Below are 65,101 nucleotides of genomic sequence, written 5' to 3'. Positions count from 1 at the left end.
TGTATCAGCTGAAAAAAGTACAGCACCTAGACTGGAACTGACCTCCTTGTTATGTTCCTGTCTATTGTGTCTCAAACACACAATTAATTGCTGTTTAAGACATACTTCAGAACCAAATAATTAAACTACATACAAAGACTACTTTAAATTCAATGCATGGTAATAAGAAGTAAGTGTCAAAAGATGTTTAGAGGTCATTTGTTCTGTTTTCTGATCTACAACAAGGTCAGTTCTATGGTTCCCGACTTCTTTATGCTGACAGTGATGTAGAATTCACAGCATTACCAGACAATCTCTTCCACTACTTCAGGTTTGAATCCACCAGTGAGATTCATCACAGATCATTTCTGCCCTGAGGTCACCTGCCCAAAGCCTAGCTAATTGGTACAGAAAGATAACTAAAGATTCAGGACGGTAAGACAGACTAGTGTCCCAACATGCTCATCCTTAACATCTTAAGCAAATCTTGCTTATTTCACATAAAAATCTCTTTAATGAAAACACAGACTAATATCTACCTATATTGTCTGTTTTGGATAGGATAAAAATTTTAATCTTTTCCTTGTCAAACCTAAAGGAAGCCTAATTTGTAATTACAGTGTTTCCTTCATCCCTAACATGAAATTACCCAGAAGATGTATGTACCAGTATTTGCTTCAGTTGTTCTTTGTGAAAAGAAAAGAGTTGTGATGGTCAAAGCAACTCAATTCATCCAGAGATGCTTGGAAGTTTCCTGTGCATTTTTAGCTTGCAAGTGTCTAAATGCAGATAATTGAAAATCAGAATGGCAAGCTGGATTAAACATCTCCTCAGCCATCTGTATTTGTTCTGTCTCTTTTGCAGACAATGAATATCACCATGTCATCTAAATCTCTATATTTTTTTTCTCCTAAGGATTTTTGGCATAGACTACACTGCTTATTTTGACACATGAAGACAAAATATTTTATATGAATAGCTCTTTCAGCAAACCCATTTTTAAAAACACAGCAAACATCTTCAGCCAGAGTGAATAAATGTATTTCATCCTTGTCAACAGATCACTCAGCTATTCATTATGCAGTTGCATTCTTGAACAGCTTTCTATCAAATGCTTCTTTCCAAATGGCAATGAAAAGAGTAACTACAGCTTGATGGAAGATTCCTTCTATCTGAATTCTGTCTTCCTTGCTTATTTAAAATTAATCAAATTAATAACTGGTTTCTGGTTACCCACTTATATCCCAGAATAAGAAACACCAATTGTTGAAATTAACTCAAAATATTCAGAAATAACTGAAAAGATTGGCTGACCCTCTTCAGTTTCTATTGAAAATGCTTCAGTAAATACTGTGCAGAAGTAAAGCAGTATCTTGTTTGATTTTTTTTAAAGGAAATATTATCACTCAAGTTGTTTGCAGTATTTCTGTCTGTACTCCCAGGATGCCTGTGCCACTGTCTCAAATCCTAGCAGATGAAGTCAAGATGAAAACATAAATGAGATTTCTGCAAAAGCATTGGATACCTGAATTTGAACCTTAAATATTGAATGTTACAATTGAATGAACAATTTGCCTAGAGGATAGGCCTTGGATGTGACATATATCAGAGCATGCCCTGTACATCTCATAAGAAGGGCACAGTAGTGATAAAGCCTGCTGACAGTTGCTGCTAATCAGAAAAGCAGCTCTCCAGAGCAAAAGGGCTGCTATCTGTGGGTTTTAGCATAGGAGACCAAACTAGGCTTTACCACAAACCCACTGGGAGCTTTGATAAGATAACCCCTCTCTCCACTTCTCCCTCCCACTTAGATGTGTAACTGGGATGGTATTCCTGCATAAGTGTGTATGGTACAATATAAGCTCTGGTAAAAGCTTTCATGCCACAGCACCCTGCCCCGGTTTTTAGACGGTTTTAAGTCACAAGGACTTAGTGTATATTGGTTTATGGGGGGGTGTCCTGGTGTTGTCAGATCTTGAAATGTCATCAAAGAATACTGCTGATAGCCATTGTTTCTGATTGTTTCATGCTGGCTCATTATTTTGAGGGTTGTGCTGACTGAAGACTGTAGTTAGGAGGAAAGAGGCAGAGAGACACAAAGGGAAAGTTCAGAAAGGAACAGTAACAGCACTTCCTTCATACATTTAAAAAAATAATAACTAAATAAATAAAAAGTAATGTGATTTTTTCAGCTCCAAGTAGATGAACAGACATCTTTTCCTTTCAGATCCTAAAATATCTGCTAAAATCTGAAGATAAATAACTAGGCAATAATATTCATGCTTTCTTCTCTACCAGGCTCCCCAAGCTCACCCACAGAGGTGTTGGCCTTTCTATTGAAGCTGCATAGAATTTTATAACAGCTTGTCAATAAGGCAAAAATTAATGACAATATCTTTGATAGGTACAGGAAAAAACCCAAATGCCACTGACTACACTTGTAATAATCCTTGTATTACCCTTCTCTCACCATTAGCTTTGCTGTATTTATGGGCAAGATGAGTCTTAAAGTGAGTCTAGAAACACTAGATTGGAAATAGAGCAACTCATCAAATAATATTGTCTATGAAGATAAAGTCCATATTTGTGTTGTGCAAGTTCCTGGCAATCCTGAACATGTTCCTTTGAACCTGCTTTAGCAGGGAAGTTGAATGAGATGATCTCGATAGGTCCCTCCAACCCCAGCCATTCTGTGGTTCTGTGACCAGAGAAAATAAACCAAACCATTCTGAAGCTGCTCAGGCAGTTGGGGATTTTTTGCAATGGCTTCTTTCTCCATGGACCAAATGTATTTTGTCACCCGGCAATCACAGATTTGCATCAATACTGTGTAGTGGCAAAGAAAAGGGAATCTTGTAACCAAACCTTTCATAGTAAATACCTCAGCCTTTACTCTCTGAGTTGTTGTGTAAGCAATTAAACTTTCATCAAGTTTAAAGTAGCTGTTTTTATCGCAATTAGAAAGTACCTTAAATTACTGAATATTTAGATCCTGGGAATACAAAGCTAGCAGAATGAGTTGGATTTTAGATTCATGAAATTATGCATTCATTGGCATAAAAAAAGAGAGTGCTTTTGTTTTGTTACAAAACCAGCACAAGCCCTGCTCTTTGATCTTGGAATATTAAATTAGGTGTAACTCTGTTATTTCTACATTTACTGGCAATCAGAGGAGAAATACACCCTGGGTGATGGCATTTCTGCATTGTTATAAATTGTAATAAAAACTTAAGATTAGCATTTCTGCGGTCACCTCGTCTTTTTATTTCCTTTTTCATTCAAATTGCAAAGCTGAAAGCCCTTTTATCTTCAAGTAATACCTGCAAGAAATCAAGTTTGTCTTACCATCACAGAACCACAGAATGGAAAAAATTAGAAGAGAGCACTGGAGGACCCTGAGCCAACCTCCCTGCTCATGCAGGGTTATCTGAGAGCACATGGCACACGATTCCATCCAGATGGTTCTTGAGTATCTCGACTGAGGGAAACTCCATGAACTCTCCAGGCAACCTGTCCAGTGCACTGTGACTTACACTGTAAAGAAATTTTTCCTTATGTTCAGGTGGAACTTCTGTATATCAGTTTCTGCCTTTTGTTCTATTGCTTGGCATAACTGAGCAGAGCCTTGCTCCATCCTGTCAACACCCTCCCTTCAGACACTCATAGATAGTGATGGGGTCCCCTCTCAAAAAGTTGTCTCTTCTCAAGGCTGAAGATGCCCAACTCTCTCAGTGCTTCCTTGTAAGAGATGCTCCAGTCCTTTAATCATCTTTGTTGCCTTTCACTGGACCCACTCCAAGAGCTCCATGTCTCTCTCGTACTGAGGAGCCCAGAATTGGACACAGCATTCCAGGTGCAGCCTCACCAGGGGTGAGCAGAGGGGCAGAATCACCTCTCTGGCAATGCTCCTTCCAATGTAACCCAGGATACCATGGGCCTGTTTGGCCATAAGGGCACCATTGGCTCATGAACTTTCCATATAGCAGAAAAACTTGACATTCAAATAATGTAAGCCTGTGAGAACTAAATAAAGACTGACCATTTAGGCCTGGTCTGAGGCTAAGAGATGAGGCTAAGAATTTTTTCATGCTATGTGCTACATGAATCCACTGTCTAATTACAAATACAGATTAATTTTTTTATACCCATTTGATACACCATTAGATGTACACCAAAGGGTGTTTTAAACTTTGGCTGAAGGTACAGCCCCATCATTTGGAGAGTAAGAAGTTATGTGTATGTCAGTTTAGAGTGTTGTTGTTTAGACAGGATTGCAGTCTTTGAAAGGGACAGAATCAAGATTAGTCAGCAGGATTCCCAAAGTTACATTCAGCATCTTAATCAAGCCCAAGTGTTTGTAGACAATTGATCAGCAAAGTTATCAGCAATTTTCCTGTTAGATTTCATGAGACAGTAAGTGAACAAAATATCCCAGGCAAGACAGGATGCTGCTGCTTACATCTTATGGTCAGGCCCTTCAAAAGTAACCTCCTCCTCGTCTATTTTCCTGTTGATGAGTAGCAACAATGACCTAAAAATATTTTTGAAGTGCCTTGATTAAAATCACATGCATTAAAAAAAAACCTAAATGAAAATGCAATCTTCCCATAATATAAAATTGGGAGAATCTAAGCCCTGCAGAATAAGCAGTTTGTGTAAAAGCTAGAGGTACACAGTGATTGAAGAATTTCCTTCAAGAAAAACTGTTGACACAAGTAGCATAGTTCTGCACTGCCTGGTGAGTAAAGAGCTCCACAAAGTGTTCCAATAAGTTCTTTGGGAATCTCACAAGAACATAGAGCATGCCTTGAAGGAGAAATTAACTCGGGCCATCTTCTGTCAGGCAGGCTGTAACCAGTGATGCCAAACCAGAGCAGAAAAAGAGAAAAAGACATTTATAGCATAATAAGTCTTAGCATCAAGAAGTGTAGTGTTGTTTATTAACCTTCATGTCTCTGTGGCTGAATCAACATTGAAAGATCTAATCTCAAAGAGCATAATGCACAGTTATTTATTGTTGAGACAAACACACTCAACAATGATGGAGTTGATTGGGAGAGGTCTGCTATCAGTTCAGTATCTGATAGACCACTGAAGGCTCTGAGAAAGGAGATAAACTTATTGAAACACAAAGAGCAACAGTATAAACCCTGTATGCTTTCAAAAAGATAATTAAAGCCTCAGCAAGACAGACTTTTAAGCTGAGTCATAATGAGAACATACACACAAAAAGGAAAAGAGCATGTCACCCGACCAAAGACCACATATGAGGAAAAATATATAAACCCCTTTCAGTTAATAGATGTGATAGAAGAGACTACTTGGGTAGCAAACTGTTTTTAGAAATTTATTATGCCATTAAATACAAAAACTACTTTCAAAGCTTTTCACAATGGGGAACTTTAGTTACATAATTCACAAGACACTTCAAATTTGATGACCAGATCACTTGAATTCTGCATATTCAGAAATTACATTTTGCTGAAGGTACTGTATTGCTGCTATTAAATCTCACACCGCTTTTGGATAATTTGGCCATAGCAGAGAATTGGAAGAGGGAAGAAAAGGAAAGAAAGAGAGAAGGTCTGTAATGCTGAAAAGTCAGCCAATAACAGTGCCATGTTTTTGGTAAGAACTAAACCTGACAACATCAGGTTTTTGCTGGAAGTTTTTAATTAGAAAAGAACCCACAACCCTTCTTTCCAGTACCCACCTACATTGCACTGACTAAAACAGACAATGGACTTACAGACAGTTCTTCCTAGATCATCAACAGAATTCATAGTACTGAATAGCAGAGTTACCTTAATTTCTTTAGCCTTTGTAATTTTTTTTTGTTGAGATTGTATTTGTTTTAAAAGGACATTCAATATTATTTTTACAGGTAGTGATCCTTACTGAATATATTCTCTAGGTATGTGCTAGGCAGCACCATTGCAAGGTAGAAATGGAACCTGTATCCAACTACAGAGCTGCAAACCTGCAACATTATGCAATATCCTTCAGTCCACCCTCCTTTAAAAAAATTTCCAAGCAATGAGCAATGTGGCTTTGCAGATCTAGATAGGCTCTGGAGGGAAAAAAGAAACAGAGAAACCCCTCAATAAAAATCCTTACAGACCCTGCATTGTACAAACAATATGCACACATAAGAGAAACAGTTCACATAATACACAGTCTCGCTTGGAAGTGACCTTAAAGATCATATAGTTTTATCTGCCTGCCATGGGCAATAACCACCTTCCACCAGAGCAGGCTGCTCAAAGCCCCATCCAACCTGGCCTTGAACACTTCCAAGGATGGGAAGTCCACAACTTCTCTAGCCAGCCTGTTCCAGTGTCTCACCCCACAGTAAAGAAATTCTTCCTAGTACCTAATCCAAACCTACTCTCATTAATCTTGAGGCCGTTTGCTTGTGTCTTACTGCTCTTGTGAAAAATCCCTCTCCAGCCTTCTTGTATCTCCCTAAGCTGCACAGCTAGAAAAACACTTACATAGTAGATTTAGTGGAGGAATTTCAGAAGGTATACTTTGCTTCCATTAAAAGCACTGATTCTCACAAAAGGACAGAGTAGCTGTACTTGAAGCAGATTTGAAATAAAACACAGGATCTAAAAGTGTTACCATGATGAACTGTCTTAGACTAAGCAGCAAAGACTATGGAATAAGAATGATCACTAACTTGAGATTAAAGTATTACTCTCATTGGAAGAGCTTTTTTGGAGCCAGACAACTCATACTGCTACCTTAGCACTATCTTAAAGACATTTTTTCTCACTGTCACCAGACTGTTCTCTCTGGTTTTCTTGCAGCATCTGAGATGAGTTAATGTTCAACAGCAAAGGCATTGGTCTGGAAATGGTCTCTGGGATGACTCACTTTTCTGAGGTCTGTTCTTCCCTCTGCCTCTCTCACCTACATATTCTACCACAACTTCCGCTTTTATTATATTTTGTTTAGACATCCTTGTACTCACCTGCTACATGCCAAAGAACTCAAGTACAAATGTCTCAGCACAGTTAAGAAAACACAAGTGGGAATTTTTATTGTATTTTCAAAGCATACAATAATCTTCTTTCTACCTCTGTAAATGGGTGAGCCCTGGGGCTATAAAGAAATATTTTGGAACTGATCCAAACCATATGAAAAATTAGATGCTGGCAAATTCACCAGTTACTGCCCTTTCTCTTACAGCTTGCAAGTAACAGAGCAAATTATGGTATCAAAAATTTTATACTTGTGCTATTTAAAAGTTGTATTTCATTTTTGATTTTCTAAGATGTACACTTATATAAACTACTTAAGGAAAAAATTTACTGTGATTGTATTGCAGGGTTAACAACAGGAGACAAGAATTCAAGATGGTATTTACTTTTTGGTTAAGGAGGAATGGGAGAAGACAACAGTTGGGAATTTCAGTTCCTCACACATTCTCAGGCAGACTTGGTGAAAAAATAAGAAGCCAGATTATGGCCACCAAAAGCTAGCATTTTCCCCAGAATGCTCATCAAATATTTAAGTATCAAGGACAAAATCAAGAGTTACACATGGGGACTTCACATCTAGCCTTTGCAGAATAATTTGCTGAAACCTGCAATACAGTCTAAACTGGGTCAGATTTTTCTCCCCACAAAAGCATTTACACTCAGAGACTAGCAATTGCATAATTTATTGGGTGGCAGACAATTAAATCCTTGCCAGACTGGCTGAAAATTTTAGTTCAGAAAGAGGTGCTGCACTCCCCTCGTATTTGTATCTATGGCCTTAAACTACTATCTGTTTACCATCAATCCAGAGTTTTGCATGCAAGAATAAGATGGTCTGAATTAGTGTTGTGCAACATGGAGAAGGGCAACCAAGGGAGTATGAAAGAAAAGCAATCAACAAGACAGTTGAGAAACAGGAAGCTGAAAGCAGACCATCATTTTAAGCTGCTATTTACATTTTTTTAAATCTTTGTGCAAAGGATATGAACTTCAGTCCTAGGACTAGAAAAGAGTACAGCATGGTAAAAGATAAAGGACTTCTCAACATAAGGCCCCAATCACTGAAGTCTCTCATCCCTATCTCAAATAACAAAATAGTCATCAACTACTGTATTGGTTTAGAGTTGTAGAATAAATTTCCATCCAAGAATTTCTGCACTGCTCAAGAAAAACTTCAGGTGCTGCTGACCTTCACTTCTTGCTGAAGATGTGCATTAATCCTGTTAAAATACTTTTGATATGAAAAGCTTTTGTTTAGATGCCCATGTATGCTGAAGGAAAAACCCCAGAAAATTAGATGTTATTAGCTGCACAATTGTAAGACCAAAAAACCCCCAAAGTAACAGACAAGAACACAGGAAAATTTTAAGAGAGTATAGCCATAACTACATTTATTAAAAGACATGCTACAACAACTAGAGTTAGGAAATTAGTTAGGTATAGATATCATGTAATCAGAAAACACAGTAACCTGAAAAAACAGAATATATTACAGCACAAACAAAATCATATTCACCATGCACTACACAGTCACAAAATAGGTTTCTTTAATACATCTTATATCTTTTCAGTTTTATGTCGTCTCCACAGATATAAAATACTTTTCATGCAATGCCACAAGATGCTTTACAAATGAAAGCTTTTGCTTATTAAAATATACAGACAATATTTTTATATAAAAACATTTTACATTTCCATTTGTTTCCCCAAACACTCTTTTGCCAGATTAAAAAAAAAAAAACAAACCAAAACAAATCCAAAACAAAACAAAACATGATGTTACAAATATTTACAGTATTTTCTTGAGTTAGTTGAACATTTTTTTATAAACTGAAATGGAATTTTTATGAACAGTTCATGTGAAATGAGGGAATGACAGCAATTCTTAGAGATGTTTACTGTGTCTTGAGTACAGTACTAAAAGCAATATATTAACTTTTTGTCTTCTCTCACACTATTTGGTTCACATTACTATTTCCATTTTCCACTGTTTCTACCACGTGTAACAGTCTCAAATAGAGGCCATTTTGCTTTGGGTCTTCCCATCAGAAAAAAGTGTGAGAGAAAACAGGTTTTCATATATTTCAGTAAAACCATAACAGTCTTTGGTCAGAAAATGAAGTGACATTCTGATGCAAGAATCTGCTTGGTTAGCAACTTTCATCTTGTGCTGCAGCAGTTCTATGGTGAACTTCTGCAGAAAGTGGCTAATATATTCAAAAAGAATTGGAAAGTGCTCCAAATCAAGTTTATGTGTGGTAGCTTCCCACTCATAAATAAAGCACAGTTTCCAAGAACTGAAAAACTGCTTACAGTGATGACATTAATCTGCTGAAGTAAAAGCTTTATTCATTTATCAAGGACCTTCAATTATGTAAGCATTTAATTTCTTTGGGACTCCTCCAAGCACAACATGTCATTATTATCTGAAGTAGGAAATAACGTGAGTTATGCTTGGATTCCTACATATTGCAGTTAAAAAAAAACAAACCTGTAATGGGAAAGACAGTAGAATAATTAAATGTGTATTGAAACAGCTGTAGTTCACTTCTTGTATAGTCAGTAGACAATATTAATTTTTCACAATATAAATATACATTTTCCAGAGGAGAAAAATGTATTTATTATACTTAAAGACACCTACAGATATGAAAAATCCTACATATAAAAATACTGAAGGCACAAAAACTTTGGTCCAATTTTGTTCCTATATCACATCCCCCATCAATAGAACCCTGAAGTTAAATACTTCAGAAATTTTACATTCTAACTGTTAGGATTTGCTTTGAAAATAGCAGGAAAACAATCTTGTATATAGCAAACCAAACTTCAGAAGACAGAAGATAAAGGTAATATAAAGAAAAAATTCTGTGCAATCTGACTAGTGTCATTTCAGCACAATGGTAACAAGACTAAGTCTGGTAGTTGTGCTCTAGCTAACAACGTATCAGGGCCAAAGGTTAAGGCAAAACAATGCTTTTTGTAGGCAGCTGACCTCTCATTTAAAAAATAGAAATATAAGCTAACAGCATAAAATGGCAAGTAGTAGGTCTACATCTCTTATAAAAACCCCCAACTTACTACTTTCCTACTGATATGAATCAGAGGAGGGCATGATAATTGACCAGACAGACCTCACTGGCACTACTATCCACAAAGACTAATAGTTTTCTTGGCACACAAATACAGGTTTGCTGCCCATAATCAGAAAAATGTCACAAATAGGCAAGTTTCTACAGGTATGTGGAATATCTTCTGAATAAAAAGGACCTCAATTTATCAGTACACAAATTCAGTGCAACTTACAGGACCAGCAGACAAGGCAACTGAGTCAAATTATAAGTCAAAGTTTCAGAAATTGGTTCTGATGTTTTAAGAGTTCTGCAGAAATTAAAAGAAGCAGAAGTTTTACCATTATATAACAAATCAAGGATCATTTGAAAAGGCACTTAGCTGCCCCTGGTTTGTTAAAAAGGCCTTATTACACTTTGAACCAAGCGCACATCCATCAAAAAAAATGCACTAGGAGGTAACTCAGAGTTGATTCAAGGACATGGCATAGACAGAGGCATAACTGTACAGTCACAGAATCAGAATATGTGGAAGTGGAAGGGACCTACAAGGATCATTGAGTCCAGTTCCTGGCGCTGCACAAGACAGCCCCACCACATGCCCAAATTCCAACTTCAACTGCGCACATTACCAGATACTTCACAAACAGAAATTAATAACATATGTTAAATAAATTATAAATGTATCTTTAACAGCTTAAGGCTACAGTATAGAGAAGATGAAGCCAGAATCCTCTTCAGAGTTACATGGGTAACAAGGAAAAAGGCAAAAGACATAGAATGCAGAATGTTTAAAGCCTAGTTACATATTAAGGAAGCATATTCACAGTGAGGACTGCCAAACAGAACAGTGAAGAACAGAGAATTTGTTTCATTTGATTTTGTTTTTTAATTTACATGGACAATTCTTTGAGTAACTGCTTAAAGTTGTCTATAATCTGACTGAGAGGTAGGACTAAGGCATTTAGAGGTCCCATTCCATCCACATCACTGTGAGACTATGTAGAATATCATTCTTTCCCAAATCTTGCTCTTTTCATAGATATCAAGAGCTTTAGAGAATCAAGAACTGAGATGCAACTGTGCTTCTGCATGAGGCACTAATGAGTCAAGCACAAAGTATAAAAAGTATTCCTTCTGCCATGATTCTTCACTAACAATGCATTGTAATAACTAAGGTGTTTTGTTTATGCTTTTAATTATTTAAGGTGGAACACTAAAAGGGGAAAAGTAGCCTTAACTAGTGCATTCACACTGCTAAGCAAATGTTAAAGTGTACTGTCAAGTTTCAAAGGTTATCTGCATACCTTGTAAAAGCAGATCTCCCTAAGAGGCAGCATCTTTCAGATACACACAAATTGGAAAGTTGGCAAGAATAATTTGGTTGCAAAAACAGAACAATAAAGGTGAATAAAAAAAGATACACAATACTTGTATCATAAAACCAAAAAGCAAACATAATAAATTCCTACATTCAGATTTTTTCTAAGTTAAAAATTTTTAAGATTCCACAGGCAGTCTTTTCATCAATGCTCAGTCAAAGGGAAGGTGTTTGAAAGGGCCAGTCAAATCTGGTGAATCAAGAAATGCTTCTGGGGCTGTGTCGCAGCCAGGGGTTTGGCTGTTTTGACCATGGGACTTGCTTTCCAGAACTGGGTCTACTGAGGGCTGACAGGGTCCCTCTTCTGTCAGAAGAGGGGAAGAGCATCTTCTGCCACAGGCTTGCCAAGCTGGTGAGAAGGGCTTTCAACTAAGGTGCCAGGGGGAAGGGAATTTCAGTCCGTCCCTGTGGGAGGGTGGATTATAGGAGAATAGAGATGGTGTGAAAGGCAATCTCACCCCTGAGGAGTTGCAGCTGCACTAATTACCAAAGAGTAGGAACAGCCCTGCCCTTAATAGGGCACAGCTATGTCCAGTAAGGATGGGTGTTATAAAAGAGTGGGTTAGCAAGTGGCGAGGAGGGCTGGAGTTTGTTGGCTGCGCTGTGAGGAGCAGTAAGGGTCAGGTGGTCGTGCAAGGGACAGGAAGGAGTCAGCCAGCCATGCAGAAGGAAGAGAAAAGGAGTCAGTGCTGCGAGAAGCTGCCCATAGGAACTCACAGAGAGAAGGTATGAAAGTTTTACAGTAAGATGATAAACTGATGGTGACAGTTTCCATCCACTGTCAATTGGTGCCAAGCACCAACACCAACAATTGGTGGCCCGTATGGGCCCACTCCTATCAATTTACTGCCAGTACCAGCAATAGATGCCCAGAGCCTGAAGAGGCTTCACAGGTCAGCAGAAAAGCACCAGAAGAACAAAACAAAGGAATTCCAGTTATTCCAGCCAGTTAAGTCAGCTTCATTAGGGTCTCAACCTCAAAGCATCTGTGCAAGAGGACATAAGAAGGGGAATAAACAAGCAGAGTTAGACATGTGGGCACGCCTATTACCTCATTGGTATGTCACGGACACATAGTGGGATGGCTCCAAAGAGTAGACTGCTGGAATGGAAGGATATAGGCTCTTTAGGAAAGACTGGGAGGGTAGTAGGCAAGGAGGTGGTGTTGCCCTCTATGTCAATGACCAGCTGGAGATCATGAAGCCTCACCTGGGGATGGATGAGGAGCTGACTTGAGAGTTAATGGGTTGGGATTAAAGGCACAAAAGGGAAGGTGGCTTTATAGTGGGGGTCTGCTACGGATGGTCTGACCAGGAAGACAGAGAACATGAGGCCCGTTACAGAGAAGAGCAGCCTCACATACACAAACCTTGTTCCTCATGGAGAACTTGAACCACCCTAATATCTGTCAACATAGCAGCACATAAACAATCCAGAAGCGTCCTAGAATGCAATCTTCAATTGATGGAGGAGCCAAGGAGAGGAGGTGCTATGCTGGACCTTTTTTCCCAAGGAGAGGCTGGTGGAAAATGTGAAGCTTGAGGGCAGCCTTGATTGCAATGACCACAAAGTGGAGTTTGAGATCCTTAGGAAAGCAAGGAAGGTACACAGAAAGCTCACTACCCTGGACTTCAGGAGAGCAGCCTTTGGTCTCCACAGGGATTTGCCTCATATAGCATCAAGGGGAAAAGCCCTGGAGGGAAGAGGGACCCAAGAAAGCTAGTTGGTATTAAAGGATCATCTTTAATTCAAGGATCACCTTCACCAAGCTCAGGAGTGATTATCCCAACAAAGAGGAAGTCAGGCAAAAATGTCAGAATGGTGTTAGATGAACAAGGAACTACTAGATGAACTCAAAACACTAAAAGAAAGGCTACAGAAGGTGGAAGTAACATGTAGCCTGGGAGGAAAAGAAGTTTTCTTAGCAGCCCAAGTCTATGAAACTGTGAAAGCCAATGCTTTTTTTGGAAAGGGGAAATATAGCCTACACTGGTAAAAAGGGAAATAAGAAAGACCCAGGGAACTATAATTCTGGAAGTTCCACCTTGGTTTCCAGTAAGCTTATGAAGTAGATGTCTTCACTAAAGCCAAATCATGCCTGACAGATTTAATGGTCTTCGACAACAGAGTTACAGCAATGGTGGATAAGAAAAGAGCAACTGATGTCATCTACCAAGACTTGTGCAATGCATGACACTGTCTCACAAAGCTTCCTTGTCCCTAAACTGGAGACATGGATTTGATAAGTGGACCTCTATCTGGAAAATGAAATGCCTGGATGGCCATATTCTAAGAGTTGTGGTCAACAGCTTGAGGTCCAAGTGGAGACCAATAATGAGCAGTATTCTGTAAGGATCACTGGTACCAGAGCTGTTAAGCAGCCTTGTTCGTGACATGGACAGCGGGATCAACTGCACCCTCTGCAAGTGTGCTGACAACATCAAGCTGTGTGGTGCAGTCAGCACACCTAGAAAGAAAGGATACCATCCAGAAGGATCTGGACAGACTGAGCAGCTAGACTGTGAGAACCTCATGGAGGTCAACCCACACCATTCTGTGATTCTGTGAAATCCAAAAGATAACATCCCTTAGGGGAATATTTTTCCTAAGCCAGTTGAACTTTCCAGTATGTAGTATATTCTGCATATTTATAAAGTTGTGTTGTACAGCACTTATTATAGCTACATCTGTGCATTCAGATTGGCTGCTACTGTTGGGGAACACGTTCACTGAGGTAGCTCAGGGTGCAGCTGCAGGGGGAGCTGCAGGTTGAGCTCAGGCTGGGGAGCCCAGGCAAAGAGGCCGTGAGGAGCCGACCCTGGGCACACAAGGGCACCTGTGGCCCAGCCAGGGGACCGACACTGGGACACGGCAGGAGCCGCGATCCCAGACCTTCCCGTGCTCAGACTGGTGAGGGGATAAAAGCCCAGGGGTTCCTTTGTTCTGGGTCCCTCCTCAGAGACACCAGCCCGAGCTGTTTGTTTGTTCTTGCACTGTGATGAAAGGGTTTTAATGGTTGGGATGCCTGAGACTGCTATGGGAAACCTGGGGTCAGCCCAGTAAGGAAACCTGTTCTGACTGTGGGAATGTGGGGGCTGTAACTGGGAAGAGCTTCAGGCCCAGCTCAGGTGGTGCAAGAGTGACTGCCAGAATGGCTCCTGGATGGTGGGGCAGGGAAGTTTCCTTAATACTACACCTGTAATCAATTTATATAGATTAAGGTAGTATCTGGCAAGCTACTGTAAGGCTGATTTTGCAAAAATAATTCAGAGAGGAAATTTGAGAAAGCTCAGAATACTCAGATCATGGTAGAAACATACTCTTTCTTCTAGAAAGCTAAAGTCATAAAATTCCAATGAACAAAACCAATTATGAGTGGCAAAACATTACAGCAGAAGCAAATTCTGCAATAGTTAAAAGTAAATAAATGCCATGTTTGAAGGAAATAGGTCTTTAAAATGTGGTAAGTAAAATTAAATTAATTTTCAATTAATTTATGTGAAAGAAAATACTAGGAAAAAAAAGCTCTTAAAATGAAATTTAGCTTTTTAAAATACAATCAGTCATTAGTATTCACCTGTACACTCATGGCAAAACCTAACTGCATCTCAGCTCATTCCCCAAAGAGGAATCAAGATTCAGTATCAAATATTTTTTCATACTTACAAAGGAAAGAATGATGGTATTCTATTATTTTACGTTTAATACTGTAAACTATTAAAAATAAAAGAAATGCAGAAATCTGAAAGACTATTCTGATATAGCCAGTGTCTCTCAAAAAGTCAGATGAAGTCCAGGAAATAACTGGATTTGCTGTTTGGCCCTTCTATATAGGTTTGTTTGGTTTTTCAGTATATTTTTTCTGGGTGTGAATTTTTTATCAGTGAAGAACTACCATCAGAGAAGTGCAACTAGGTAAATTTAAAGAATCCCTATGTGATTTCACAACAAATGAAACCTCATTCCCATCTACATCCAATCTCCATAAGAAAGTACAAGAAACTAGAATTCAAAATGTTAATTAATGAAAAAATATATATTGAATTATCATGGAAAACATTTACAAAAAGACCAAGAGGAGAATTTTCACAAAGCCCACAATATTTTTGCAAGATACTTCAGGTAACACTCTAATCTATTAATACACATATAGTAAGGCACAAAATAAGAAGTTAGGCAAATACACAGTAATTTAAGTATTAGACTGTAGAGTGGTAAAAAACCTTGAGGTTTAATTTTACTGCCCTGAAAAATGACCTTAGCAAAAATAACTTCTTAAAAACTTGAGAAACCATCACAGACCTGAATATTTCCCATAAGATTGCAAACATTTAATTATTTAGAGAAATGAAAAAAAATTATTTTAAATCAAGATCATTTTCTTGTTTTATTTTCTCCAAGGTACTGTTACACATCCCTTCATAGTAGAAATAGGACATCAAACTTCCAACCCACAGTCAAGTCAAACTAATTCTCCAATACCACACCTTGAAGAAACTTGTCTAATACTTTTATTCCAGAGAGAGAAGGCACTGCCTTTTCTCTAATAATTTAATCTATAACAACAGCACAGACTTTATTTTTATAAACAAGTTTTTTGTAAAGATTTGCCAAAGTATGAACACACACCTTGGTAACATAAATACTATTTAGAGGATACAGTTACTGTTTGCTTTCCTTCAAGAAACCCAAGCACTATTTCACATTCAAATTAGTGTTTAATTTGCAGAGTAGGTTTACCTTTTCATTAAACATACTCATTTGATAAATTGTAAAAGCATTCAGAAATTGTTTTGTAAGGCTGATTTCAAACAAAAGCTGAAAGGATGGTTTCAAAACATAATTTTAAGCAGGAAATTTGATGATAAATATTGTTGCTAAAATGATTCACAGAAGAATCTTTCTATGGATGGCATAATTGCAGCTAGAATCAGAAAAATCATCACTTAATTCTTTGTGTATGAATGAGGTTTTTCTTTTAAGAGACAGAGTTGGTCAGAGCTGTCCCAGTCTCTCTCTTAGAAGATTTCACTAAAACTACTATGCAGCCTTAAAGGGAAAATTCACAGAAAAACCTCAGATAGAAGATTTTGAGAAGGAAACTCTGAGATGTTGGTTTTCTCCAAAGTCATGATTGTGAAGCTCAATGAGAGCATGAACTGCTTCCTCCACAGAACCCAGCTGGATAAGAGCCATTTTGCAATCTTTCCTGAAGAACAATAAAACCAATTATTAATCCTAACCAAATTTTCACTAGCCAACATAGAAAAGCACAAGTGGGGTTTTTTCCTCAGCTATATCAGGCACACTTGTACAGCAAAATAATCAGAGCTGTTTATGCATCTGCTAAAATGCGAAGATAAAAAAAATGTCATAAATTTTGTGAATCTATGGCTTAAAGTCATGTCATTCTTTCAATACACTGGACTTCAAAAAGCTAGGTCAAAATAAGGCTTGAAGACCTCTTAAAAATACTTGCATTGTCCATATAGATGGGACTATTCTAGCAAGCATGAGTGTGCTAAAATAATATTGTCAACTAACCTTAATGTAGATACATTGCCATCACTGTCATTTTTATATGGCATTTTACATACACAAAACTTGTATTTTTTCAAGTCAGCGTTTACTTTCCTTGAACTTGTTTTACTTTGAACGCACATGGAATTTGTCAAAAGGCTGCATATTTTCAGCTTAGTTATGCTAACCCAGTATTCCATTTAAAATTTTAAGACAAAGTATCATAAAAATTGTGATAGGTGTACCAGTTTTGCCTATAGCTATATATACATAGAATTTTGCCTGTAGTTGTATAGACATATAAAGTCACAAAAAAGCAATTAGCTATTCTCTAGGATGAAAGCTTGCTTAGCAAATTTACAAGAGAACTTACTGGAAAAATTTGAAGCCTTTCACAGTAGATCCTTTACTTGTAAAAAGGTTCTTCAAATCATCAACAGTAACAGAAGGCCTAATTGAAAACAACAAAAAACAAAAACAAACTCCCCTAAATTTGTAGAAGAGCACAGAATAATAAAATTGTAATAATATCAAGATCTTGATTTTGGCTTCTAAACTAGTTTTTGCTGTTTAAATTTATCTCCATCAACTCAAACACTTGAGCTCAAAACACTTGCATTTACTCTACATTTTAGTATCACATTATGCTAGAAAAATATTTTAGACACTATTCTTTTTCATACAACCCTGTTTCTTTGTCAGTAAAACTCAGATTGCAAAAAAATCTCCTAAAAATCTTAAGGAATACATTTCATCTTGCAATTTGTGCAAGTGCACATCCCATATGTTCAATTTTGAAAGATTTTCATTTTACTCAAAAAGCTGTTTTCAAAGTGTTTTATTTACTTTCTTACTGTAGCAAAATTTGATAGTTTCCTTTTTTGCTCCCTGCACAGCTACCAAACAAGAGAAGCCTGTAAAACCTATGTTTGGCTGTTACTCCACACACTACTGATAATATTCTAGACATAAAAAAGATTATTTCAGTCTTAGAGAGCACACGACATACTTTTTACTTTCTCACAACTTGCCCTTCATGTAAGAGATCGGAATTTGTAGAAACTGTTCTTTAAAAAGTGTTAGAATTATTAAACACCGTATCTATAGTAAATAACAATGTCCACGATAAATTTGTTTGCATGTACATTACCTCAAAAAATACATCTTTAGCCTTTGTGAAAATCTGTGACACATGATTTAATATGTCAAAAACCAAAAGCATATAAAATATTTGACAATAAAATATAAATTGATCAAAACTCAAAGAAGATAATTCCTTTAATTATCCTCTCTGCTAATGATGAAAACGGGACAGTTAAAGGATTTACTTATTGTTAGTAACATAACAGAATGACCCACAGCAGAATAAATTGTAAAAGGCCAAGGAAAGAAAACCAAAACTTGTTAGACTTTTTAACTTGACAACACCACCTAAAAAATATCTTTCCAAGAAGATGACACATGCAGATACTCACGGGATGTTGGACAGATGCAAGGTTGCAGATGGAGGAAATATATTTTGGAAATTCTTAGAGCAGGGATTCTTAAAGCGATGTAAAGGGCTATTGCTATAGTCCTTTGTCAGACCTTTGTCCTCTTGTCCCTCACGAGGAAGTTGAATTGTCTGATATTTTGAAAGAGTAGCATGCATGACCCTTCCATAAAGCCTCTGTCCATTCAAGTAGTTGATAGCTAACCAGTGGAAATGTAGTTTGAACAGGAATTAATGGAGGGGAAGAAAAGACAATTCTTTGAATACTAATACTGTCTTCTACTTAGTGTCAGATTTCAAATTCTAAATTTAAACTGGAACTTCCACATCTACCAGGTGGGCTACATCACAACATTACATTTTAAAAAGGTATAAGGATATAATATAATCTCCAGTTCAAATGCCAAAAAAATGCATAACAGCATTTCAATACTGATGAGTTGATCATTCTTAAATAGGTAGATATAAATTACAGGAAAATAATATAATGTATTATTAAAATAAATGACAGGAGAGTTGTATGTTTTAGTTCTATTATTTACTAGATTAGAGTCAGACTATTTTTTTTAAAACCACTAAGAGTATTATCAAAGTTTGCATGTAGTAATGCACCACAATGATGAATTTATTTGTTTATGCTTGTCACTGACAGATGAAAAATTCCTCCTTTATATTAAACTCATGTTAGCTTGAAGCATAACTGTAAAAATCAGTACCTAATTGAGCTTGGGTTGCATCTGCCATCTGAACCAAAGCAATTCCTCTTTTCTTAAACATGATTTTCACACGATGCACGTCACCATACACACCTGTGGAAATCCAGAAAGGAAATTTTTTCAGAGCACTACTAACTAAAGCACAAGGCCAAGTCTGTTTATTTTGACTAACATCAATGTTACAAAAAATAATACCTCATTAAACAGATTAGTTAAAATATTAGTTTAAATAAGGAGAGTTTTAAAGTTTGTTTATTTTATTCTGGGGCTCATAAGTGGAGGAAAATTCCCCAGATCCCAGTCATACCACTGCATGTTTATGTTCAGTTGTAAAAGTGCTCTTAACTGAGGCATATTTAAATATTATTTACCCAACACTGTCCCCTGCAACTAATGTATGGCCCAATTCTGTACAGCATTTCCTCTGATGCAACCTCTGTTTTTTCATCTTACTTTTCTTTCCCATTTTTTCTAGTAAACAAATTGGACCACACACCACAATTCTTCTGACACTAACTGTTTTGCCATTTTGGTATCTGTGGCTTTTAAGTAATGACTCAACTTACTGCCATTTTAAAACCAGTGCATTTCCTGGATGTGCACAGAGCAATGGAGTTTGAATTAACCAGCATGGGTCAGATTAAAAAAAAAAGAACCACTAGCTCTGTGGTTTGTCAAGGTGTATTTGACATATCTTACCAAACAGGATGAAAAGTCCATAAGGTGTGATGGCCTGTTTAAATGATAAAATGAGTACGTTATTTCTAAAGCCATGCAAATGAAGACATCTATTCTATAAGTGCATGGTAAACAAAAAGAACAGAAGAGATGCTGCATACTAATACATAAACCTGTACCTCCAAAAGCCATTCCCTGCAATAATCAGTGTATGGCAGTCTTGTTAATACACATTTACTTTGCACATGTAAAATATATGTAAACAGAGCAACACTTCAGCTCATGCATTTTCATCACTCAAGACTCATTCTGTCATGCTGCAGAAGCTATTAATTTTTTAAGTAGCTTCATTATTTGACCTTATCCTTTCTAAGCTACCTGCTCATTCTGTGAAAAGAGTGAAAGACATTGATTAAATTAGAAATAAAGCATTAAAGAATTCCTTTGTATTTTGTAAACAACAGACAATACCAACAAAACTAAACCCAGTTGCTTCAAAATGTGTTTGCCTTGTCTTCAATTTTTTCCCCATCCCGCGACATGGCCATGACATTCTAAAGGAAGACTCAGAGAATTTAACTGTTTATATATTAGGCATATAGAAAGTGGTATTTAAATTGTATTCAATTAGAAGCTGTGAATAGAAAGATAAATACTGAAAGAAATTTCTCTTCAGTGATTCTCAATACAAACCTTGTATACCAACTACCAAAGAAGACAATTTACAATCTAATGCAGCCAAAATTTTTTCAGCTGAGGCAAAGGTTTTGCCAGTAATGAGTTCTAAAAATATCTGCATATCAGAAGCACTACTCACACTCTCTAGCCCTATTCCTTCACAACTCAACTTCTCAAATGTTACCAAATATACCTAAATTAGTCAAAAAAGCAGATATTGCAGGCTAAGCATAAGGCCATACCCATTTATCATCAGCATTTAGTGGCAGAGAACAATTACTATCAATGTAAAATCTAAATTCATCAAGAGTTTATTCTTCTGGTCCAAATATTTAAATTCAGGATGGAGACTTCTGTTTTTAAATAGAAATTTCTTATTCAAATGAGACTGAAATATTTCTACTTAAAAAAAAGGGGCAGAGGAGAATGGAAAACAAAACCAGATAATTTAAAAGTCATGAAGAGATGTTAAAATGCACACCGAAACCCTGCAACAGGAGAGAAATATGAACTGAAATAAGGTCAACCAGATTTTCTATACAGAGAAAAAGGAGTGACAGGTGTCAGACAACCAATACTGAAAAACAAGTACTACAGAACTGCCAAGAAGTATATTTCCAACAATTAGTGCTGTAGTACATTCTTATTTTTATCCTTTTAAGAAGTTGGGCATTACTCAATACATTGATATCGTATCATGCACTACAGCACCAAGTTCTACATGAATTCTTAGCTGTAATTTGTATTATGTAAAGCATCAATGTCCTAAAAAGAGCTCTGACCTATGCTTCACATGTGCTTATTTTTAAGAGGCATGCTCCTCCTTTTAGATTCAGAAAATAAGCAGTCAGCTGCAGAAAGCACCTCTGCAACCATCATCAGAAACTTACTGATGTATTGTAAAATTACAGAAAAAGTGACTTGTCTTACAGCCCTGTGTACAGCTGGGTTTTTGATGCTTACTGTGAATTTGGCTGTTAGTACGAAAACAGAAACAGAACAATTACTTAAAGAAACTGATGATCAGATTTTTAAACATCAGAATATGAAGGGAACTTAAATTTTGCCAACAACTCCTAACAATTTTACAGTTAAGGAAATATATGGAGTGTGTGCAACAAGAATTTTTCCTTGCTGCAATACAACTGCTTATCAATAGTCAAAAAGAATTGTGTTTTAAGTCAGGGCCCTGGTAAAGCTTGTTTGATTTTTTAAGAAAATGTATATTGCTTTTAATTAAGAACTGATCAGTGTTCAAGTAACATGAGGAAGATTATAGACCAGCCTATGTAATTGCTATTACAAAAATAACTTTCCAAGCTGTCCTTGGTAATTTTACTGCCACCATAGGAAATAGCATCAGTATGGTACTATGAAAAGTGAACATGGGCACTTACTAACTTTTAAAAATAAATGTAGAGTGATGTCAATGACATAATGTACCCGTGTTCTTTTTCTTCAGTCTCAAAAAAGTTGCAAAACTAGAAAGATCCTACACATGTTTAGAAAGGTACTTGATTTGGCATGCTTTTGTTTCCCTTTCTGTGTCCTCCTTTCCATTTAACTCCTTGTTTTTTAAGCAATGTAAGGAAAAATCCTTTGCCTTCTTTACAGATAAAAAAGCACACAGAGAAGTCATAATAACAGAGATATCAGTAAATTATCACATGTATGTTGTTTACATCTTCAAACATTTCTTACAGTTGACCACAGACTTCTCTCTAATTACTAGCTACACTGCTAACATAGGGTTCTTAAAGTAAACTGTGTCAGGAAGCTTTTCACTGATGGGAGTTTTTAAACCTCACCAATATTGCTAACTACCTAAAAACAAGTATAGATGTGTCCTGCTTTTTATATTTTCAGCATAGAGAATTTTTTTTATTCCTTCAGCTAATGTCAGTTTTCAAGGATTCTGGCAGCTGGCACAAGGTGACACATCAGTTCCACCAGTCAAACTTACTTCAGGGTTGAGGTTGCTAACTAGTAAAACGGAGTTTCCTGGAATACCAGGAATAGTCATATGTCCAGGCGCTGCTGATGCGGTGACCGTGAGAGGACCAAGTGCTCCAGGAACAGGCAGAACAGAAGGACCTGGAAAGGTATAAATAGCATCACTTGACATCTCAGAGTGGGTAAGGAAGAATTCACAAGCAGGTTATATTTGACAAAAGCATCAATATCCAATTTAAAAATGATTTTAAGGAATTTAGTTATTACTAGTATCTGACCAATAAAACAGGAAGCACCTCCCTTTCAGAGAAAAAAGAAATATACAGCTAAGCAAATAGACCCAAACAAAAGGGGACATAAATTGCAGCCCAAGAAAGAAAAAAAAATTCAGCACACAAATTTATCCCATGCTAGAAAGGGAAAGCTCACAGTCTAAAAAAACCATGTATTTATCTCTTGATAGCCAGAAAAGTGGAGACTTCCCTCAATTTGCTTTGAATGTCATAGCAGTGTTATGATTCTGAGAAAAAAAAATGCTCAATTTCTTCTCTTGCAGGTAATCTTTATCATAGCATTTAGATTCTTTCCTTATTGAATGATAAACTACATCAGGATATGGTTTTTATTACAGAAACTTATTTTATTGAGTATATATATATATCTGAGAAAGACTTACAATTACTCAAATTAATACTGTGCTCTGATTTCTGTATTTTAAAACAAATGTCTCTGAACAGATGTATTCAGATAAGCCACTGACATAACTACAAACACCACATTTTTGGAAAACAAACTTACCTGCTCCCTGAGGAAAGCCCAAGGCTGGGGCAAACCCAGGAGGCCCTGTATATGATGGAAATATGGTATTTTGGGTAGCTAGAGAGAACAGATAGATTTTTTTAAAGCAAATTTTAAAAGCTTTAGAAAAACAGAAGAGATTTCAGCAATCAGAATCAGCTACCAGTATTGCTATTTTGACTTTATATGCACTTCCAGATGTTTATAAAATTTTTTGGGTTAAAACTGATTGAAATCCAAGATTCTATGTTGTACAAAGACAATTTTCAGCCACTTTTGAAAGCAAATTTTCTAGTCAGCCTCAACATTCCTCTCTAAAATGAAGTCCAGGCAAAATGTAAATTAGAGAAGTTTGAATAGGAAAGCACAGCAGAGACTAGTATCCATTAGAGCCTGTGTTCAATGATTGCTATTCACACAATGGACATGTATTCTAGAAATTTTCTGCAAGTAAATACAGTCAAAGATGTTTTGCAATGATTAGATACAACTCCTGAATACTAAGATCAGTATAAGCTTAATAATACAAACTTCTACAACTAATCTGAGGTTCTGAATTTTACTAGCTGCTGAAATGCATAAAGCATATATATTCTGCTTTTTAAGGAGATGCACTTTCCCAGTTTGTGTAACTTTATACATAACCAGTGTTTTTTATAGTTCCCCTGGAAATCACAAGCATTAACCAGATTTGGAATAGCAACATATGGAGAGTCCCAGCATCAAAGATAGCTCAGTGATTTCCACATTAGTATGCGGAGTCAAGTGCTACCCAGGGTAGCTCACAAAGCTGTGTTCTAAGCAGTTAGATACAAGCTTGAGCTGTGGATTTGTTCATATGTAAGGACACACCAGATTTTGATTTTTTCAAATGGGGCATGTATAAGTAGAAAACATTCTACAAACTTGGTAATATGTCTGTTTTACTACTAAAACCTCCACACTACTGACTAAAATATAGAGCTACTAACAAATGGTTATCAATAGGGATAATACAATATCAGAAAAAAATATCTATTATGAATTACAAAAAGAAATGTAGCAAACACCACAGATCAAGTATCCATGAATACTGAACCACATTACACCACCTCTTATCTGTGGCAAAAAAGTATCTTTCACACAAGAAACTGAACACATTTATGACACTGAAGCAAGTAAAGACATTTTTGAAATTATACTGACAAGTTCTGGTAATATAGTTATTAATCACTTATTCACAATCTGAGAATGGTAATGGAAACATTAATGAATAAATAGATCAAGAACTTTTATTCTGCCAAATAAGATCTGCATGTTGCATTCTGATACCAAAATCAGGAATGTAAAAATTGTCAAACTGAGCTAATGCAGAAAGATCTAGAATTCTTTTTGCCTTTTTTTTTTTTAATTAATTTGCTTCATGGCTATCTGCCTAGCTTTCTAAGCAAGCCAATTCAGGTATTTCTGCTCACTGGATGCAAGAACTCTTTAAATGCAAAATATGCACAAAATCTGTTTATAGTGCAGTATCTTTTCCACAGAAGGCAGAAGAAAAGTAAAGAAAAAAGAAGAAAAATTAGTTTCAAGAACAGTTTAGTTTTGCTATTAGATAACTTCAAGTCTACAATAAAAAGCAGATATATTGTTCTGACAGTTACCAGCTTTGTCTTATAATTCTACTTCAAAACTACATCCACTAGTAATAAGAAGTAGTGAAGGTAGTCACATGACTTAGAACATATTTCCCTCATGTTCTGTAACTAAGTTTCTCAGAACATGCCAATGACAATATGTGCATGTTGTCATCACTGACAGAAAGGCTAGGAAGCATACTTCTCCCTGTGTACAGCTATTTTTTATTGCTTTTTAAAATAAATGTGCAGCTGCTTCTATGAACATACCACAGACAAATTTTGGTACAGACATCAGACTATTCCAGCACTTCTTACTCTTACAGTAAAAGAAAACAAGGCTCCTAGCAATGAAAAGCTTGGGAGAGTGAGGGGGAAGATAGGGAGAAGTGGGGAGAAGTGTTCATGTGTTATTCTCCAAAAGCATAGTTATTTCTGCCCTACAAGCAAGTGCAGAAATAAACTACTCTAATTGTACTTTTCCCTTCCACTGACATTCAAATAGTGCAAGTCTAATTAATTAGAATATATTAGACTTGTAACAGCACATTTCTATAAGGCTGTATGGCATATTCCACCATCCTCCTCTGCCCCACACTGTAATGACATTTGTCCATTACCTAAAGATCCAAGGCCTGCATTTAAGGGGAGCAGTAAAGACAAAAAACAAGAAAGTAATGAGTGCAACTCACTTTCTTATTCTAATCTAAGCTAACTAACTCAACTATCCAAAAAATCAAACCAAACCCAGTATTTGTCCTAGCTGCCACAGAAAAGTAAAGGAAAATAGGGAATTATTCTCCCACACTTTTTACTGTGATAATCAATTGGACAGCACTTAGATACCTATTCAACAGCTAAGACAGTTCTTAGCTGTGTATTATTGATAATAGTTGTCATTAGAGAGAGAGAAAAATAGCTAAAATCATTCAAATTGTGTTGTGAGCGTTTCTCCAGTGTGACTTCGAGGAAATACTGTCTCCTCTACACCAAAATGACTTCCAAAATTCAAGAAAATTTCTTAAATTTTATATTTTAAAATATGAGTATAGACATATATAAATAAGTATAAAATTTTCGATTTTCTTAGTTTTGTTTCTTGCAGCACTCAACCATCTTAAAATAGCAACAAATAAGAACTAATACCCTCAAAACACTTATTTTCAAGCAGCTTTAGGCAACCAGAGTCAATTTGTGATGACTTCCATTCTAATATGCAATATTTACTATATTACCTGTACCAATGACACAATTTCACAGCTTTTTAGTAGTATTTTGTAGCTTTTTTACAAGACTTTAAAATTTGCCCACTAGTACTCCTCATGTTATTGTTTCAGATATTAATTTACCATGACTTCAACTTCATGCTTTCCATACGAATTTTAGTGGACACAGCAAACACAAATATACCCCTCTATGAACCTAATATGAAGCCAAAGCATAAGTGCAACATAAAAATTAGGATCTTAGCGTGTATTTAGCACTAGAAGCGATGGTTTCTTACCAAAAGGAGTAGATAAGGATGTCTCTACAGTTCGTTGGCCATCACCAAAAGGAAGGTCAATGCGAGTGAAATCTCGACTTTTGTCATTGTTGTACTTCACCGTTAGGTTAGTTAACTTGGAGAAATCAATACGCAGAGTGCAGCAGCCAGTGTAGATACAATGGCCATCCAGAGACTGAAGAAAAATAATTACATTTTCAGAGATAAAACACATAATGGCAGCCATCACTACAAGTTTACATTATTATAGCAGACTTTCAGGACTTGAAGGTGGTCTGTAAGAAAGAACAGGACAGATCTTTTAGTAGGGCAGGTTGGTATAGGACAAGGGGTAATGGTTTTAAACTGGGAAGGTTGATTTGGATTAGCTATATGGAAGAAGTTTTTTACAATGAGTGTAACAAAACATTGGCACAGGTTGCCCTGAGAGGAGGCTGATGCCCATTGGACAAGGCTCTGAGCAACCTGATCTAGTTGAAGGCGACCCTGCTCACTCCAGGGGATTGGACTGGATGACCTTTAAAAGTTGCTTCCAATCCAAACCACTCCACTATTAAGTTTTCACCTTGCAATTGAATCCAAACAGTAATTCACCTTCTGGTATTAAGCCCTCTTTTTCAACACCAAGTAGACAGTTATGCTGTGACTATCCTTACCTAAACCTCTAGTGTAGTCTACTAGTTAGTATTATATCAGTTTGTGTCAACTGGACAAAACACACCTTTAAGCATGACTTGACTTCTTATGTCTCTAATCTTACTTCTCTCCCACACAACACACACTAGCAGATGATAATAGGAATACTAATTCGGAAATTTTAACTGCATGAACTGACCCTTACATGAGAGACTCTCATGTAGGATCTGAAGCACAAGTCCCATGAGGAGTGCTGGAGGGAGCTGGGGTTGTATGGATTGAGGAAAAGAAGGCTCAGGAGAGACCATACTGCTCTCTACAACTGCCTGAAAGGAAGCTGTAGCAAGGTAGGAGTCAGTCTCTTCTCCCATGAAACAAGTGACATGACAAGAGGAAATGGGCTCAAGTTCTGCAAGGGGAGTTTAGACTGGATATTATGAAAAATTTCTTCATCAAAACAGTTATCAGGCATTGGAACAGACAAGTGGTGAAGCCACCATCCCTGGAGGTATTTAAAAGATGTGCAGATGTTGTGCTTCAGGACAGTTTAGAAGTGAACTTGGCAGCATTAGGTTTATCATTAAGGGTCTTTTCCAATATAAGCCCCAGACCTAGGCATGACTTCAAGTCAAATAACAGAGTGGACAGATCCTGTGCCTAAGAACACCCAGAAGTGGTGCATAATTGTTGCCCTGCCACCACAGAGGCACCCATCTACTGACCTGACCATTGGTCTAAAAAGGTCTCTCTGGGACTTGAATCACAGGTGTCATGAAAGGACTGCTAAAGCTTTTCTACACATCTGACTACTTACTACCTCCTGCCCCCTTTATATGAGAACTAAAGATGACTTGGCTGAAGGGGCAGAGGCCTCCTCAGCAATTTCACTGACAGCACGAAGCTGGGAGGAGCGGCCGAGAGCCCAGAGGGCTGTGCAGCCCTTCAGAAGGACCTCAGCAGCCTGGAGAGACGGGCACTGAGGAACCTCCTGAAATTCAGCCAAGGCAGGTGCAAAGCACAGACTAGGGCATGATCTGCTGGAAGGCAGCTCTACAAAGAATGTGCATCTTTGTGGACCACAAGAAGCCTGTGAGCCAGCAATCTCTCCTTGTGGCCAAGAAGGTCAATGGCATCCTGCAATGCATTATAAAGAGCATTGCCAGCAGGTCAAAGGACGTGATCCTGCCCCTCTACTCAGCACTGGTGAGGCCACATTGGGACTGCTGTGTTCAGCTGTGGGCTCATCAGCCCAAAAGAGAATGGAGCTCTTGGAATGGGTTCAGTGTAGACTTACAAAGATGATTAAGCAATTGGAGCATCTCTTTCACAAGTAAAAGTAGAAGGAGCTGGGCCTGTCCAGCCTCGAGAAGACTGAGAGAGAATATTATCAATGATTTTCTTTTTGACAGACTCATGCAGGTCCTGGAGTATATATGCTACAGATTTGTTTGCAGTTGATGATAGAGTGGTGTCCTCTTAAAGAGAGATGTCAAAGTTATTAATGTCCAAGTTATTAAGAGTGTTAGAATGGTGAGAAATAACAAAATTAACAGTCAAAATATTCCTAATGCTTCTTCTGTCCCTTAGCAAAGAAAACCCCCCAACAAACAAACAAAATCAAGCTGAATACATTATACTTACCATTTTGGCATAATATGCATTCATTGCATCAGCATATTGAAGTAGAGCTTGAAATTGATTGTTCTTATGGAACATGACAATCTTCAAGACAAAGCCAAATTTAGAGAAAATCTGTTAGGGAAAAAACACGGGCTTTAAGAAGCAGTGAGTAATTCATGCACCCTAAAAGCTAGCATTTAATATTCCAAATAAATTTCTGAAAAATATTTCTGTTGTGAGAGCTGGACAAAAATTGTGTGAACTGAGAATTTTGTTTCAGGTAAAAAAAATAATTAAAGAAAGGCTACAAAAGACAGGAAAGAAGGATAAAATTTCCTTAAAGAATTAGCAATGTCTAATCAACTAAACAGGGAAGGACAGTCCAAACAGGCATTTGTCAAGTGTCTGCAGATAAATTGTGAATAATGAATCAGAGTTGAGGTTTGAGACATGGACTTCACAAGTCATGTTGAACACACTGAGTTGGAAGGAATCCACAAGGATCATCAACTGAGTCCAGTTCCCAGCTCTGCACCGGACACCCCAAGAGTCACACCATGTGCCTGAGAGCATTGTCCAAAACCTTCTGGAACTCTGTCAGGCTTGGTGTTGTGATCCCTTCCCTGAAGAGCCTGTTGCAAAGCCCAACACCCTCTGGGTGAAAAACCTTTTCCAATCCAACTTAAACATTCCCCAACTCGGCTTCATGCTATTTCCTCAAGTCCTGTCCCTCATCACAACACTGAGGAGAGCAGTACCTGCTCCTTCCACTTCCCCTCTGAGGAAGCTGTAACTGCAAGGAGGTCTCCCCCCAGTCTCCTCCAGGCTGAACAGACCGTGTGCCCTCAGCCACTCCCCATAAGGCTTCCTCTCCAGACCTGGTACACTGCTGATTCATATTCAACTTGCCATTGACCAGGATGTGCAGGTCCCTTTTCCCTTTCTACAGTGCTGCTCTCCAGCCTCATGTTCTCTAGCTTATACACATGACCCTTTCCTATTTCCAAGCTAGTTTAAAGCTGTCAACAAGCCCCACTACTTCCTACGTGAGAACACTTTTTCCCCTCTGAGAAAGGTACATCACATCAGGTATCAGTGGAACAGGTGTTGAATAATTATCCCATGGTCAAAAACCCCAAAATTTATTCAAGTACACAACAGAGCCACCTATTGACCTGATGGATCTGTCTATTTCTATCAATATTATTCATCGTTACTGGAAGTCAGTTGAGATGGGAACTGCAATCTGCATTTCAAAGTATCCACCTTTATGTTCTGTACATTAGACAAGTTCTGCAAATCTGTTGAATAAAATACAACTTAAATAATTGATATGCTTATTAAGACCCAGGGCCTAAACTAGAAAACAACAAGGAAAGAAGCAAAACAAAGACTTTGATTTGAACCTACCCCTATATTTTATAATCAAATGGTATTTGATTTATTACAAACATAAGCATTGCAGAAATACTTTTAAAGGCTGAATTTAAATATATATACATTCAAAATGAGAGTGTGCATTACATGAAGGTGTTTAAACAAAAGCAATGCCACCAAGAGTGAGGACAAAAGTAAAGCTAGGACGTATTATGCAAATGCAGGAAAAAAAATGTCCAGTCAAAGAGGAAAGGTGAGTTTGAGAAATACTATTCGTTTTCCTACAAACTGTTAGAATCAATGCAATGTCAGGAAAGCAGAAACCCCTGAGAAATATTAAACCTGCAATGGAAAGAATACTTAGATAAGTATAAGTATCTCTTGCCAACCTCTTAGGGCCAAGAATCAGTTATACAAGACTAATGTCCCAACCATTTAGACCCAGTTTCTCCATCTCTCAGAAACAAGATTTTAATGCTGAAGTCATCACTTAGCAGAAAAAAAAAAAAACAGAAACAGAAACCAAGATTTTAATGCTGAAGTCATCACTTAGCAGAAAAAAAAAAACCAGAACAAAAACCTTTTCACAACAATTCAAAATTAGTCTTTGAGTTCCTGTTCATAAAGCACTTCCTCTTAAGAAATGCCTAAATACAGCTTCTCAACATGTTTTTCCATGTTTATCCAGAAAACTTAATAGACCTTTTTAAGGTAATGAAATTTAGTGTACTCCTTCCTGTTTGATTTGAAACCTAAACACACTCTATGTTATCAACTTTGTTTCTGCAAAGATAACACTGAATTTTCAGCTTCTTATGATAAATATTTTAAGGCAAATTGTGATTAAAAAAAGTTAATTTTTGACAGGCAAGACAGCTTACAAAATACAATCCAAGTATGGAATGACAGCTTGCCTACTAGGGTTCCATAAGATACTATACTTGTCAGTGAAAATACTCATTTTCATTAACCTTACCGCACAAAATAAAAGTTAGATTGGGCACAAACTGCTGCTTTAATTAGAGGAATTGTCCCCTATTAAGAACTCCAAATAAGATCCCTTTTCAAATATTGCTGAATTTTCAAGACATATTGGAAAAGTAGTTGAGAGCAATTAAAATACTGAAAATATATATAGGGTGCTGCATTGAAGTAGACTAAAATCAAAGGAAAGTAAATTAATATTAATTTCCTCTTTGCTTTTGCATTCTTAGAACGAGTACAACTTCCATAACCACAGGAGGCTTGTTCTGAGGTTATTCTGAATGCAGCAATAATCCTAAACAGCTGACATAGTATTTGCACAGGCTGGGTAATGAGTGAGCAACAGTCAAAGATACATACAAAGGTTTAGATCCAAGTGGCAACTAATATGTACACTAGTTAATCAGTATCATGGTGAGGTGATACAGAGAAACAGAAAATTTTAAGAATTAAGGGGAAAAACAGAGTGTTGCTAAAGACAACTATTGTTTGAGATCTTTGCAGAGCAGGAAAAGAATCTCTAGGACTGCAGGTTCCTACAAAATTATCCCAGTTATTCTAAACTGTATTACTTAAGAAATTCATATGTAGGGCATGGTTTTTACTTCATAAATTACTATTAATTACAAAAGTTTCAAGTATGAAATATTTTGCAATATTTGTAAAGTATCAACAAATATTTTGGACACAAAGAAGTGGTCTTAAAGTTATTATTTTTAAACTTAGAGCTTTCAACAGCATAGCCCAAACACCTAGCAGAAGGTGTAATAATGTCTTTCATAACTACAGCCTACCATTATTCTAAGCTTACAGAGGTAGTCAAATGCCATTCTAAAGATGAACAATCAAAAACATTTGATTTTAACAAGCAATTTGCATATTACATCACTTGGACTGAGGTATAAAAGTAAACATAAAACCCTAAACATAAAGCAAACTACAAAGGTTACTCAGCAGAAAGAGTATGAAAATATGGATTCACAAGTTCATAACATTCAGTATTTCACTAGCTCATCAAGAAACCAGAAATAACAGTTTAAGTTTGTTGCTGCTTCCACAGCAAGGAACTAAATGAGACAACATGAAAATCTGAGTACTGAAGCCCTGTTTACTTGCATTTCATTTACATACAACTATTTCAAACCTAGATCCCCCAATTCAGGAAATTATTTTAAAGAGACAGTCCTCACTCAGAAGATTCAGGAACAATGCATTAAAAAAAAAAAAAAATGGATTTACAGTAGCAACATTGGAACAGATCGTGACTTTTGTTAAGCAGTCCTCATTACCTGATACAGTATGTCTAAAGTGACAGGACAAAAAACATTTTCAACAATGATTCGAAGAACAGAACCATGACTTGGAAAGACACCACCTTCAGCAGCAAGAGTACTTGTAATACCCAGGTTTCCATGCTGCACAGCATTTGCACATTGCGGTGCAGGTTGGGATCTCTGAAATTAAGTCATAGTAGAGAGCACAGTTATTTTATATACAAATTATTCATACTGAACAAAGTTCTCTTAAATGAAAAGGACATAAAAAATAACTTCATAAAACCATATTTCCTTCATATTATTGATTCAAATCCCACATTAATAAATAAATAATTACTTTCCATGCTCCTCCCTTACAACTAGTCAGTGTAAGTTACAGAATTACAACTATTTTTTTTGTTAAACTTTTTGTTAAATTTCGTAGCTATTTTTCTTTGGTTCAGTAAGCTATTGTCATTCTAGACATTTGTCCAGCAATATTATAGATGACAATATTGTAATATTGTGATAGACAAAACAACCAGTCAGCATACCAAAAACTATCTGCTCTGCTTTATTAGGATTTACTTCTCTTCAGGAATTAAAATTTGGTTGGAATAAGCTTAAACCTGTACATCCTACTCTTCTTTCAGAGCAAATCCACCAACCACAAAAAATAGGTTCAAATTTTACTCCTCAAACTAGACTTCTGTAATTACATAAGTCTCTTCACTTATTTTTCATGGGTTTTCCCCAAACAGGTTTTCATACCTCCTGTGACTATGGAGAGATATTCCTTTCCAGATGCAGTATTGTGACTTAAAGTCATGTCTCAGCTACACTATTTCTTTGGAAGACAGATTAAACAGGGCACATGGTACATGTTACCTAGTTCCAGAAAAATATAACCCTGCAAAATAATCTGTACTTCAGGGTTCAGCCCAGGAACTAGGACAGTAACAGTATTCAGGTGCTCTCCTAGGGTCTCTAATTTAAATTTTATCTAAAACTCAAATTTAAGTGCCAAACACTTAAGCTTATTTTCAAAAGTAGACAGTGCTGTTATAGAAGAAAGCAAGTGCCACACACCAAGTTGAACATACTCAGAAAGAGACCCAAGGAGTCTTATTTGCAAATATACATATAGTTTTCCTGAAGCTGTTATGTAAACCACATCCTTAAAACAAAGATCTGGTAATTTGTTTGGTTTTGCAGATAATAAACCAATACAGCAATCTTAGATGAGAAAAGAGACAAATAATATCTACCAGACTGACAAGCTTGCAAGACTTGTGTGACTTTTGTGCCAGCACAAATGAATGATTTATGCCCAAATCACTACGGTCAACATTCTTACAGACAGACACATCACAGTATATAACTTATGTATCTAAATGGGAGGTCAGTTGAAATTCATCTAGGAATCCAAAATCCAATATTAGCCCCTAGGGTACTCTGCCAGTTATTGGAACCCAGCTTTATGCCATTGGTCACAACTATTTCAGCCTTTGAAATCACTTCACAGTTTACTTAATTAGACTTCATTTATCAGTTCATCTATTCGGATGTTATTGGAAACAAAACTGAAAATCTTGCCAAAGTCAAGATAAACAACATCTCCTTGTCTTGTCCACCAATCCAGTCATGTCACCATAAAAAACCATCACATTGGTTAGCATAATGTCCTTTTAAAAAACATATGCTTGACTACCACTTTCTTCTCCTTAGAATGATTAGAGATAGTTTCTGGAATGAGTTACTCCATTCCTTACCACGGAACCAAAGTGAGGCTGATGAAGTAGTGGTTCACCAGATCTTTCTTTTCATCTTCCTTGCTGTCCTTTCTTAATATAGGACATGGAAGGATTTTCTTTTTTCTAGTCCTCAGTAACTTTTTCCAATTGCCATTTTCGAGATTGGTGTCATTGCCATGCCAATCTGTTCCCTCAGCATTCAAAAGTGTATCTCACTAGGGCCATAGACTTTTTGTTTATCAAATTAATTTAAATGTTCTCTATTGTGATTCTTCTCTACTTCCTTCAGCAAGACTTTTCCACTCTTCTCAAGTGCAAGTCTTAACCACCACAGGCTGCCGCGAAGGCTTTTGGTAATTCAGCACTCTTTTCCACCTCCTCTGTCCCTGCCCCATTCAGCAGCAGGCCTACGTATTTTTTTAGAAAAAAGAAATCTTATTTCTACTGCTGATACACCTCAAGGAACCAAACTTGCTGCTTTTCCCATCCCTCATCAGAGACAATTCCATGTAGCCTTGACTTCTCTAACCATATCCCTACATGTATAGATAATGCTCTATAATCTTCCTGAGGTGCCAGTTCATGATTCCAACTTTCCTATGCCTTTCTTTTATGTTTAAGCCAAATCAGGAGCTAGCTCCTTGTTCATACAAGCAGTCCTTCTGCCACCTTCACTTGATTTCATGGTCATTATGATGAACTACTTTTGAACTTGAGCTCCTTCACAATAATTTTACAGATTTTGAGAAAACCCTGTATGTAAAAAGTTACTGAAATTATATATAACAGAATTTGTCTACTGGTATAGTGAAGAGCAGCCGGTTTATTTACTAGTGCTATGGTTTAACCATGGTATGCAGCAAAGTGCCACACAGCTGCTCAGTCACTTTCCCTTAGCACAATGGGAGAAGGAATTGGAAGCATAGAAGTGAGAAAACTCATGGGTTCATTTACAGACAGTTGAACAGGCAAGCAATATCTGCATATGCAAGTAAGGCAAAATTAAACACCTCCCCCATTGGCAGAGAGGTGTTTAAACATTTCCAAGAAAGTAGAATTTCATTGAGTCTAAGAATTACTTGGAAAAGAAAAGGCCACAACTCTGAAGATCCCTTCTTCCTCATCCTTCCCCCAGCTTTCAGTATGACGCTGAGCCCAACATCACACAGTGTGGGACATCCTTTGGGTCAGTTGGGATTAACTGTCCTAGTTGAGACCATTTCCATCTTCTTGTACCCTATCAGTGGCAGGGCAATGTGAGAAGCAGAAAACACCGTAATACTTTCTGTATTAACACATGCATTCACAAATCATGCAATTATATCCTGTTAAATGGAAATATTGTACTTACAGCCTGATTATGTTGATTGTCAGTCCTAAGTTCCTTGTAATTGGAATACTGAATATAAACTGGCTGATTGTGGAGGTGAGGTGTAGCAGGAGTGTAGTAGTTCACCATAGAAACAGCAGCATCTACAGAAGCCATTTCCAAAAATGCCTGTAACCAATACATAGCTAACTTCAATGCTGTTTTTGTTTACAAGAGAGAGAAAAAGCATAATTTTTTCCCAACTCCACTCTCATTTGAGAAAGATTATGTGAAAGTACAATACTGATTTACTCAGCATTAGAGTGTGTGCATGTTTATGGGGCTGTTTTATTCAATTTGTGGGTTTTCTTAGAAAGTTTACATTGTAAGTACACTATGTCATCTAAGAAGAGGTGGAATGAGTATAACATATGGGAAGCAATGCTGCTAAAAGTACTACCCTGCTAATCAAATTGTTGAATTCCTGAAATCAAGCACTATTACTTAGGTAGCTGATATGCATACTGATTGAAAAAGCTGGAACAGAACATAAAATATCCATTAGCTTATGCATTGTATTAATCCAGCTCAGTGCCCCAGACAATTTTTGAATGAATGCTTATTATTTTTAGGATTTCTGAACTTCTTCATGACACAAACTACTCTGCCACATCTAACAGGATTAAACAGATGTCAAAAAATTACATGCATATTAGTAACTTAAGCAGGCAGGCTCTTTGAAGACATGTGTCATCAATAGTGACCGTGTAGTTCTTTATCATCTATATGTTCTCACATAAAGTGGATATAATGTTTAGCAATATTATTAACAAATTTCTAGTTCATTATATAATACAAAAGCATATTAAAAACTTAAAATAAATTTCAAAACATCCTTTCACTTTAAAACATATTAAAATCTTCTGCTATCAATGAAATATTTAGACATTGTTGCAATCATTTCACTCAAGGTCAAGATCAAAATTATCATAACATGAACCACATCTTCAGTCTTGCTCTTGTTATTGAAACTTTGAAAATTACATACCTGACCTTTTCCTCTTAGCATCAAGAGATTGGTTACTTTGCCAAAAGGGAGACCTAATGAAACAACTTCTGCTCCAGTGACACCATTTGGAATTTGACGAATATGAAGGACACGTGAAGGGGAACATGGAGATCTTTTTCCTTTACTTTTTTTCTTCTCATTATCTAAAATATTTTAGGGAGGGAGACAGACAAGTAAACAAGACAAACCCATTGCACAGTGTACATATCAAAACCTAAAGGAGATAAACTGCTGCGTCAGCACTGAGGCCATTGACTTAGGCACTTAGTTCTTTGAACTCTAAGGAAGGATATTTCATATCTAACAAAGGGACAGCGTAAGAAGATATCAGCTATTCCAAATCTTGACAGCAAGGGGAGGGTGCGGTATATCTGGCTTTGTTTTGGACTTGCTTATTTCCCGAAGATTTGGTTTTGGTTTGGTGTTGTTTTGGTTTTTTTTAATGGGAGGTCAGTAACTTCTCCCCAAATGCCTACATAAGATATCCACAACATATTAGTTGCACAAAAGAGGGGAAAGTCCCAATTGGGAGGTAATACATTAATTTTCCTTTTATTACCAACTTGTCTTTCTGTGACTGAATTGCTAACTCGAGGTTTTCAGTTTGTTTTTACTTTATTAAAGAAAGCCTGCTGTTCCAAATTATTTTAAGTTTTAAAAAGCCTTTGAAAAAGACAGCATGAAATCCATACAAACTCTTACATCTTCCACTTTGACATATTGCCAGAAGCAGGGTTTTTTTGAACATATGCCTGTTTGGGTCCTGTAAGGGACCACTTTGGATTGGTGTGACCAATGACTGCATTTCAGGAACATTACTCAGTATCCTTGAGAGCACTTTAAAGCAGAACACCATATCTGGAACAAGCATATTGTTCTAGAAGCAGCTGCAATGGAGGCAAGAGATAGCCTTAATATCTAATCTGTTGCATTTAGCCTTCCAAGGACAAACACAAAAGATTGAGAAGAAATTTCTGTATGAGCTTTATAAGAAATTTCAGATTTTGCTGGAGGTTTTGCATACAGTCTAAGACTGAGAACTGTTTCACACAAGTCATTCTGCATAAGGATGATTTCTTACTGGAAGCCTGTAAAATTTCAAGTTGGATGATCAAAGCCCCAGCTATACCACAGTTAACAATTCTCCCACCTGCAAAATTGAAAAGTCTCTTATGCATTGATTTTTTCCATCAAGAAATTTTAAATTGCTTCATGTGCTCTGTATGCATTCTGAAAAACGTGGACTTTAAGACAAACATGACCATATTAAACACATATTGGTACCAAGCCACGACAGGATATATTACTAGTAAACTCTAACAACCTATTTTATTACTTTTCAGGTTCAAAATGGACAAGATGTCACTGACATAATACTAAGTCAAGGAATGCTTGACCAAAGAAAGCAGGAAATGAAGCCTAGCATGAATTTTACGTTTAGTTTTATCTGAGAGAATCTTGCAGAAGCAGTATCTTCTGGGTTCTGACACATTGTCAGAGGTGATAAAATGGAGCTAAGTGGCAAACTGTTGAAGTGCTTCTTTTCTTGTCAAACTTTAGCTAAGTTACTAAATCGGCAATAAAAGCTAACACATCTCAAATATAAAACCTCATAGTTTTTTAAACCATGCTTCTTTCTCCAGCTGTGGTTCAATACTAATTTTGATGCAGAGCGATAGCCATCTGTATCTTCCAACATCTAAATTTCTAAATTGATTCAACTTTCTTTAAAGCATGCCAAAGGTGATCACCTTTCTGAATTGTACTCTCAATTGAGCGAAAGTAAAAAATGCTTTCAGACAGACCAAAAGAAGACTTATGAATAAAGTGAAAATTGGTTCCTGATGTACAAAGGGAAGTTCATTACAATCACACTTCATGACCAGTACAAACATATTCCCTGAGTAGCCTGAGGTAGAAAGGTACACATTTTAGATATATGACCCACCAGAACAAAAAAGCCCCAAAACCCCAAACATAACAACAAAAAACAAGTCCTGCAGTGGGAGCATTTCAATAATGATATTTTATTTTAGATGTATATGATTATTTATGAGAACGCCAACTAATATATCTCAAAAACCCTTATCTCATTTAGATATCTTGGATACTACTGTGAAGGACCAGTCATTGCACTGTTAATTAATATTTCAGCTATTACATTGCTGAGCTATAAGCTAATGCTATTTCAACCCAAGCAGAAACATTTGGACATCACATTGAAGTGATCAGCAGAAGTATAAACAACCTGCCATGTGCAAGTCAAAGAAATCAAAAAGAAAAACCTTGAAGTTAGCTCCTCAGACTCCCCCTTCCCCACTGAAAATATAGCAAGTCTTAGACACTTACCAAAAGGTGATCTGCTCTGTCCTTTGCCTTGATATAAAATAAACTATTTGGAAACCACTGCTGACAGGCAATTGTCTACAGCATGATTTAGTTAATTTATTTGACATAAAGTTACTTCATGCAACCATTGGTCATTAACACTCCACGTACACCTCATGCTGGAAGTAATATTAACAAAAGCAGTACCAGCTTTCTCTCACTTTCAACTTCCTGTCTGATCTAAAACTACAGGTAAACAAACATATACACTTACTACATTTTCCTCAACACACACACACACACAACAACAAAAGAAAAAAAAAACCACAGAGAAAGAACAGCTGAAGAACTTTGAGGTTTTTATTTATTATGTATACCTGTAGCTGGAGTAGAATTGCTCATGGTAGAAGGTCTGTTACTGACACCAGAAGCAGCTTGTCAGGCCCACACTAAAGAACTAAAAGACAAGATTACTAGTAAAAGCGGTTATAGAGAAAGCTCAATATAAACGTGCAACAACTCCCTTTACTTATTCTTCCCAAGAACACCCCCTTCCTATACACAATACCCACAACTGCTAGGAACTTGTTTTTCAGGAAAAATAATGCCAACAACATAACTTTTTCCCATGTCTCAATAAATCTGCAAGTTCAGCTATATTACACTATTGATTTAAATCAATATATTACACTGATTTAAATCTATTCCACTACACTTTTTAAAATACCAAGAATAACAAATGCTTAAGAAAAGAAATGAGCTGGCTGTAGGCTTTGTGTCTGCAATACAACATTACTTCCATAAATACACAGCCACACAGGTGAAGTCTGCATTTGCAACAGGACACAGGAGACCTTGAGCAAAACTAATCTGAGACATATTTAAACACACCCACGGCACATTAAAAAAAAAAAAAAACCAAACTGGTTTCAGTAAATTTTTTGAAATACATATGACTTACCATCAAATTCTTAGAACAAAGATCAAAGTATTTGCTTTAAGAATGTTAACAACTTGAGGGTCAAACTACTGACAGAAAAGAGTTTGAGTACTACAAGTCCACCATTCAAAAATCAGCATCTAGCTCCAGTTACATCTGTTTACTCATTAAGACTGCTGTAATAACCCAGCCAAGCATCAATTTCAAAACACCAACAAGAAAAAAGGTACACTTTGAACAAACAAAACACCTCTGAAAGGCAGGTACATTTCCTGAAACTTTCACCACTCTGTTCCATAAAAGCATTTTAATGAAAAATGGAGACCAAGGGAGTGATTCTACAAGATGGAATAAGTTGATCCAAACAGCTCATCACTTTGGTGGAAAAAGAACTTCCCATTGCCCTTGGTCCAATATTCCCACATGCACATGAACTGTTGATTATGCATCAAGTCCAGTACCCAAGAGCTTCCCTATGAGATTAATCAATTCTCCAGCCTACCAGCATTCTGAGCTGCGCTAGATTAGTTATTCAGCCGAAAGAGACGCTGAGAAGTGGCAGGATCCACTGCAAAGAAAGGGCTAAGGATAAGCCATCATGTTGGCTTGCATCGGCTGCAAAAATACTGCTCAGAGTACTGGCTTATATGGGGTCTGTGCTAAAAGGAGCAATTAGGCTCTCCTCATCCTTGTTAATCATATGTTCCTGCTGCTTCCCTACTGTGGGAAAGTCATTCACAACAGTAGACTGTGACTAGGCTACAGTGCTTAAAAACCTTTTCAGCCAAATTTAGCTGCTCATGAAGGAGCCCAGGTGTAAGTATGGATGGAAGAAAACATGAGTGTGTTCATTCCTCTCCAGCAACAGTAGAGACTGATTTTTAACTGTGAAACTGCATCTTAACAGTGTATTTAAATACAACATCTAATTGTGACAAATAGCAAAATAATTTTTACATTAAGAGAGCTAAAAAATATAAACCCTGTACTTTAAAGAACTGTCAATTAAATGGTTACTAGATGTCATGCATATCACACTGTATTTGCACAGACACTAGAATGTAATTAACATGCAATACTGATATTAATTTTCACCTATTAGCACTACCCTGAGTATACCAGCATTGACGTATTGCACCTGAAGAGCATATTTCGATTGTAAAATACATATCATACTAATTAAACAAAAGCTGTGCAGATGTAGAAAGTATTAATGTGTTTTATCACACCAAACCTTCCTTTTATTTACTGGAGGGCAGGAAGAAAAACCGCTACTGATGCAACTCCTGTTGTGGAGGCTTTAATTTGGTTTTTAACTTAGTATTTATTCAACTGAAGAAACCTCCGCATATTTCCAGAAGGCTGTGAAAAAGCATAGTGTATTACCATGTCCAACATGTATTCTTACAATCTCATATTTAATTTTATATACACTGGTATTAAAAAACCACCTCAAACATTTTCAGAGGAAAATATTTTCCAACTTCTTCCATTTTTAGCACACACACACAAAGAAACACAATGCAGATGGCTGCAGTGACCTGTTTTACAACTCTCTGTGTAACTGGCCTGTATCCATAAAACTGAAGCTGTAGCTCACTGCAGTACACAATGAACTGCTGCTCCAGGATGGTGGACTAAAACAGCTTCAACAGGGGAAAAATTATACCAAAATTACAACCTTCATCTGTGACATGTGCCTGTATTTACAACTGACACATCATTCAGTCATTATATTCTAAGACAGTTCCCCAGATTTTGCTGTTACACTCATAATCATTAACCCACTACAGCAGCGAAAACACAAAGGAACACTTAAAAACACAAGCTTGTCAGCTATGCAACTGTTTTATTTGGTTTAATAAAAGATCAGCAAAGCTTTGGGCTTCTTACAATACAGGGAACCATCATAATTTCAAATGTCTGTCTTCATATCTTCAAACTGATACAAGGATTATTTTTAAATTTACATACTTTTAACTATGTTTGTATTAAAAAACAAAACAAAACAATTAAACATTAAATCAAGACACTGTAGAATAATTGGCCTGGCCTAGGCTTGCTCACTCTAGAGCCCTGATTACAAAATTTACAGGAGTTAAGTTTCTTACAGGAGAATTTAGAATCTTACCTGAAGATTTTGGTTATACTTTTTGTTATTATCTGAATGCTCCACTGAAACACTACTCCAATTCTTAACTTTTAGTATCAATACCCACACAAACAATTACAGCACATTTATTAACTATAGTATGCCCCATGGAAGGATGTAGTATATGAAAACTGCTAGGAATGCCACTGTTTTTGCAGGTGGCTGATCAAGGTATTTCTCAAGTAGAAGAACACTAAAAAGATGCTTTTAATCATCTCCTTGTTCAGCCAGCTTATAAATGATAAGCCTTCTCATTCACTGACTGAAAGCAAAACCAAACCAAATGCAAAAATGTTCTAGAAGATTGCAAAGACAAACTGACACCATGGCAGTTCTGCAAGTTGAAGTACAAAATATGTATGTTTGAGATATTCTGGATTAATGAAAAAGATGACATTTACTTCTTCAGTGTTTTCACAATTCTGCTCACATAGAACACACAAAGAAGTTACAAAACTTCAGTCTGTAAAGACCGTTTGTTCCATCTCTTTCTTTCCCGTAGAGGTGAAAGAGATATTTTTAAAATACTTTGTAACATGAAGCATGTAATGTAGTGACAAAGATCTGCTACAGGCTGCTCTGGGTTTGCAAGGCCTTTAGTGTTGAAAAACTCCACACAATAGGGTAGTGTGCCCTAGATAATGTCTTAGAGGATTCTAATTGAATCTTTCTACAGAGGCTAGAGAGTCCTACCATGCCCCTAATCTCTCTCAGGGGATTCTATGAAGTAACTAGTGGAAGTACACGAGTCAAATACTGCATAACTAAGAAGTAACCAAAGTCCAGGTAAAACAGTGAAAAGAGCAGCCAAATCCTTCTTATAAAACTACCCTGACATCCTTTCTTGTCCACACTTCACAGACACTTGACAAGCAATTCTTTAAGCAGAGACATGAGTTCACACTGCCCTTGTACCATCCCATCCATTTCCGTTTTCAGAATGTGGGGTAAGGACAGGCTGCTTAGTCTCAGCGAGCTGCCTGCACCAGTTCTCCATGAGGCCACACAGTGAAAGTGAACAGGCAGGCAGGACAAGTAACCATGCTGCCTAACCCTTCCCTGATGCACACTTCTTCCGGCACAAAGCCTACCTCACAGAAAGCAGCACCTGCCTTCTGAGTGCCAGGACTGTACCAATTACATGGCCAATATTACTTCTTTCAGACTGTGGCAAATGAGGTAAATGGAATAGCTTAAAACAAGAATGGCTACCAAACCAAGGCTGCAACATTCTCCTCTATTCCTACACTCAGTCCATCATTCCAAACATATTAATCATCTCCTAAGATCTTAAGACTCCTTTTTTTACACCATGAGACTTTCCACCTCTCCTACTTTAAGGCAGCATTTTTACATTTTGGGGGGATTATTAAGTGGCGACAAGTAAGGTAAGAGCAATAGAACAGCTACAGCTAGATTAAGTTTATACTTTCCTTGTTATTATTCAGTAGGAACTAGAAATCAGTTGCTTAGAAAGCTCAGTTTGATTTTGGACATTTCTTTAAAAACAGATAATCTATAGTGCTGAGTAAAAAGTCAAATAAGAGGCCACCACAAAGTGTGGCCCTCAATGATAGGTTAATGAAACAAAGTACTCTTCCACACCCACCAGATCAACTTCCCTGACTAAATAAGGCATATTACCCAACTGACTAAGCAACAGGTGCCTGCCCTGAAACTACTTCAGCCATTCTATGATTTTTAAAATTCTGATAATTTATGCTAATGATTCTGCAATTCCAGGTTAAAACGCACTGCATTCATAGCAAAAAACAAACATCTGAAAGTCAGCAACTCTAAGTTTCTAAAGTCTTTGTGAGTCACATATAGTTAGAAAAAGAAGGGTAATTCTAAAAATCCTTCTTTAGAACATGTCCACATGTTAAAACTGTGGCAGGTATCTAGAATCACTGAATCCTATAAACAATCTTTTAATTTCTAAAATAGCTGTAACTCCCTTATTACCCCCCCTCAGCATTCAGCTGCAGTATTTTCTTCCCCTCTCATTTTCTAGAAGTCACAAATTCTTCAGTACAGTTCAATAAATTAGAAATGGGATAGTTCCAGAGAAACGTACATTTGTATTGATGGTTTTCTAGAATTTAGTTAGTCATTTTCCTATGCTATTATTTTTAAGTCAACTATAAGGAAGAATGTGATCATAGGTTTCATTATGAAAAAAGAGCATGGGCAATTTTAATAGAAAATAATTCTTTCAAAAAGGACGTCTCTCCACACATGTAAATTAAAACTGTACATTTTTCTATGAGATTCTACATGGCAGAACAAATGAATTACTTGAAATTTGTCCCAAAAGGGCAAATTTCCAAACATGACAATTTCAAGCTATACTACTGATAACCATAGCTATATTTAAACTAACTGTTCTACTGCATACTTTATTAATTTTTATAGAATCTGACTGTGAAAACAAAAGCTGAGGGTCACGAGAAAAATGAAAATTTCCTTTATCTTCTACTTCTGCAGCATGTCTCTTGATAACTACTATATTCATTTACTTTTTTCCTCTTTCATGTTTGCAAAGGAGATGCAGCTTCTACTACCAAAATGGGGATTTAACATGAAGTACAATGCTGTCGGTGCCAAAATAAAGATTTCAAAGAAAGCAGAGCCAAACTATGGGAAATTTCAAAACCATGTATTTGCACTAAAAATAAACCAACCTTACATAGAAAAAGCTTACCATTTCAGTAAGTTGAAAAAGAAAGAAACTATAGGCAATGATCACAAATAAGAAAGCCTCTTCTCCTCCGCTACAAAGACCCTTCCCAAACACAGGCTCAAGCTGCTGATTGCTAGTCACCCTAGAAGCACTGTATTTGCACTGATGGCTGCTCTTCGGTAGGTCTGAGTGGTCACTGGCTCTGCCAGTAACGCAGCTTGCTGCACTGCCTCTGTTGTCAACTCCTGAAGCTCGCTCCTGTACTGGTAACAAGGTACTGCACACCTTCAAAGAGTTATGTAACAGTAATTAAAATGTTAAGAGAAAAACATTTCCTACTTCACATTTATGCTAGATACAGGGGAAGAACATAAGAAAATAACATTTTCCTCTTGAAGATGCAAAATATGCAAAAGCAACCTTGAGCATGTGATTATCAAGAGCTGTAAAATTAAGAGTGACAAGCTTAGTTTTTTAATTAATATAAAATATGCATTTTCATTCTTAAAGTCAGAAATACCTCTACTTAGTGTGAAAGCCTTAAGTTCATCCAAAAGGACAATAAGCCATATACCATTTTGAATATTTCAGAAATCCAGCAGGCATCATGACAAAGAGGCAGAGCTTTCTTTGAAATTGTCATCAAAGATGACTGCTTTTCTTTATGATATCATCACTCATTTACAATTTCCACAAATATTAGTTTCTGACAGTATAAATGCAAACTTGACTGAAAACAAAGATTGATGTCTATGCTTCCTAGGTAGCTTAAGCCTTAAATATGTGAAGATTAAGTCTTCCTCAAGAGTTACCACAGGTTTTTTGTGAAGAAAATTTACTTAAGTTACAGCAATATACTCCTTTCACATTTTTTTTTTAATTATCAACACATCACTCAACACAATCCTTACTAAAAGTCTTCATTCTTATTCTTAATAAGCAAGTGAATATGGGAACATATCCGTAAATAAACACCATACAGAATGAAGTGTACAGATGAAGATACTAGGCTTTAATTTTAAAGTCACAAATGTATCTATACAATGCCACACTGTAGGGGTTTGGATCATTTTATACTTCACTATGCACAAGTTATGCCATAAACATCCAGGATCCCAAATAAACCAGCAGTAAGCTGTCTCCCTTGACTTTGGTCAGAAGAAAATTTACATAGCCTTATAAAGTACCATAACTTGACAATCTGGTTTCTAATTTATTATTAAAGGTTAAAATCAAAAAAGAAGAAGAGCTGAAAGAAACCATTACACCAATGTCAAACAAAATGGTAGAGGCAAAACCCAGAAGGGGTATTAACAAAAGGACTAGTGTGTGAAAGGCTGTGAAAAAGATTCTTCCATTTAAACCAACTGCTAAGAGATCTGTAACAACACTTATGCTATGTAATAACATTTATTAAAAAAAGTTGAAAAAAAGACTGAAAGATGTTAGCAAATTATGCAAAGGTGACAGTAAACAGCTTAAAGATAGGAAAAAAAACCCACTGTTTTAAAAGTAAAAATGTGACAAACTGTGGATTATTTTCTTTCCCCTTGCAAAGGAAATAGTTTAACTTGCACAGCATGAAGAAAGAGAAAGAAAACTACATGGATCACAATAGGAATCAAAATTTCTGCAAAGCTGCTATCTGAAGCACCCCTTTTAGCATTCATTTTAAACTCTAGTTCTTTCTGAGAACAGAAAGATTCCAGGATACAATGTTTTATGCTGCAAGGTAGAGCTGCTGATAGACATCTACTTTCGTTACTTTAATTCTTATTGTTTTGCAGAAGTAAATACACACAGCTTAGCTTAAGAAAATAATATTGGGGGGGGAGGAAACTCACTTCCCATGTATCCAAAAACCATCACAAATTCATAGGAAGATACCAAAAAAAGATTTGACTCTTAACTGATCGATCATTTAACTTAAAAGCATGAAACTATCTAACTTACAAATTTTCAGAGCTCAAAAATAGTTTTAAAAAAAATCTTCCCAGTCTCAGCTTAACTGTGATGCTCAAAAGACACATGTTCTTGACTGTATGGTTTTTGACTATTGAATTTTCTGCTTCACAATTAAAGATTTCATCCAGAAGAGAAGAATTTTTACTTTTTTTTTAAGGAAATTCATGTGCACGAACACTCATTTAAATCTAGGACTAAAGGCTCTAAGAGTCGCACACTTAAAGAGGTTGGAAAGAAATAAAAGTCTGTTTGACAATGTGTATCATATAAATTATGAGTTGAATAATTGTTCTAGCATGTGAAAGATTTGTCTTAAGATCAACAATAGGTTCAATATTTTTATTCGCAAGTTGAGTTTTTAATTACTCCTTAATGCTTTCTATGAGAGTAGTGTTGCATGCAAGAAAAACAGTCACAACTATGAACCTCACAGCTCTTGGCCTTTCTGTCTCATGTGTATTTCATTTCCTCTCTGCTCTGCGAAGTTTCTTATCAGTCTCTCACTCTAAGAAACTCTCTCATGTAGTGGTCTGTGCTTCTCAGGCCCACCTTCGCTTCATCTTTTGGAAAAATTAGTAATAAACTAGCCCCTGTAAGGATCATACTTTAAAAGAAAGCTTCTGTATTAATACACTAGTTGCACAAATGAGGGGACAGTCATAATCTTAGCCTGTTGGCAGACACAGGAGATAGCACAGCATCAATAAACCCCTATTATTGTTTACATCTCCCCCATATCCAGAAATCATGCACCTTTTGTTGAAATCAATGTTTCATCTTTTCAGTATACATGGAAAACGACAAGTTCTCCTTGCTCATTCCTTCACCTAAATATTACATCAATCACACAACATGAATTTTTCCCTTCAGTTTGACTTCTACCAGTCTTCACTTCTTCCACCTCTCAATGGAACACACAAGTTAGTTGGTAAAAAAATTATTTTTCCCTGATTAAAGTATACTTGAAGTGATTTAACAGTAAAAAATACAACCAGCTATGCAAGAAACATGATTTTGAGAAGAAAACCTATGAAGCAAATACAACTCCTGAATATGATCAATATTTAAATCCATGCGCCCTATTAATAATCTGTGCTCTATGCAATACTGGTTATTAAACAAATCATCACCTTTGGAAAGTCTACAGTTTCAAATTTGACCATTTGGTTGAAAATTGAATGACTAACACTTTTCAATCTAGGACAGTTCAAATCTAGTTTTTGACTTCATGCTTTGAGAACCCTGGATCCTGCTGAGACACCGCTTTTTGTGCGCGCGTGTGTGTGTTCTCCGCTGTTCTCCTTATATTTAAAGGTACACACTGAAACAGCAACAAGTACCATGATAAACAGCTCCTCTGAGAGAGCATAACATCCTTCACAACATACTAGGCTACACTTGTTACACACATGCACTAAAAATACCAATTTTGTACATAAAATAGCTGAACCCTATGTGTCCAAAATAAAGTTCACAAAAATAAAAGAATTTGTAATGAATTATAATGTTGTTCCTTCAGGATTCCACACTAAAGACTGCATTTATTGTCCAATCCTCAGCCCTACAGAGAGCAACCATTAACACCAAAAACAAGCTATATAGAGCAGATGCTACAGAGGACCAGTACAGACAGAATGACCTTTTCATATATATAGAAGTCCCTTTACTGTACATACATATAAATATACACACATGCAGTTGAAACTTATGTGATGGCAAGACAAAAATTACCATGAGCAAACTGATCTCCCTAAAGACAGTATATTATGGAGCATTGAAGGAAAGATTCAGCAATGAAGAGTTATTTTCAAGTTACTTTCACACTTTTAAAGCACTCAATTTTACTTCCATACATTTGTTTTCTATTTTAGAAAACTGTTGTATATGCACAAGCAGGCTTGTACTCAGCAGAAGAAAATTATATAGAATCTTCTATGACAGAATTTCAAACTAACGACAATTAAGACAACTCAGTTTCTCTACCAGGTTTTATTAGACAAAAAAAAGTTTCTAGCACTGACAGAAATCAAATTAAAAACAAGCGCATATCACCTACTTTTACACTCAAGAAGTTTCCTCCACAGCAACTAAGTTCTGCACTACAGCTTCCACCCTATTCAAGGTCATATACTGTGCATTGAATAACTTCACAATAATTACTTCAACATTGATTGTGTTTTGGGAAAGGACAAATAACTGAGATGAAGGGGAGGGAACACATGTGAAGCTATAGTAGCTCTCCTGGTAACACAGGACCAGAACAAACAGCTTGTCTGTATACATGGAGCAAGAAAGACAAATTAGAGACTAGAAAATAGAAACAGATGAACTGACAAATCAAAAGAGTAAGAAAATGAATTCAGAATCATGTGTAATAAAATGAGGAAGTTAACCAGCAAAAAACCTACTGAAATGGAAAAAAAAAAGCGAAAAAAATTTCTAATTAAGCTGAGCACAATCAGAAAGACAAAGAAGGCCTAAAAATACCAAGAGGAACTACATGCAATTTATTAATCAAACTACATCACCTCTTAATGTTACAAGTCAATCACCTCTTAATGTTACAAGACAAAAAAATAGTTGGATGCTATATTCTTTTCATTTTCAGTGGTTTTTGGGATCACTGTGCCATCATGCATTTCATGCTCACTCCTGAACAGTATTTGTGTTTAGCCTAGGAAACACTATGGTTAAAAGCCTGAAGAGAAGACATACCGAATCAAAGAATCATTTAGGTTGGAAAAGACCTTTAAGATAGGGGAGTCTACATCTCAAAGTGTTGAAGCATAATTTGCACATTCAAATGCAATATGAAGTATCTTTCACCCCTGAGTTGTGTAAAAATGTGCCTTGAATTCTTGCTTTAAAAATGTTTATTGTCTTTTCCAAAGTAGTGCAGTCTAGGAATCACCTAGTAAGATGGATCAAAAGCTGGAGCCATACTCTAAAATTTTGTAACATCCTTCTCATGTGCCACTTCAGTTGTAGCTACCATGCAACCTACAGACAAGGAAAGGGTTACCACTCCCTGATTTTGCCATATGGTCAGGTCCCACCCAAAGCAGATGACATGGTAAGATTTGGTTTCTGCCTATATGTGAACTGGTTTTGGATCATCTTTATTCCCATGACTAATGCAATCCACCTTCCAAGAAAATAGTTACATCTCATTTAAATGGTAAAATCCTAATAGAGAGGACTGAGACCACCATACACCTCTGCAGCTGTGTGAAATATGCACACTCTCACAGAGTGCACACATGTAAACACAATTCTGATTCCTGTGCTTCTGCTACTCACTGTGCAGAAAGAATAATTCATCTCCTCCTTGACTTTAAATGCCCTTGTAATAGACCATGTATTTTAATGAATAAGAAGAGCAACAAGTTAAATGACTAGTAGTTCAGTGTGATTAAGGAAGTTAATTGCAAAGATAATGGCTGGTTTATTGAATCATATGAGCATTCATTCCATTGGCTTTCACAAGAAATTCAGGGTGTGGTTTCCTGGTCAGTTTAAGCTGATCTATGGCTAGAGTGAGCAAAGGCAGTCATGTCATTCCTCACCCTTGTGTTTCCACAGCTCTCACTGCAGTGACTAACAATTGCAAGGCAACATGGTACCATCATAATTTATTTTACCATGCAATTCACATATGACAGGTGCTTCACTATGAGGGAGGTGTAGAAATGCACTGTTGAAGATGGTGCTGCTCGTTTGGCAGCAGACCTGAGTTTCAACAACTTCAGCCAAGAGGGAAACATCATGAGCAGGGAAGAATGGTATCAACAGGAGTAGACAAAATACTTTTTCACCTACCCACTCTGCAAAGTGTGTCAAAAATGCTGCCTCTAACTCCAATATAAAACTCACGTCCACAGACCTGAAGAAATAGGAACAATTTTCACATGCTGAAATGAGAAAAGAAAAAGGGAAAAAGATCTCTTAAATATAGTCTTTCATTAAAAATATGCAGCACCAAATGAAAGTACAAAATATATACAATAGTCAAAAGCAGAAAAACCAAAGGCAAAAGTGCAGTTACATGCAACAGTTAATGAGTGCAAAAGAATTAAGAACTCCAACTTGAAACAACAGCTGCAGGCATAATTTTATGATCTAACTAATTCTCATCCTCATGTTTTGACACAAGATTTTGTTTAATCAGGATATTCTCTAAAAGAAAGTTGACAAACACACACTTGTGCTTATCACTTAACACAGGATTAGTTCAGCAGAAAAACTGATAAATACTCCCTGGTAGAACCCAAATCAACTCCTTATCTCCCCAGACAGGGTACACAAAGCAGATTAATTGTCTTGACTACAGACCAAATCAAAAGAACAGCAATTTGACAACTGCTAGGGAAACTAGGAGATTTATTAATATTTTGCTATTTTCATGCTTCTGATAGTGGAAGATTATTTCCATTTCTGATTATATCAGACAGTGGTAGTAAATAAGATTTGGGAGTGAACAGCAAGCTCAGAAGGAGAGGTAACTTCACTCATACCAAGCTATGCTACCCTTTTTCACAAGCACATAACTCAAACTGGGTTAAAAACAGGTATTTATGAAGAAACTATAGGAAAAAAAATGTAATTCTATGTAAAATATAAATTTTTTAAAAAGGCTTCTGCACTAGAAATCTATGGATAATAAGAAGGAAGTGGCTGGTGACTCTTTAAAAGCTTGAGCATTATCTTCCAGAATTCCAAAGTCTTGTTACCAGAAGATTTTATCTGGTACCAGAATGACTGAATTTAATTTGAAAATTAAATACTGCTACTGGGTACAGTGTTGTTCCTGAGTTTCCCTCTTACTAGCCCACAAGGAGGCCACTAACCTCAGCTATAAACACTCACAGGTTTAGGTACATATCTGGATTGCTTTTGATAGCAAACAAAAAATTACAGTTCACACCACTCTGGTTTCTTTGAATTTTTAAGTTTAACTTGAGTCACATATTCCTGCTAACAAAATAAGCTTAAATAAACAACCAATTTCTTTGCCATAAAACTGAAATTTTCACAGCTTTTCGCAGAAATTTTCTGATCCAAATAAAAATTATTTCTCTGTGTTTACTTTTACATATTCTCATCCTTATTAAATATAAGGTTTGGATCTAAATTAGCCTCAGCATTCCACAGAAAGAAATTGATGCCTCTCTTTCATTTCTGTATTAAAGCAGCATGGAAGTGTAATTTTTCTTCTTTTATTTTTTTTTAATTAAATGCCCTTGAAAATAAAAAGCCACAAGACAGCTTATGAAAAATTTTGTTTTACTTGAGGTTTACTAGGGCAGTTTTAATCAACACCTCAGTAGCCTACATTTTCAACTAACAGTTTGGAGATCAACCAATGGCATTCAATTCTCAGAAGGTATTTAGCATCTTCTAACAAAAAAAGAACATTCCCAAATCACTCAAAAACCCCAGGTCTGAATTGTCACAGGCAGCACTTGGAGTCTCAGAGCATACTCAAACTTGCAGTTACTACCAACCACCTGTATCTTCAATGAAACAAATAAAGGCTCTACTTCAGAAAATTTCTTTAAAAACACTCAGTTGATGTTTACATCTTTAATACGTCTATAGTCTTTGTTTCACGCTCTCAAAAGTTTATTAGGAAGGTTCTACTTTGCAATGTTAGATTTGTACTGTTTAAGAACTACATATATTTTACCTCCATCATTTCTACCTAGAAACAATGTCAACATTAAGTTATCTTTATTTCAGGGCAGTACACAAACTGATACATGACTCTTCTTCCCTTCTTTCTCAACTAAAATAATGAAACCTTCATGAAAATTAAAAAAAAAAAAACTTGGGAAAAGAGGTCATCATGCTAGTTGTATGACAGCATAGGAATCATACACCCACATTAGATAGCAATTCCACAACTTAAGAAAAAAAAAACCCAAAAAACGCCCTGTATTGTCAAACAGAACACAGGAAAAACAAAATTACAAGTTCCTCTACAAGCACATTTGACAAATTAATTTTAAAAATATTCTCACTCCAGTGAGAACTTTCTTAATTTTCTCCTGAAGCTTTTAAAGCAAATGTGAAAAAAACGCTGATCATAGTTGATCTTTTTCAAAAAGATAACTTTTAAGACTTTGCTGCTTCATTAATCAGCATTTATAAAAGACTTTTCTCATCAACATGTCTCCCTTTAAAGGCTTCTACTACCACAGTGTGTTAAAAGATGCCAGGAAGTTTTTTGCAAGACAAGGGAAAGAGAAGCCTTAACTTCTGTATCAGAACACCTAGATTTTAAGAACAGCAAAGGTCTTATATGTCATCGACATGCAGGACACAACTTTAAGTTAGGGTAATATCTACAGCTTGGCATGAAGTTGGAAGCGCTGACTTCCATGAACATTTCTATTTTCACCTCTTCATACAGTTACAATGGAAAAAAGAAACATTAAGCATGGTTTCTTGGGACAGATGAATTTCCCACCATGGCCAAGACTTTGGATTTTGAAACATCAATACCTAAAGGAAAAATATCAGGAATTACATTTTCACTTAAAAAGCAGCCAGGGAAGTTAGCAGTACACACAATGAACTTGAGTTTATTACTTAGTTTCAAGTTGAGAAACTTTATCAAGACATACAACAGCCAGTTACCGTCACATTATCCCAGCAGTGGGAGCACAATAATTCAGACTTGTTTAAAATATTTTTATCTTCTGAGGACTACAATGCTGTAGAAACGTCATCCCTGTAACAATCTGTTAGGGCTCTCAGTAAGGTCTATAAAAATGCATTACATGAATAACCATCCTGATTATTGATTAACCCCGCAGAATAGATGTCAATCAGTTCGCTTCCACATATGCACTTCCACCAGGCACTACAGACAAGGCGAATAGCAGCAGCTCCACGTTTTCTCTGCTACAGACAAACACCCCCCAGACTCGGACTACTTAACTTCAACTACCACGTGAAACTGCAAATACCCAAAAACTCATCGCGATCCACCGCTAACAAACCCGTGCGCCAAAGGATTTTTTTACCACCTTAGTAGGGTTAACTCCGTAATAAAGTTTAAAACCCGGGCAAGCGAAGGCCCCGAGCGGCGGCGGCCACCTCCGCCCCGCGGAGGGTCGGGAGCGCGTCCAGCCCCGCGGAGCGGCGCTTCCCGGCGCATCCCGGCCCGCAGCCAGGCGCGGGGCCATGGCCCCCGCGGGGCAGGAAACCGGCCCTGGCCACGGCCACGGCCGCGGGGAAGACGTGACGCCGGCCGCCCTGGGAGAAAAAGAGAGAAAAAGAAAGAGGAAGGGAACGGAAGCCAGACCCGCACGCCCGGAGTACCACAAAGTTCCCCGCGGCAGCGCCCGGCCCCTCAGCTCCAGCTCGGCGACGGCCGCCGGCTTCCTCCTTCCACAAGTACCTGGCGGAGCAGCCTTCGAGAATATCCCCACCCCAAGCCCTGCCCCTCCGAAACCCGGCCCCTCTCCGACACCCACCTTTCCCCTCGCTCCGCTCCCTCCGACGGGGGCGGAGAGGACCTCCCCCAGACCCTCTCTCTCCACCCCCGCTGCTCTGAGGAAGAAGGAGCCGGGATGTGCTGGTCGCCGCCCCGCCCCGCCCCGCCCCGCCGCAGGCGGCACCAGGTGGAACCCTCAGAGAGCTCCCCACTGCCAGCGGCCGCCGCCCGCCCCCCAGCGCGGCCCCGGCAAGGCGGCGGAGCGGGACCCCCGTGCACGGCCCGGCGGGGCGGGCGGGGAGCGCCCGCGGGCGGGGCCGCTCCGGAGCGGAGCGCGGCGCAGGCGCACCGAGGGTCCGCGCCCCCCCCTCCCTCCCCCGGCCTCTCCCTCCGCGGCGCCTGCGCAGTGCGGCGGTCCCGCCGCTGTGGGGCGCGGTCGGGCCATGCCGGGGCCTCGCCCGCCCGCCCCGGAGCGCGGGAGCGAGGTATCGATCGCTCAGCATCACTTACGTTGGAAAAGACTCCGAGGTCATCGAGTCCAATCTGTGACCGAACACCCTAGTGCCATGGTCAGCTAGACCATGGCGCTACGTCTAGTCTTTCGTTAAACACCTCCCAAGGATGGTGACTCTACTACTACTCTGGGCAGCCCCTTTCCAAACTTTCATCATCCCTTCTGTGAAAACGTTCCTCCTGATGTCCCCCCCTGGCACACCTTGAGGCCATTTCCTCTGGTCGTGTCCCTGGCTGTCTGGAAGAATAGACTGACCCTGACCTGGCTACACCTTCCTTTCAGGCAGTTGTGGAGAGTGGTAAGGCCTCCCCTGAGCCTCCTTTTCTCCAGGCTAAACATCCCCAGTTCCCTCAGCTGCTCTTCAGAAGACTTGGGCTCCAAACCTTTCCTCAGTTACGTTTTCCTTCCCTGGGTCTCTGCAGAACCCTAGTGTCTTTCCTGCTCAGAACAGAAAGCAGGACTTGAGGCATAGTCTCACCAGTGCCCAGTGATGGTCAGGGGATGGTCACTGTCCTGGTCTTCTTGGCCACACTATTGCTGGTACAAGCCAGGACAACATTGTCCTTTTTGGCCAGCTGGGCACACTACTGCCTCATGTTCCATCATACATCATCATGCATCATACATCAGCCCCAGGTCCTTTTCTGCCAGGCAGCTTCCTATCACTTCTCCCCCAGCCTGTAGTACTGCAAGGTTCAGGGCAGCAGCCACAGGTCAGGGACTTCACCATCACTTGAGAGCCCCAGTGTCCTCCTGCCCTTTGTGTCCCACAGAGCACCCAGGGCAGCCAGGACAGAGGGAGAAAGCTGTTCACTCACCTGGCACCAGTAGATGGGATTCAGGTACCAGCTGTGACCTGGTTGCTGGTTGTGCCATCCCAGCGTGTGGTACAGGCGCAGTGCTGGCTGTTGTGCTGTTAAAAGGTGGTCAGCCTAGTCCCTGTCAAAGCTGGGCATGTGGGTTTGTGAATTCGCAGAGTAATATGTTAAGGAAACTTCCTACTTGACCAGGAGCCACTCTGGCAGTCCATCTTGCACAACCTGAGCTGGGATCAAGGCCCCTTTGCAGCTACACTCCCCTACTCACACTGTAACACCAGATTTCCACACCATCTCTACACCAGGTTTCCCAGAGGAGAGTTTCAGAAGTCCACATGCCCTGGGTTCAGGGGACAGATGTCTGGTCCCCTGACTGGAGAGTAGAGTAGGAAGCTGGGTGGTGCTGTGTGCAGTTCCTGTGTGCAGTTCCAAGTGAGCTGCATTTACATCCTGCTCCCCTGTTCCTTGCCCAAGGGCAAGAGGTGCCCGGAGATACCAGATGGAGACACCTTCATTTCATGTAACTGCAAGGAATTGTGTTCCTCTGGTTATGTCCTGCATAGGTTGGACTTCCCTGTCCTCTTTTTCTGCGCTATGTTGTTAAAGAAAAGTGTAGCCTCGATCAAATGGATTACAGTCACAGGACAATTCTTGAATGTCCTGTGGGTCTGATAGACTTCACTCCCAAGAATACAGGAGTATCTAGAAGTTTGCTTTTCTGTTCCCTCACAAACTACAGGAAAAGGACAAGTCACCATGATCAAAGAAGTACTCTGGGGAGTAGTTGTTTGAAAGAAATGAATTTTAGTCTTAACATAAGGGTCAAAAATAAATTTTAGACATAACAGCAGACTCAGAAATTATGTTTGAATCAGTTATTATGAGAAAAGGAAGTGAGAATATCAGTGTATCTATTTTAGATATGCTAATATGAAAACATACATACACACATATGAGAATATACTAATATATTCAATATTTCCAATGTATTGGAATATGTTTTATATATGTTAGTAATTAAATTTTTATATGTATATAAATCTAAAAATTAAGGATTTTTGAGTCCTTTGAAAGAACTTTTTTTAGAGGTCAGATTGTGAAAAATGACATTCAGTTTCATCCCTTAGCACACATGTTTCTTGTTAAAAGTGAAAATATACAACATAATTTAAAAACACTATAAGGATTCTCCTGTAATTGCTCTGTACACTATAAAAATAGAAAGAAGTGTGTTTTGCCAGTAACTAGACTTTGCTGCCATTGAAGAATGCTTTTAAATTAGCTTTCAACTGCAATTCACAAAGCCAATAGAAATTTTGATAGATTGTTATAATAGAAAAAGAAAATAAATCCTTTGTGATAGGGCCTGTGAGCTGGTTGCTAACTCAAGCAGGGAACAACAGAAAGGAAGAAAACTTTGATCATTCCCTTCCTGGGAGGCAAGGAGTGAAGGGGGAGAGAGAGAGATAAAGATAATGTGAGGGAAAACACTTCTAGGAAGCAAACTTGGGCTTTGGAGTTCTGTTCCTACTTCACCTATCACACTTTTAGTGATTTTCTTTTTGTTGTTGTTTTTGGTTTGGAGGTTTTGTTCATTTGTGGTTTTGTTTGTTTGTTTTTAATTGGTCCCCTTATTCTATTTATTAATTTCATCTTGCTTCTCTGATTGGTTATGTCTGTAGCTTTTTCTCTTTTTCTCATTAATTAAACGGTATTCTTCCTGACCTATGTCAAAATCAAGTTTCTTGCAACTTTAGGGAAGTCCGTGGAGTTGTGCTGTCTATAAATTAGTTGTGTGTGATTGTGTTGAATTGATGTGTTGCTTCCAGCTGCCTCTTTTATACAGACATATAAACGGAATGATGTCTTGTTTACTTTAAAGAGGTATATAGTGTGATTTAATTAGATAGAACTTCAAGGAAGAACAGATATCCGTATGCACAGATCCAATTATAGCATCAGGGCCTGGGTGCACAATATTATGTCTGCTCAGCATACAAATATGAGTAGACAGATGCAATTAGTCAACCTGCTCTATTTTAAACAAACTATGTTTATCTGATTTTAGCAACACCATATTTTACTAAAAATTACTTGACTTTGATGTTATTATATTAAGTTTAGAAACTAACACCTACTGATTTTTCTCTTACTGATATTGTTGTTGTACATATTGCTAACACTCGCTTACACTATGAAAATAAACCAAAACCAAATTACCTGGTTTTGTGTTTTGGAGTTGTAATTGTAATTCCATGGTTTTGAGTGTTTATGACATAAATTAATATTTGGCAGCTAAAAGGTCTTCTAAACTGCTCTCTATTCAATGAGGACCTATTATCCATTTTATGTAGCTCCTATTTACTCAGAATAATTGGATACATTCTTGTTTTTCAGGTAACTCTTCTACTAAAACTCCAGTTCTTTGTAATATGTTAAGTTTATGTAACCAGATTCATTATATTTCTGAGAATACTATACAGTACCACTTCTAGTAGGAATTTCTTTGTTTAGTTTCCTGGAAAAAAAAAAAAAAAAAAACCTAAGAGATTTCTTAGCAGAGTAGTCATTGACTAGGTCATTTGACTTCTTCCAGCCTGACAACACAAAGCTTTCAACTAGAGACTGTAGCTCAAGAAATAACAGTCCTGATTAAATCTTGCAATTCACTGCAATTTACCAGCTCCTCAGCTGTTGTGGTGCAACTAAACTGGCAAAGTCATTCCACAAACTGCATTCAAAAAGGTAACTTCCTCCACCTTTTTTGGTTTTAGGATTAGTACAGTTGTGTAGCAGAGCAGACATCTGGAAAGAGCAGCCATGGACTTCCATGGTCCTACCCCTCTCAAGTTTGCTGTGCACTGTACAGGCTGGCATCCTGGTAGGGTATGGCTACTCCACCAAACTGCTCACTGTGCTCAGTCAGCAAATACAAGCTGCATCTTTGACTCTGATGATCACTTCTGAAGAGAAACAAAAATAGATGCTTTCTCTGACTAAACCCGTTCCTTTAAGGGAAACACTCAAAGTGACAATTATATATTGTGACGTGTTAAAATACATGTGCCGTTGCCATAGTCGTGCATTAAGTTACCATTAAAGAAGTTAGCTACACTGTTTCACTGTAAAGTCTGTAATAACCTCACATGAGGAAAATGTACATTTGAGAGCATGTTTTATCTCCTGATTTCAATGCAGAATCATTCTAAGATCACAGTAAACCTAAATAGCATTAATTGGCAAATGGCAACAAATTAATATATGTCTGCCTCATGGAATGTACTAATTAAATTACTAGTGCTGGAAACAACATAGCTAACCTGTTAACTATAGCCTGTTCAACTTAGTCCAGAGCTGGCAAGATGTTTGGATGCTTTAGAAGGTGGCAAAAGATCAGGTGAGAACGTCAAAAGGCATTGGCAGAATTTGGGTTTCAAGAGCCTTGAAGTAGTGTGTAATATGTAGAAGTGGCAGAAATTGAAAGATATTATTACCGTGTTTGTTTATATAAAATTTTAGATTGTTCCTAGACCTTAAAGGAAAATGCTGATGCAAAATGTAGCAAATTTGGGATGTAAAATTATGCTCCAAAATCAGTATTCGTGCATAGAACTGACAGAATCTGTAAAATTTGGAACACACAGCCCCTACCCCCAGAGAGGTAAGTACATTTTGTTTTTAAAATAAATATTTGGCATTGGCCAGTTCAGAGGAAACCCAGATGATCACCCCAAATCCATGTTTAAGCTCAAAAGTAGCCATTTGAATCACAGAGCAGAGGATCAGGAAACAAAAGACAGGCATAGAGCAAGAGGAGTACTTGCTGTTTCAACTCTCAGGATAACTCTCAGGATAATTTTTCAAAGCTGATAAGACAATACCAAACACTTCTTGTTGTATCTGTATCTATCCTTTGTCCTTGAGACAAAAAAAGTTGAAAATTTTAATAGGAGTCCATGCAGTGAGTATGGCAGTAAAGATCTAATTCTTAGTCCTTTTCATTGCCCTTCTCCCAGGGTCCAGTCAGTATGAATCTTGGGTATGAATGTAATGCATCACTAATGAGGTGGTATGTTTTGAGGGTGCATCAAAAATTTTGGTATGTTCTCCCTCTAATTCACAATACATACTTGGAGATGATCAGGGAATATTATATATCTTGTTTCTTATTGCATTTTTTTATGCTGAATTGAGTTACTCACTGCCACCATTTACAAACCTATTAGATGTTACTGGATGTGACAGATTGGAGAAGCGTTTAAGGACTGCTATTAAGGAGGGCTTGCAGTGGCAGAAGTTACCAGCCTATTTGTAAGGACAAGTGGGGCTCTTTTAGGAAGGCAAGTGTCTTTTCATCATGGAAAGATCAGGTAGCAGCAAGAAGAGGCTGTTTCCAAAAGAAAGTTTGAGGACAGCAGCCACGAAGCTGGCCAGGCAATACAGTGCTGTGCCCTGGCACCAGAGGCAGGTGAATCCAAACAATGATTCAGGCACAGCAGGGGCAAGTGCACCTATGATGTAGATAAGCAGAGAGTGAAGGCACAGACATGAGGTTAAATGGAGACTCCAGTCAGAAGGTGTAGATGTAGGCTCTGGGAGAGGCTTGTCAGGGCAACTGAAAGCTATTTGTCATCAAGGTTTCTGACAGGGTTGTACTGGGTGTGGACTCTCCTGTTGACTCCGTTTATTTCAAAGGCAGAAAGAAGATGGGATATCAAGATGAAGAGAAGCCAGAAGAAAGTTTTTCATCTTCTCTAATGGTGAAAGGCTGTTTGGAAAAAAATTAATGGTCAGAGTTTCCTTTGAGCAAAATGTTTTTTGGAAAAGCAGACATTGCTTTTGGATGAAGAAATATTCGTACTTTTTTTCCCCTGATGGGACACAGAGTAGTGATATCATCTTCTATTGAAGGAGATTCCTCCCCCAAGCCTTCTGGATAACATCAAAACACTCTGTCTTATGTTTTTCTCACTCCATTTTTTCCCCGGATGGAAGTAGGTTGTTTGCATTAGTTGCTTTGTATTTTAACAGTACAGTTATGATGTAGCTAATGTAGCTAATGAGAACATCTTCAGGATGTTACAATTTTGGTAATGAAACTGTGAATGTTGGAGATCATTTGGCCTAGGGTTTCTTAGCTGACTTGATTGTTGACTGAAAAGAAACATCTATCTTGCCTATTTTAAGTGTCTGCTTTTTAGGATGCAGACTAATTTATTGTACTTACATCTTGACATTCTGTGACATGGATTTCTGGTACAGTTTATCTTCTGTAAAACTCTATATGTTTTCTCAATTTTTATTCAACTGAGGCTACTGCTGTGCCTGATAATGGAGAAATGATCACATCTTTTCTGTAAAGAAGCCTTTGTACTCCATTGTGTAAACAGCACCACCTGGGTATAACAGGTTTGTTGCCTCCTTCATGTGCCTTCCTGCTACATCTTGGCATAGCACCTGTATAATAAATTTGTTAGCACCTCCAGGTGCCTTTCTTCTACAGCTTGGCATAACAATACCCTCCAGTGGTAAGCTTTGTTTGTTTGTAGCATATTTGGAAGTGTCAGGGAAACAGCAGAGCTTCCAAGATGGCAAATTAACTGATAACTGTTATAGTGGAATATCATTATCACACAACACTTTTTTTCTCCCTGAAGAATTTTCTTGACATTCTTCCAGTGTTTATAGTAGCAAGTTTCATTAATGGACCAAATTTCCTATCAGTGCATGGCTCTAACAATTGAAACAGGTCTTTATTTTACATATCTATCATACTTATATTATTTTTTTCTTTCCAAATATTCAAATAATCTGGTTTTGATAGGTAACTGAGAATTTAAATTTTCTTAGTATTCATGTTGTCCCTTACAGACCTTGATTAATTTGAAAGAGTATCATGTTCACAACTTGTAATTTCCTTACATCTGTCATTAGTTAGTTTTCCCTTAGGATGCTCCAGTGTGATTTTAGAGTTCATTCCCACATTATACTTAGCAAATTACTATTTCTAGCTTTATAGGCTTTGTTTCACAGAAGCACTATCTCACATGAACTTTATACATAGCTACGTGTACCAGCATACACATGACTGGGTGAGGAATTTAAGCCAGGGAAACACCTGCTATATGTTTAATTTCTGGACATCAATTTGTAATTGCACAGTGTTACTTGTATGTATTTTTTGACTATAGTTAACAATTCTGTTCCACAACTCTTTGGAGTTACTTGGTACCAAAGAATTCACAGAGTTGCAGAGTTTGAACTGAAGTTTGCTCATGTGTTTTGGTCATATGTGGTCACAAACAGGTTAGGGCATATGTGTGATTTTTGAAGATTAATCTCTCTACTTGCAGTCCTGTGGATCTAAGTAATACCTAGTTTCTAAACTAAGTTATTTATGCCAAAGTTATTTATGCCAAAGGCTGTAGCATAGTGTCTGTGTCTTTTATCAGGTCATGGTCTAAATGCCTAGAAAAGTGCTGAAGGACTGAGACCAAATCTGCTAATTTTGGTCTTGGTTTTATGCCTCCTCCATTGGAAGAGCTTTTAATTGCTGCTGGTAAGACTGTGTATTGTAGACTTAAACCTAGGCTTTCTTTCATACACCAAATTGTTCATAGACTCTCCTGAATGATCTTTTGATAAGCCCTGTCCTTTCTGCTCAGGAAGCCATCCATATTCCTGCCAGATTTACAAGGCTACATCTGCCTATGTGAAGATGTATTTCCACTCATAGTTCTCTTCTGCTTTTTTAACTAACTGTCAGGTGAAAAATAAAATTACAAAATGAACATGAGAAGTGGAGTTCTTTTGCCTTTTAGGCTGAACTAGAAAATAATATGAAAAAGGTGCCCTTAGTTTTATTTAAGAAGATTGCTTCTGCCAGCTCAGATTAGTCCCACTTTACAAACACTTGACCTAGTAACACTAACAAAAAGGTGATAATCTAGCAGAAGATGAAGTGAATGTGGGGAATAGGAACTGAGGAATAGAGATTTGGCATGGCTTTTATGAGAATGCTTTTCCCCTCTCTTTTTTCTTTCTTGATGACTCTTTTTTCTCATATAGTTCTAAGGAATGACTAATCAACTTTGTGTATGACTGTACTTGAACACAGGTGGGAGAAAATGCTCATTTGGGGAAGTTGGGTATCTCTGATAATGCTATCAAAAGGCGATGAACATCTGTCAAAATCATAACTTATAAGAGTTACAACAGCTCTATTAATGATTGCATTGTTGGTCTGCTCTTTTCAGTATGCAACTCTTGATTCTCTTTGGGTTGCCCTTTCTTCAGGGCAGGGCTAGTCACACACTGTGTTTGCCCCGCAACTGGCACACAGGACTCATTCTCGAGTGTATTCCAGATAGCAACAAGAGAGAGTGGAATGGAATGGAACGGAATGGAACGGAATGGAACAGAATCTTTGGAAGGAACCTACTAAGATCATCCTGTCCAACTGCCTGGCCCCTTCAAAGCTAACCAAAAGTTAAAGGATTTTGTTATGGGCATTTTCCAAATGCCTCTTGCTTGGGGAATCAACCACCTCTTTGGGAAGCCTGTGCCAGTGTTTGACTGGATCAGACGGACTAATGAAGCAATCCACCACCCTCCTAGGCTTTTACTTTTGCTCCTTCTGGAGAATCACACACAGAATCACACCCAGAATCACTAGGCTGGAAGAGACCTTCAAGATCATCGAGTCCAACCCATGCCCTAACACCTCAGCTAAACCATGGCATCAAGTGCCACATCCAATCTTTTATTAAACATATCCAGGGATGGTGACTCCACCACCTCCCCAGGCAGGCCATTCCAGTACTTTATCACTCTTTCTGTGAAAAATTTTTTCCTAATATCCAACCTGTATTTCCCTTGATGCAGGGGAGTGGAAATGGGTCCCTCAATGGGTACAAAGGGAAGGCTGCACCTTAGTTAATATGTTATGTAGTGAGATTTTTGTCAGCCTAGCCTTTATGCTAGTTGCACTCACCAGTAATTTATTACAAACTTATTAAAAACTTCACTTTGAAGAAGGTAATGACTCTCTTTCAGCTTTTCGTTTTGGTTTTCTGTGGGCTTGGCTTTCTTAAAAACAATTTTAAGATCTGCATCAGTGAGATATCAAACAGAAATAAGAAATTACCCATGGACACTTGGCTTAGTCACAAATTTTTCTAGCCATCTGCATTTAGTTGTGCAGATGTTGCAATCAGTGTTCCCCATATATCACCTTATTTTGAGATGAAGGTTATAGCATAGCTAGTTCCTCTATGTTTTCCCTTGGTTTTCTCTATATTACATACATAAACTAAAGCATGCAGAATCAACAAAGTGAACACAGAGCATTGTCCTCACCACTGCAGGGGTGAGGACACCACACTACAGTGTGGAAACACAGTCAAAATAGAAACAGCCCGACCATGAGATTGCCTGTTACTTTGGTAGGCTCAATGCTGAAAAGCTTTTGCTGTCATGAATGATGGAGATTAAGGAATCTGGAAGATGGCTTACACCTATAGCTGAGCACAGCTCAGTTAGATGTAGCTGTACTGGCAAAAAAATTAAATAATCCTTTTGACACTATACAAAAGTAGGTAACAGAGACTAGCAAAAGGTTTATCATGGAAATGTCTTGCCTGCAAGAAAGAGAGGAAGCTTGCTTTTAGTTGCACCACTACTGGTCTGAATTGCTTTTACAAAGAGAACCATTGCCTACTGCTTTATAAAAAACTTTTCACCTACAGTTCCATTTCAGCTGCTTTGTCTTCAGACTGTGATAACACAGTAAAATTCCATACAGCTGTTGGCATAAGACTGGTAATAAAAATCTGTTTATTCCTGTTCAGTATCACAAAATACATGCTGGAAAATAACAAGTTAACTGTTTCAGAAGAACACATGTTCACTGGCAGAAAATTGTGGAAGAGATCTGTAAGCGCACCCCATCAATCACCTGAGGAGAAGCCAAATGCACTGTTATAAAAAGGAAGGAGACAGATTATTTGCTTTCTTGGACAATTTTTAGCATCTCAGTGTGAGTGGAGAGAAGGGAACTCTGGTTCTTAGAAGACAGCAATTCAGCTTTCAGTGAGCTGTAAGGAAGAACACATCACTAAAAGAAGTTTAAGGTCATTCTCATGGTTTTCACTTCCATTTTTGAAGTGAAAGCAATGAAGTCAGTATGGCTTTGCTGAAAAGTAGATCACAACTGACAAATATGGTGGTCTTCTGCCATGGAGTTACAGCAGGTATGGATGAAGGACGTGTTATTTACGTCATCTATCTTGCACTTGTGCAAGGCATTTTAGGCTCTTCCACATGACATCCTTGTCTCTAAGCTGGAGTTGATGCATGTAACACTTGGTGGATAAGGAATTGGCTGGATGGCTGCATTCAAAGAGTTGTGATCACTGGCTCAATGTCCATGTGAAGACCAGTGATGAGTAGTGTTCCTCGGGGATGGCCACTGGTGTCTTTGTTGGTGACGCAGCCAGTGCACCCTCAGCAAGTTTGCTGGTGACACTGGGCTGTGTGGTACAGTCAATGTGCTGCAGAGAAAGGGATGCCATCCAGAAGGACCTGGACAGGGTTGAGAGAGAGGCCTATGCAAATGTCACAAACTTCAACAGAGCCAAGTGCAAAGTGCTGCACCTGGGTTGGGGCAATACTAAGCATAAACACAGACTGGCCCAAGAATGGATTGAAACCAGTCCTGAGGAGAAGGACTTGGGGTAGATGTGAGGCTGGATGTGACCCAGCAATACTGGGTGCTGGCAGCACCATAAGCTAATGTGTGCTGGCAGTGTGTAAACCCAACCATACCCTGGGCTGCATCCAAAGCAGCATGGCCAACAGGGAGAGGGTGGGGATTCCGTCTCTCTGC

At 37.7% G+C, this 65,101-nt stretch overlaps 1 protein-coding gene across 2 annotated transcripts; it reads right to left on the bottom strand.

The window, feature by feature from the left end:
• Positions 1–5,945: 5,945 nt before the first annotated feature.
• PTBP3 (polypyrimidine tract binding protein 3) lies at positions 5,946–54,114 on the bottom strand. 2 transcript variants are annotated; one of them, XM_084225160.1, is made up of 15 exons: positions 53,924–54,114; positions 50,262–50,353; positions 39,080–39,159; positions 36,354–36,517; positions 35,348–35,494; positions 32,276–32,440; positions 28,647–28,757; positions 26,370–26,544; positions 23,253–23,330; positions 22,465–22,595; positions 19,845–19,878; positions 19,146–19,238; positions 18,413–18,629; positions 17,311–17,388; positions 5,946–6,049 (listed from the first exon to the last, which is right to left on the bottom strand). In XM_084225160.1, the coding sequence occupies exons 3-15, from the start codon at positions 39,102–39,104 to the stop codon at positions 5,968–5,970; spliced, it is 1,500 nt and encodes a 499-aa protein (XP_084081286.1). In that variant the 5' UTR covers positions 39,105–39,159; positions 50,262–50,353; positions 53,924–54,114; the 3' UTR covers positions 5,946–5,967. The 2 variants fall into 2 exon arrangements, with proteins under 2 accessions (XP_084081286.1, XP_084081285.1); XM_084225159.1 differs by lacking the exon at positions 5,946–6,049 and adding an exon at positions 16,068–16,626.
• Positions 54,115–65,101: the final 10,987 nt, after the last annotated feature.

This window comes from Fringilla coelebs (genome assembly GCF_963513975.1).
Source record: "Fringilla coelebs genome assembly, chromosome: Z".
NCBI classification, from domain to species: Eukaryota; Metazoa; Chordata; class Aves; order Passeriformes; family Fringillidae; genus Fringilla; species Fringilla coelebs.
This window is presented reverse-complemented; position numbering and strand designations above follow the sequence as displayed.

Excerpts from the sequence above, each read along its gene's own strand:
- PTBP3 (XM_084225159.1), bottom strand. The coding sequence starts at position 39,104 with ATGAGCAATTCTACTCCAGCTACAG. Across the intron at positions 32,441-35,347 it reads ACAATCAACATAATCAGGCT|AGATCCCAACCTGCACCGCA; the intron begins GTAAGTACAATA and ends ACTTAATTTCAG. Across the intron at positions 19,239-19,844 it reads TGGACTTTTCATCCTGTTTG|GTGTGTATGGTGACGTGCAT; the intron begins GTAAGATATGTC and ends GGATTTCCACAG.